Consider the following 72089-nt stretch of genomic DNA (forward strand, 5'->3'; position numbering starts at 1 on the left):
AAGGAGGTGCCAGCCACTGTCGGATTTGCGTATCGTAGGCTGTCGAGGCTGTAGGCCCCGATGCCGCTATCGCCGTCGGGTTCATCGGTTGACCGATGCTTCCCAACGGGTTCTTCCAATAATCACAAAACCGTTTGCGAAGTTCGGCAACGCTACCCTCAGTTTCTAGATGATATTTACTCATCTCGGCTATCAGTAGCTGTTTGCTCAGAGTATGAATCCAGCCGACGCGTGAGTCGTCCAACGGTGATTTCGGGATGCTCTCCATCGTCGAAGGTATTTGGGAGATCGTCGTCGTGGTCGTGGTCGTCGTTGACGTCGTAATTCCCACCGTAGATATCGTCACGGGGCCAATCGGTAGCGTATCGGGTCGGGCAATGGTCGTCGGGGTACTCGAAGTCGTTGATTTAGTTTCTCCAGTCATTTCGTGTAAATTTCAAAGTCAAAACCGTGTTATCGAGTCCCTGTTCGGGCGCCAGAGATGTGACGCAAAATTCTAGGGGGGGAATAAACTAGTATTCACCAAGTCAGGCTAGGCCTACCCCTAGAACCGGCCACACTCAAATTTCTTCCCCGGAGTGCTCAGAAGGAGCCGAGAAAAATCCAGGGGTCGATACGAAGGTGTCACGGCTTTGACTGATCAATTTATTTAAATTTAATCGAAGGCTCAGAGCTTAGGAAACGTTCAGGAAATCCTGCAGACGCTCAGTTGGAGCTATATCATCCCAGCCTTCGTTAACGTGTTTTGGTAAATTTTGCCTAACTTTTAGAATGACTCTGTAGGGCCGACGAGTATTCAATCTGAAGCCAATGTGATTCAATTACTCGTAATGAACTTTAAAATAATTAACTAAAGGCCTAGGTAAATAAAATAAAATCGAATATAATGTAAAACCCAATCCCTACAGAGTCGTCGGAGCCTAACTAATATAATCAAATGGAGAATTTATCGTGGGATGATTTAAAAAAAATTTAATATTAATATTCGTGACTGTTTGATTGTTCAAATCAGCCTACTCCCAAGACTAGGTTCTCTCGCCCGCCAAAGACGGGGTTTAGAACGCAGACGACAAGTCTCGGGGCATTAAAACGGCAAACTAATTAGAATAAATGTACGTTAATCATTCGTAGAAATCGTAATTTTGAAACTAATTGGTTTAAATCAAACCAAAGGATAATCACCGCTAGTCACTGGCAAGCAGGAACTGGCGGGTCGAGACTCGAGTTAGCGGAAACTAAGTTATTAAAATTTAGTTATTTAATATCGAATTTTGGAACGAAAATAGTCGTAAAACGAGAATGCGTGCGTTAAACGTAGAAATGGTCTCACTATTAGAATAGCTAACCTTCGTAATATCGGCGATCGGCGGGAATGCGTAAGTAGTCTTGTAACGACGAAGTTACTTCGAAGACGGCGTACGAACGAATAATCCTGTCTTGGAGTAAAATCCTTCGTTCCTCCCCGCTCGAGGCTTACGCGCTCAAGCGGCGAACTCAAGTACCTACTACTAGACAACAGCTGATCGCAAATTCACTTGTTGAGCTGGTCTAGTTTCGTCTGTCGTCTGTCAACAAATAAACACCAGTTTGGGGTTATGTCGTCGTCGGCGTTAAATATATGTAAAATCGGTCGGTTTAACTTTATTATGTGAAACGAAGTGCTATTATGAATAAATATGTAGTTGTGGATGTGTTTGTGTACTTCACTGTGAATAAAAATAGGCCTACGTTCTTTGGTCCATAACCCAAGCTATGGCCAACACATAGGCCTCGGAGTAGGCTATTGTGGTTAAAAATCGGGTAAGTTCTGGTGTTCATTTATTCGTAGTACGTTTTTACCCCCCTTAAAATTTGGCACCTTACAAAGCCCTTGTTCGTCCAATACTTGAGTATGGTTCCACAATTTGGTCCCCTCATCAACTGAACCACATTAACCAGTTGGAAAGCATCCAGCGCCGCTTCGTCAGACTTCTTGGATGTAGGCTTGGGTTTGACTACCTACGTACTCCTGTGAGTGAGGTCGAATCTCTTTTTGGCCTCACCCCTCTTCACGTGAGGCGGCAACACTCGGACCTACTGACACTTTTCAAGTTGGTTAATGGGCTCCTGGACTGTCCGGATCTACTCTGCGGCATCCACTTGCATATACCAACAGGAACCCGTTCCAAAACGATATTCCGTAGACGCTACCAACCCACCTACTATGCAGCTAACAGCGGCCTTTCGAGACTTCTACGTACTGGGAGTGATGTCGCAATCCACCTGGACTTCTTCCACGACTCATTGTCCTCGTTCCGGAGAAAGGTCGCCTCCCTGCTTATGTGATAATAATTCTAGTCACTAACTGTAGAATCTCACCTTCCTTAGCTCTAGTCGAATTAATCGTTCCTGTTGTTGCTGCCAAGTATCACCTCTCATGTCATGTTTTTTTTTGTAAAATCAAATTTTTTGCCACATTGTACTATTATCCAAAACTATCTTCACTGCTTCTAATTTATATTGTTAACTTATCGTCTTTCCTTGTCTATTTTGTTATTTTTGTTATTGCTATTGTTATTGTTATTCAAGATTGTTATTATATAGTATCTATTACTTGTTACTTGTTACTTGTTAATTTTTGTTCATTAATTATGTTCTTGCTGTTACCACTCACTGTTGCATGTATTTTGCCATCTTTTAATATTGTATACATTCTTGTAAACTGGTGTAAACCGTTGGGAAATAAATAAATAAATAAATAATACCAGTACCAATACTAATAGCAGTACACCTTTGGTAAACTTTTGCTGTCCTCTGGAATTACAACCAACAAATTAAGTTCACATTATAAAATTTAAGCTGAAATAAGCCTGAAACGTTAAGTCAATATGTCAATCTTATTGACACATTCAATATTGGTATATTGGTCAATATTGGGTATTGGTACATTCAATCTTAACCGGACACATAACCAATAATAAAACCAGCTGTAGGGTAGAAACACACATACAGCGACTGGGAGCAAAGCGGAGCGGCGTGATTTAGAGCGAAAAAATCTATGTATACAGGGTGGCAATAAAGTCCGAAGAGGATTAAATATTTTGAAAATAATTTGTAAAAGATGCATTATTTACTCCTCTAACTTGCCTAATATTCTCAGTCTCATGAATCTACTGTTTACCGATATTTTTCATGGAGCCGTATTTCTTACAGCTATGGTTGGTACAGGCTAAACATTTCCTCAACATCTTAATTGGTGATTTCAACATTTTTTCTTTATTTAATTTAGATATATGCCCACTTCTAGCCAAAATCATGTTCTTACAAACTGACAGTTTTCTAAAGTTTTATAAACATTGCCTCTGGTAACGCTTTCCTGTTCAAAATTCAAAATACATCTCGAAATACAGAAATGTTGCTATCTGATAGAACAAACAGTTTGTTATCAACATTGTTCTGTTCCCGTTTCACTCGGGTGTACCAGCAGTGACTTCACTAAGCATGTACAGTCCACACTGCTATTGCTGTTGCCATCCTATCAACTGCTTCTTTCGTTCATGTCTGTTTTGTAGTTTCTTAGGCTGTTCAATTAGAAAAATCCACACGTTTCTGTACAAATATGTTCGCAGTGTAGTCAGATTTGCAACCACACTGTTTTACGGGTCTGACTTTAAACAAGTGATTCTGCAAGTCGAAAAACTTATCAGGACTATGTTCAGATCAAGTGTTTAAGATAGTTAAGGTGCTCCTAATAAATATTTCAATAATAAAATTTGCTGAAAGAACTTAATTGAATTCACTTTCTCCAAAAAGGTAAGGAATCAGTTTTTTTTTTTGCTACACTACTTTCGGTAACTGTGAAATCGCCTGTTTTCGTTTTATGTTCATTACCTGCAAAAATGTGTCATTAAATTGTTTACTACTCAAAAAGAATGTTGGTTATTGTTCAGTTTCCACAACTCACCTAAAACGCACTTAAAATTTTAATATTAATAATAATCATTTGTTGTTTAAGACAATGAAATGAAGAGGATACACTACATGTAGGTAGGCAATCAATCAACTAATCAATCTTGATTATTTTTTTTCATCCACAGTAACAGCTTATATGCATTTAATCAGCTGTTATAACAAATCCATTGTTGACCTGCCACACATTATTGCTGTTTTGTTAGCATCCAATTGCTGCTTGGAGTTGGACGTTTACGAAACTAGCTCACAATGCCAGTAGAGTTTACACACTCGGAACTAGCTGATATCCACTTAATGTATGGACTGTCAGATTGTAATCGAGCGCTAGCTTGACGTTTGTACTCTGAACGTTTTCCAAATCACCGACAGCCTAGTGAAAATACGTTCTTAAAAGTGCACCTCCGCCTCACACAGTATGGTTCATTTACCACTCCGCCTTTAGGTCGAGGTAGACCTTGAACAACAAGAACTTTGGATTTGGAAGAAAGAGTGTTGTAAGCTGTTGAAGACGATCCTTCCTCGAGCACAAGAAGAATTACATCTGCCAAGGGAGCTGACAACTCAACGGTATGGAGGATTTTGAAAAGCAATCAACTTTATCCTTACCTTGTTCATCGGGTTCAAGCTCTTTTAGAAGAGGACCACCCAAACAGACTGCAATTTAGTCAACAGATAAATAAATGTACTAGGAGTCCGCAGTTCCTGTCTTCAGTACGTTTTACAGATGAAGCTGGGTTTAACCGAAATGGATCTTGAACTTCCATAACACCCACCAATGGGCGGACGAGAATCCTCATACAATAGTGCAGTCGAGGTTCCAGCTTAACTTTTCATTGAATACTTGGGTGGGCATTATTGGGAATAATTTAATGGTCCAGTGCTTTATCGACTTACCTATTTGAACTACCTTCAGAATAATTTAGATGAAGCCATGGAAGAAGTGCCCCTAAACACACGTCGAAACATGTGCTTTATGCACGACAGTGCACCTCTTCATTTCAGAAGTAAGGACTTACCTAGACCAGCGATTCAGAAATAAGTGGATCGGTCGTGGTGGGCCGATAGCATGACCAGCAAGATCGCCCGACTTGAATCCCATAGATTTCTTTGTATGGGGACATTTGAAAAGTATGGTGTATGCAACGTCTGTAAACAATGTTGAACAGCTGAGGGAGAGAATTGAAGATGGATGTTGGAGGATAAATGCCTCGAGTGTTGGAGTGAGTACGAGAGTCAATGGGACGACGATTACGGCAGTGCGTGATGGCCAATGGAGGCGATGGAGGTGATGATGTGAATAGAGTGATATAAATACTATACACTATATATACTACGAAGGGCAAGTGCCTACCTACATGTGGTGTTTCCTCTTCATTCCATTGTTTAAAACAACAAATGATTATTATTAATATTAAAATTTATTAAATATAATATAATAATTTATGTAATGTAATTACGAAAGTATTTTTGAGATAAGAATATGTCTATATGTTATTCGGGAATGTGAGCTATCATCATACCAGGGTAATTATTATGGTAGGTAATCCAAAGATATTGGATTGATTATGAGAAATGTTTGTGGAGGTTTGATTCTAATCTAGAATCCTAGGCTGTTAATGATGCAGACAAAATAACAAACCAGCTCTTAGAATCAACAAAACACTCATTAATTCTGCAATGGCTTTTATTAGTTTTTTGCTAAAAACACTTTTGCAGTTCTATTATGAAAATGAAGGAACCCGTAATTTAAATTATTGCATAAAAAATTTTAAATGTTAAATATAATTAGTCTCATACACTAAATGAGCAATCTTTTTATTAACTTCTGTAGTTATTACATGATTTGATTATTTTAAATGGGCTACAATATAATCCTTAGACATAAGCACTAAAAAAGTGATGTTTTAACAGGAGTGGATGCAGCACAGCTCCGATTTGAATACAAATGGGGTGTTTTATTTGCTGCATAAAGTAGAACTAGGGTGCAAAAAGTCATGGTAATGACTGCTTAGGTATATTTATTTTTCCAAATATTCTCCAGCAAGTCTCTTCAGTGCTAATAAAATGTTTGTTTGTAAAGTCTCCATCAATATTGTCATTGATGATCTGCAAAGTTGTGGAGAGAGAGATCATGGAGGGAGCAAAGAAATGTAATTAATTGCGCAATCCCTGGGTGATCCATTGAGTGTACCTTACCCTTCACTGGTGTCTTTGTCATTGGCTAGCTTTTCTAAATTTAAAAACTTTAAAGTGTGTATCTATGAATGTATTGTTGGAACATCAGTGTGTTTATTTATTATCAGAATCTACACTAGATGTAATCAAAGATTTCTTATATAATCTTTTTAGCAAATAAAGAAGACACTTATTTTCCCACCATGTATTCATTAACTAACTACTTACGACTTATTGTGAGCTATAGCAACTGTTATGACCCATCAACTATGTCAGCAACAAAAAATACGGTAGAAATAGTATATTTCATTACTAGGACCGAAAGTGGCATTTTCCGTCGCGCGCCCAAGTTTTTGTGTGAGGCAAAGCCAAACATAGGGAACTCCAATTTCACGTGCGAGGCGAAGCCGAGTATGTGAGAGCTATTTTCACGTACGAGGCGAAGCCGAGGACGGGAATAATGGAGCAAGTGCCGGATAATAACTTTCGGTACGAGTTATGAACGATACTTTTCATCACGACGCAAAAATACACAAACACAGAATAGCAGACCTCAGTATATTAAAACAATTTGATTTCTCAATTAATTTGATTGAACATCAAAATAAAATAAAATCTTCTAAAAAGAAACCTACGTATATTTCTCAATAAATTTGGTTTAAACATCAAAATAAAAGAATAACACAACTTTTAAAAATACATACAGCTGATTAAAATAATTAAATTAAACCGTAACAAAACACTGGCGCGCGTAGTGAATAAATGGAGAACTAATTGAGAGCGAGGGAAAGTAAATTTAGAGCGAGGGAAAATCAGCTGATCGATTTTCCTTCGCCCTAAATTAGAGCTTGGGAAACGACTACTTTCATTGATATCAGCTGTTATCGAAAATAGTTACTTTCGTTAAGGAGTGATGAAAATAAAATTTTAGTCACTAGTGCTTTCTTTGTCTAGCTCACATAGCAACTATGTTATTTGTTTACAAACATTTTGCCACAGGTGGTCCATAAACATGGGATGGCTTAGTATCCAATAGTGAATGTCATTAGCAAAATGTTGTAAGGCTTTATATTGTCTATTCAGTAACATGCAGTGAAAGTTTTATCATAACTATAATATAACATTATTATTTTGTAACTTATTGTTAAGATCATTAAACTACTGCATGGTTTAGTGTATCAGGTATCAGGGGGTGATAATCTATGGGAGGTTTTAAAGGTGTATAATATTTAAACAATAATTCTCCTGAATTTCATCTTTCACTGATATTCTCCAGATCAAGTAGGATGTAGTACGATTTCTCAAGACTGCTCATAGTTTAAACAAATTCTGATTTTTTTCATATATATATATATATATATGCTAGAGTTAAATAATACATCAGATAAACAATATTACAAAAATATGAAAAAATAAAGGACACCGTTTTAATTTGTCCAAATCTAATAAATGAGCTTTTATTGGAGTAAAAATTGTTTGTCTCTAGAGTTTTCAAATTACAAATAACTTGCAAAATTGTTGGGCTGATGGGGCAAAGAAATGCAATCAATTTCACAGCCCTTAGGGTGACCCTACGAGACTTTACAAATGGTCAACTCCTCTGTGAGCCACACTGGAGTTTGTCACTGACTAAGTGTTTGAGTACAAAGTTGTGAATGTTATAGGTGTGACAAAGAAATGTAATCAATTGCCTAGCCCCTGGGGTGAACCTACGAGACTTTACAAATGGTTTGCCTCCTCTGTGGGCTACAATGGTTTGTCACTGGCTAACATTTCTAAATAATGAAGTACAAAGTTGAAGAATTTAGGGTTGAGAAAAAGAAATGTGATCAATTGCCCAGTCCCTAAGGCGACCCAATAGGACTTTACAAATGGTCGCCTCCTGTGTGGGCTACAGTGGTATTTGTCACTGGCTAACCTTTCCAATGTTTAAGTACAAAGTTAAAAGTAAATAATACTACATTTTGAATACTAAATTTTAGAGTAAAAGAATCCAATTTATAGTTAATACATTTTTAATTCCACAAGAGCTTTTAAAAACTATGTTTTCAACTTCAGACTGTGTTAAAACTAATACAAAAAGTAAAGTGTATTAAAAGTTAAGTGTACTTACTTTATAAATATTTATTAAATAGTTAGTGTACTAGAGAAACTTGCCACACTCGCCTGCGGATAAACATTGCAAACATTTATCTCATGAGCAGCAAAGTGCCACTTCGCACACTAGTTACGCAAATTTCCAGTTATATATTGTTGTATATTGTTTTTGTTATATTGGTTTTGTGTTGTTGTCATATATTGTTATTTACCTACAGTTGCTTGAAAAACGGTCTTTCTTGTACTGATTATAGCACAGAAAGTAGCTAATTGCTGCATTTACTTACTTTTGCACCACTCATTTGACTTTTTTTCCCGAATCAATTTCTTTTGCTGCACTCCAGTATTCCAATCAAACAACACAAAACCGTTAATATTAGGCAAGTAATACGTGTAGGCTTGAAAATAAGTAGGTAACACTAAAAAGACACTAAGACATCGATCAGCTGGTGTAGCGTTTGAGTGAAAATTTAAAAACGTACGTTTTCAGGAAAAGCACTTTGCAAATTTTTTTCCCCTTTTTTCAAAACTTTTATTATTTTTTTTATTTCATTAACATTTGAAGTTTTATAAAATGTCCATGGTAACGCAATATCTTTGATAGTTTCTTTTTAAAAGAGCATCTTTAGTGGAAAAACACAAAATCCTGTCACGACCATAACGGACGTTTAAGTGAATATTAAAAATAGTTAGTATTATTTTTATAGACATTTTTTGCTATAAACTAATTTACTTTTATGCCCATTATACAATAAAAAGGTCACTGAGCTTTTGGTATATTTAGTCTTTCTAGAAAAAAATAAAAAAACTCAAAAAATTGAAAAAAGCCAATAAAATCTTTTTAAGTTTGTATAACTCAGAAAAAACTTACCTGAGACCCGAAAAATCGTTATGTTTGTATAGAGGTGTGCTTCTTTTGTGTATAAAACATTGAAATATGACGATATCTTAATTTTTGAAATTTTTATGATAGAAATCATAAACGTGATGGTCAGGGACAAGCGGTACGGTCGTGAATTGTCTGGAATAATCTAAATCTTTCTAAACAATCCTTCAATTATCCTGTTAGTTATAATAAAAATATGTGTTTCAATTGCACAAAAATGTTCAATTTACAATTATATTAAAGTTCTTGTCACGACCAAACACACTATAATCCATAGGGCTGGATTGGTCGTGAAAAAACCCGCGATGGTCGTGAAACTTTGGTCGTGAAATTACGTGTTATTTGGCTCTGTTCTGGTGGTAGCCCTGCACCTCATGTTCGAGGATACAAAGTGGACTTCTAGGTTAATCTAGCAATTGAAATAACTTATAAACAAAAATTAACACCATGTCTACTTCATCGAATGACTACGTACGGTCATGGACACACCAAAATTACAAAAAACACAATCTTTCCTTTATTAATCTTGTAATTCCTCCTTTCAACTCGAAACGACCGGCACTACAATCCTAACGTACACCCCGAACTAGTCTCTAAAACCAACTGACTCCATCGACGCCAGGCTTGCCACTGTCGTGCTCCAAAGTTGAAAATTTTTCCTAAATGGTCGTGACGCCAAATCGAGGGACAGACTTATTTTGTCATGGTAGTCAGTTTGTAATGACAATAAAATTATAATATGCTCCTTTTTTGTAAGTTTAATAACCATTGATGACATAAAAATATGGCTTTATATATTTCGGCATGAATAATTATTCTAAAAACAGCGTGAAAGTTGGAAAATGTACCCTAGGGACACGTCATGGTCGTGAATTTCGAGACTTTAAAAATACGAAAAAAATACCTAGAACCTATTTAAAACCAAATAAATGTGTGTAACATGTTGCCCCCGTCCCAAAAAATATTAAAACACATAATAATAAACTACAAATCCAGTATCTACGAAGTAAAAGGCCAGGGACATGAAAACGTACGTTTTTAAATTTTCACTCGTTTCCCATTTTGTTCAACCCTTAGATTTAACCTAACCGAAAACGAGTGGAAACTGTAGGAAATAGTTATTGTAACTAGTGGGCAAAGTGGCACTTTGCTGCACACGAGAGCAATGTTTACGAGAGGAATGATCTCGAGTGCAGCAAAGCCCTTTTGCACTCGTGTTACACATTATATTTTTCCTACAGTCACTATAAAGCATATAAATAATTAGTCTTTCAAACACTATACAACACGTTTTTAGGTTCAGCTGGCAACACAATTGGTGCCCTAGAGAAAGTAGTACCCGCGGTCTGTATCACCCCGTTATTTTTCCTCGGCAAGAAATGTGCTCCGCGTTTTGAGAATATAGTTCCATATGTTTTTGTAATTTGAAGTGGTTTCCGAAAAAATTCTTTAAAGGTATTTTCTTGTTTATTAAGATCGTAGGAATGTTTTAAAAACGTTTAAAAGAAAAGTCCAGAAAGTTCAGAAATACCGAAACTATAAACACGAAATGACAGGTTAAATCGTAGTTATAATAATCAATCAGCTGCTCATAGTATTATTATTATGCCAACCTATTTCCAAGCGTACACGGATTACGTGCATAATGGAACCACGCTGTTTTGTGTTGTTTCGTTGGAATCCTGATGTGCGGCAAAGTATAAACCGTACGACAAAGTATAAACCGTACGGTAAAGTATAAATATGCAGCAACTAGCAGCTTTCTGTACTATAAACAGTACAAGGAAGCCAACTTTGTCGGGTGACTGTAGGAAAAATATAATGAGTAACACGAGAGCGAAAAACCTTTGCTGCACTCGAGACACTTTCCACACTCACCTGTGGCTCTTGGGTAAAAGTTTCTCTCATAAGCAGCAAAGCGCCACTTCACACACTAGTTACATAAATAACTACCGTTATTGAATCAAATAAAATTAAATCATCTTTTTCGCACAGAAAAAACTGTATAATAGCGTCACAAGAATAAATAATAAAACTAAATCCTAAATGCTGTTAGTTAGAACTCAAATGTAACTGAACAGTATCTTAATTCGATCGGCAACTGAAACAAATCTTTCATCACAGTGTAGGGAGCTTGTTCTAAGAGTATGCGTTTGACCGCTCTCCCAAATTTATCTTTGTCTTGCTCCACTTTCAGGGGTTCTGGAAACACATTGAAAAACCTAATGCTATTATAAAAGAGGTGTCTCTCAAAGAACCTTGTCCTGTGCTTAGGTAGCTTAATATTGTTTTTGTGCCTGAGAGTGTACTGCATTGAATGGAACTATGGTTGATACAGATGATAATTTATTTTTTAAAACGATAGACAACTCAGTATGTAAATGGATGGAAATGTAAGAATATTGTATTCCTTGAAGAGAGGCTTGCGAGAAGTAGACGGGATATTCTAAAGGCAAGAAGACGGGATATTCCGTCTTAGAGCTTTTTTTCTGAAGACAGGAGACAAACTTTGTTCGTACGCTCTCATGGCCCCAAACTGCCACCAAATACGACAACAATGGGTAATCAGTCCATAATAGGCAATCAAGGTCACACGAGAATCGGTAAACTTCGAAAGACCTCTAATCACAAAAATTCCTGTGCTAATTCCTCTGGATATGAGCTCTATATGGTCATGAAAGTTGAGCTGCCTGTCTAAGACCAAACCAAGAAACTTAGCATTGCTGCATGAAAAGATTTCTTCGTCACCTACCAAAACAGTCAGTGGAACTTGCTTTTTTCAGCTGTTAATATGGAATCGGAGCATTTTTGTTTTATTGCAGTTTATAAGAAGCTTGTTGTTTTGGAACCATTGCAAAGCTCTATTAGAACTCTCAAATGCTATTGTCTCTAGATGAGCCACGTCCCTAGCTGAAACACAAAGTGAGGTGTCGTCGGCATATAAACAAACATCTAAATTTGAACTTGGATTATTTGATACAAAAGAAGGCAGGTCATTAATGAAGAGCAACAACAGGATTGGACCGATAATAGAACTCTGGGGAACTCCCCGAATTACAACAGACGAAGCAGAGGTAGCATGATTACGAATTCCTTGGGAGTCAACGAAGGGTATCCGGACTGATACCCTCCGGGTTGAGTTCTTCCTTGAAGAAAGCATGACACCCATTCGTGAGCTAAGCTCCATACTCCAAGATGGTAAAGCTTTCCCAGAAGAGAAGGGAGATTAACCATATCAAAATGCTTAATGAAATGGGAAAATTTATTCCCAGTGCAGCGTCTCCAGATTCTAGGGTTCCTGACAAGAATGATACAACATGATTGACTGCGTCGAGGGTCGAATTTCCCTTTATAAACCCAAACTGGTGGGAAGACGTTCAAAAACTTTGTAGAAATTTGAAGTTAAGGAAATTGGTCGATAGTTGCTACAATCATATTTGCTTCCATTCTTATGAATGGGCCTAACAATCAAGAATCAAATATCAAGAATCAAGAATCTTTATTGCCTTTGATCCATACATACAGACATTGGCATTGTCAATAAATTAAATAAATAAATGCACATGGTAACAATAATTACAAATACTTACAAATGCTAAATTAACAGTAACGGCACATAGAGGTGGTGAACAATAATAACAATAACAGTCAATAACATGACAATAGACAATGGACAATAGACAAAATCTTTATTGAAATATTCCTAGAGAACATTCATGCGTCAGGTACATAAAATGTACAGTATGTACGTAAACTATTACAGTAATTTGCAATTACAATTAGAATTTTTTTTTCTCTTTTTTTTCTTCTTTTTTTCATGGTAGCTTATTGTTTAAGAATTCATCCTCAGAGTAGAACGGCCGGTCCATAAGCCATGTTGTCAGGTGCTTCTTGAGCAGATTGGGTTGTTCTCTCTTGAGGTGCTCTGGTAGGTTGTTAAAGTACAGAGCACCTTTGTAGGATGGTTTCTTCTCGTACAGACTCAGATGGTGTTGTGGGAGGGAAAAATTGGTGGCATGTCGTGTGTTGTGCTGGTGTATGTCTCTGTGTCTTGGCTGGGCTGTTTTAGTGGTGTGGATAATGACTTCTCTTATGTAGAGTGAAATTGATGTGAGAATATTAAGGTTCTTGAAGGCTTCTCGGCAACTGTCTCTGTAGTTCAGGTCGGCAAGACATCTAATTGCTCTTTTTTGCTTTAGGAGTACTCTTTCCAGGTTGCCTTTTGATGTTCCACCCCAAGTCGCAATGCCATATCTGAGGTGGGACTCGAATAGAGCAAAATATGCAACTTTGGCTACTTCTGGGCTGCAAGCTTGCTTGATCCTACGTATAACGTAGAGACTTGAACTTAGCTTTTTGCAGAGCTGGTCATGAATTAAATCTTAAAGCCAATAGTAACAGGACATGATAAAAAATCTTCTATTTTATAAAAAGGATTGGCAATAAGCCACTCAGATATTTTAAATTTAAATTGTTTCATAGTCATAAATCGGGCAGTGTCAGGCAGTTTATTGATAAAATCTGTTGTGGTTAATTTTAAAGCAGTTTCCTGTTTTTGCTATGCGGTGCTGGGGAAGGTCAAATTTGTCTTTTCCTCTTGTATTGTGGCTATAGAATGTTTTCCTATTATTGAAATCTAGTAATATGTAGTTTGGTATAAATGAGAATGTGGTAAATGTAAAGATTAATAAATGTCATTACTTTAGTTTTATAAAAAGTGGTTTTGCAATGTTTGGTGTCACTTGTCCTAAAAATTGTTCTAATGATGTTTTCTGTATTTTAAGTATACAAAACCCGAATAGCAGCAAAGAGTAATTCCATACGAAAGATAGGACTGACAAAAAGCATTGTAAGCCACGAGTATTTCGGAGTGAGTAACTGTCAGTGTGACAGGAAGCAACATCAAACATGTCAAGATTCTTTTTAAATAACGACAGTGTCTCCAATATGTACAAAGAAGGAAATGTTAGAATGTTTTACTGCCACTGCCTAAAGATTTCTCTACACGATTGTTTTTTTGAAAGGGAGAATATTGCTCTTAGGGCTTTTTTTGGAGACGAAACAATAGCAAAGTTCTTTGGTTTTCACTTCCCCAGACAGATACAGCATATGATAGATATGGGAAAACGCATAGTATGCGGACAGAAGCACCTCATTACCAGCCTTTTGTTTCAGAGTTCGTAGAACAAAAATCCCAAACAACATAACAAACAAAACAGATGAACAAAAATTTGTAGAAAAAAAGTGGAAACTTTACTGGTTACACTTTCAATATGATGGTGAAATTTCAGATTTTCGTCCATTATCACACCAAGAAACTTTACACTTTGGGACGAGGTCACTACTTTGTCTTCTAGAAGAACATTAAGGCCACAGCTGTTTGCTGACGAAGACCTATTAGACATGTGAAAGTTTAACATTTGAGTTTTTTCCGCGTTCAAAATCAGCTGGTTTTCATAGGACCATTGCAGAAGACTGTTCGATTCTAGAAATGCCATTAGCTCCAATGATTCCATAGATGGACTGGAAAGAAGCTTAATTTTTTAATACTCTCTCTCCAGAGGACGGAGTCAGATTCTAGAACCCATGAAAACATTGTAATTTTTTTACTAATGTTGGTGGAAAATGTCTCAAATAATCAGTTAGATTATGTAAACTAGCCATTAAAAAACTGCAATTGAAGAAGGAAAGATAATATTACTGTTGAAAATATTGTAAACAACATTTCTGTAAATAAATTCAAATACTTAAATGGATGATGAACTGAGAAATGTTAAATAAATATAAAATATCCACTAACGAAAAGAGGCTGCAAAGGCTTTCAATTACTTTCCACGGAATTCCCCACAGCTTTAGGAGCTTTGAATGAGTTTAATTCATCTTTATTGATTTCCACCTTAGTGAAACTCACCCTCTTTAGAAAATACAGTATTTGAAAAATGAATGTTAAAAACCTTTACTGGTGTTCAGTTTATTTGTGAATTTTAAATGTATGGAACAAAAATTGGGTTAATAGTTCAGCATGAATATAATAGGTCAAATCATTAATTAACACAAAGATTGTTAACCAATTTCTAGTTGATTTATCATATTAACAAATAAATATGGTTAACAAAATTTTAATAAAAAGAATACAGCGACGAATCTAATGACCATAACCAATACCAACAAAATTGAATGAATATTTACTGATTGAAAAATAGTTCTGTTCATAAAATAAAATTACAAATGCCTCAAATTCTGACAATAAATGTAATCGTACTCTAATCTAAATCTTAGACAAAAAGTTAATGCCTCTGGTAAGATTCGATCCGGCATCCTTCAGTTCATTAGCCCGTTTCGCTATCCATTACACCACTGAGGTCAATGGCTTATCACCGTTGGTAATGGTGCTTGAGAGTTTTCTATTTGCCTGATTATAATTTCAAAAAAATAAGCTAGAAATTTTTATAACTTATTTTTTTGAAATATTTGTATTTACACTATTGACAGGTTAGGAACTATTGTGATTGCTTTCCGTTTATAGTACAAAGCATTCAACATCTGATTTGATTATACCTTAAAATATATCATTGATTTTTGTATCTTAGGTAGCCCAATTAAGTGTTTTCAGTCTGAGTTGACAAAAACATACTATTATCAAGTTAAGTAATACAGTTCAATTTCGTTTCTAAATTACATGGTGTATTGAAACAATTTTTAAGCCATTTTCAAAGAACAGACAATGTCCCTTTTGCATACTGACCCCGTTGCAAGGGACTAGCTGCTAATAAACAAAAAACAATTTGGTGCTAGAATAATTTGCAAATAATCTGCTAGCATCATAAATGTTATCAATATACTTGAATAAGAAAACACTTTAGAGCTTATTTGATCAATTTCTTTAACAAGTTTAATCCCTAATTGAGATTCTCAAATGACGGTTCTAACTCAATATGAAATGTCTAGGTGAAGTTACATGTTATTGAAGATGTTTCAGTTTAGAAGTAAATTTGTTCAATGTTTAGACATTATTTGGAGACATATACCTCATAAGTTAAGTTCATGTGCTGTTACCTTAGCCACGTTTGCCTTTGGAATTACTTGTAAAGGTAGATATTTATTACAATATAAGTTTAAAATACAAGAAGAATGTTTTTTTTTAATGTGTTAGAAGCTTAGGAGGATCAAAAACTAAGAGGTGGTGGTGTTTTAATCTACACAAAAAGTTTAAGTCACATTTATGTCAGCATAATTTTATTACTTTTGAAAAGCTCTATACAAAAGTATACATACAGTTAGGGCAATTAATTAATTAACTTTAATGGCTCAGTAACTATTTTCTACTGCTTTCACCCCAAAATGTAATAATGTCTAGTAGATCCTGATAAACCTAATATCTAATATACTAGGGCTATACTTCCTAAATTTGACTTAAATTAAAATTGCATACCAGTACCAACATTATATTTCCTTTTACTTGTGTAGCACCAGATTTAAAAGTATTTGAGGCTGATGTTTTTTTTTTTAATTTACTATAAGTTAGTTTCACAGAATATCAATAATTATTTTATTTTTGTTACAGGAGAATGGGTGGTGGTTGCCATTCATTTGTTTCGACAATTTGGGTTTCTCCCAGAAAACATACCTTCTAACTCTTCCTTTACTTCTGAAGAATTTACATTTGAAAACATTTCTTTGGAATCTCTTCATCTGCATGGATTATTTACAATGTGGATAGTGTGTAATCTTATTGGATTTCTCGTATATTTCTCTATTGGTGGATTTCTCCATGTAAGTTTAGTTGTCATGTAAATATTTATCTGTAAGAGTTTTGACTTTATTGATGGAAGCGGTTCTAAATTTTAAATTATTGCATTTTACCTTGTACTAGATACATAATGAGAATATCCTAGTCAGTATTTAAAAGTTTTCAATTATTTTAAGTGCTTCAATTTAGAAACTGTGACTGAGTACGCTTATGTACGATACATAATATGCTTTCTTTTACACCGACTGTTTACTGTATGCCTGGTCTTAGTCAGAACAGAAACTAAAAGTATCAATAATTATTTTATCTTTGGCTAAGGATTTGAGAGAACAAGAAAATATATTCCTTTGACAAAGTTGTAGCCAGTTTTAAGTTAAAATTAAGGTAGATGAATTAAGAATACTGTCCAAACATCAAACCAAGTTAAACTGAACTTATTGTTAATTTAAGAACGTTAACCATATACGGTAGCGTCAAAAAATGACTGAAATAAATATAATTTTTACATTACCACAAATCTGTAAAAAAGGTTCATTCCACTATACAATTGAATCCAAACACTACATGGTTACAGTTGGTTTATAAAGGGATTTTTACTTCAGTATCAAAAATTCAATTATTTTACACTTTTTTTCTCTTTTTCAGGTTTGTGTCTTTTTGTCTCCCTGTAATGATAATGGCATTGTGTGTGTATTGGAGTATGCTGACTTATTATCCTTTTCATTGTTATTTTTTTTTCAGTGGCATTATTATTTGAAGCAAAAAGATAAACCAAACCTATGGAAGTGTCAGCCGACGAAATGGCTTTCCGCAGAGCTTGAGAGACATGAAATACTGTTTGGTAGTTTGAGCCTTCTCTGTGTTGACACAGTGACTTCTGTTTTTGCTACATACATCAAGAATGGAGGATGGTCTATGGTGTACTACCAGTTTGACGAGTACACCTGGATGTGGTACTTCCTTCAGTGGCCTGTCATATTTATCTACCAGGTGAGTGATAGAGTATTACACTACAAGGCTGAGAGGTAGGTATTTCCTGTGTGTGAGGCTTCCCGGGAACAGGATTTCATATGAGTGCTGTAAACACCTTCCCAGGTGGCACAAGACACTTCTGCCATTCTACCAGTGACAAGATTCTATTCTGATTTAGACATGGTAGACTAACACACCTTACTAATATTACTATCATTTTGCCACTCGTAAACATGGAATACTTTAACACAAACTTGTTTTTAGATAGATCAGACGGCAGATTAGAGTTTATTTATTTCAAAATAATTAATATTTAATGTAGAATGTCACAATATTCTCTATCACAATGCATCTTCTAATATTTGTTGATTATCAAATGATCACAGCATTCTACAAGATGGCACTAAGCAATCTGTGATTTACACTAATGCAAAATATTTGTATCGTTGCGGTGGACAAGTATATACACGCTGAGGATGGGGAGATAGCTTTGTGGGCATTGCAAAGCATTGTTGTAGTCTATTGAAAAACTAACCACGGTACTCCAGTTGACTTTGTACACTGATCTCTTTCTTAAAACAACGGATTTCTGGTCTAAAAAGAGTATAGTAAGAATCTACTTAAAGTGTATTGTGTCAAAAAAAAATATAAAATAGCTGGATATACATAAGAGGTAATCAGAAGTGATCAGTGGCCAGGTTTGAGGCAAATCGGTCGCTTTTTGATGGTTCAAAAGTTGACCCAGTTGTCTTTTATCATTGGGCTTTTAATCAATGATCCTGGGTTAAGAAACAACTTTTCTTAGTCATAAAGCTACTTCTTGCATCTCTTTTCATTCTCCTCTCATCCTTTTCTCATGTTTGCTTTAAGCTGCATTTACAACAAAACTGAGTTTTTATAACAAAATGTCTAACAAAACAGCTTTTGTCAACAAAAGTCTTGTTGAAACATTTTCACACTTCTCATTCCTATATAGACATGGTTTAAAAAAAATGCTACATATTTAATATGTTTACAACTTATTGCGGAAAACAACCTGTTGTGAACACTGAAAAGCTTTTGAAAACATGTTCACAAAGCTAGTGTTCTTTGGACTATAGTAATCTTTTATTTAAAACTCCGGTGTAAACACCACTTTGAAATCAAAGTAGCGACCCAATCTTAATTGGAAATAGACATAATAACTAACTATAATGATATTTTTGTAAATGGCTTACATCCTCCATTCAATTAGTATTGGGACTGGTTCACTGTAGCCTCAAAAGAGCAGTGGAGAGGGGTCTGAACGGTTGGGCTGGATGAGGGGTCCTACACCATTCAGGAGCACTTTTAGTGTAGTCGCCTACGAGCATTTGTTGAGAAAGGAGGTCGATATTTGCGCTGAGTGTTTTATCATTGTGTCGTCACGCCAACATTGAGTGTACAGTCAAGCAACTCTGTGAAGTTTTACATTAAATTAGGAAAATCCGCTTTGGAGACCCTTACCCTCATTAAACAGGCTTATGGGGATGATGCTTTAAGCCACACAATAGTTTTTGTGGTGCACCAAATGTTTAAGGAAGGTCGGGAACACGTGGAAGACGAGCACCACGTCGGACGCCCGACAACCGTTTGAACCGAGAAGCTCACGTGGTCAAAGTGGAAGAAGTTTTGGAATCTGACAGGCGTCTAACCATCCCTCTTCAGTGGGAACCGACGACCGTCCACACTATCGTAACGGAGAATTCGGCAATGAGAAGAGTCCGTGTGAAGTTGGTGCCGAAAGTCCAGAGCGAGGAATAAAAACTGTCAAGGACTGCGTCCAGGAAGATCCAAATTTTCAGTGGCGGTTATTACCTGGGTGTTCCAAGTTCCAATGACCCAAAAACAAAAGGGCAAGGGTCTCCGATGCTGATTTTGCTATGCTGAGTGCATTGCAACGCTGGTGGCACTGCCTACGAACTGATAGGCAAAGCTCTCTCAAAGTACTTAACGCTTTTTACCATGCGATTGGCATTCTGGGTTATAGTAGTATGTTTTCTGTGACTGAACTGAACAATGAAAAAACACTGTGTGCAAATATCGACCTCCTGTCTCAACGAATGCCCATAGGCGACTAAACTAAAGTGCTTCTGAATGTTGAAGGGCCTCAAATTTTAGCATATCTTTGCACTTAAAACTCAACGAGGAAAAATTATTTAGTGTTCCTACAGATTTGCCATTGTTATTACAAAATTATCTTGGAATTGTGAGTTTTGTAAGTCAACCTAAAGAATACAAAAAGATTTAATTTTTTATTTGGAAGTGAAAAGTACTCCTCAAAACTAAAACTATAACCTAATGATTTTTAATGTGATAGCTGGGAGCATACCAAAATGCAATGGGATGAGTAAGTAAAATGCAAAGGTCTACTTTTAAATCTTTTTCGCCGCACCCAGGCATCAACCCATGATCATATTAAAACACCTGTTCAAAGTGATTACATTTAAGTGAGAACTATGTCCCATGTCACAGAGAATAGAATTCAATATCATTTCAGATTACCAGTATCTATTTCAAAGATAATCACAGTAATTAACTATAGTAAGATAGATGATTGTTGTAGTCTGGGATTAATTGTTTGATAGATAAGGTTTATTTACTCTAGTTGAGAATTTGATGAGTGTAATTATGGTTGAAAAGGATCTTACAGTGTTCTTTGAGGAATTGGGCAAGAGAAATCAATTTGATCCCTTAACTGTGGTATATACCATTCTGTTAATTTGGTGTTTTGATCATATTTGCTTTTAAAACTCATCGCATACCTCAATGGGTTATGTAACTACTTAAATATGATTTTGCAAGGTATATTTATACTTCAACATGAATTGAAGATATTTTTAGGATCAGTATGATGATTCTGAGAAAAGTATGTAGGTTTTCGGTGGTTCGAAACTCAATCCAGCTGTCCTTGATAAGGCTTTTAAATGGACCTGGCTAATTAGTACAGGGCAAATAATACAAAAACACCTCATATAAACAATAACATTTGTAACATGAAATTTCTTCTGTGAGTTATTAATAATATAAGAAATGATGATCCGATGAATCCCCAAAATTTTGGGCATCCTAAGCCCCTTTCTGGGACCTTTTTTGTTCAGATGGAGGTTATTCCTTAATTATTTTGTTTTTACGTGTAAGGTTGAGTGAGGTGTGGTTTTCGGTGGTTTTAGTTATTTCAAAACTATTGGGACTAGTTTTAAATGTATTAAACCACAGGGTGTTCAACAAATATTATTAATTATTCAAGATCTTTAAACATTTATTCATAAAATAATAAAGTTAGGTATCTCAATGCTCTACATAAAAGAGGATTATTGAAAATAACTGTCAATTTTTCACTACAGTGAAAAGAAGGACTGCATGGAGTAAGAGAAAATCTTAAATAACCCCGCCGCAGCAAACCTGCATGACTAAGCAAATTTCCATTTGCCTAAATTTATTTTCAAATAAATCTATTTAAATAACATTACGTTTAAAAAGGACTTTTATTACAGAAATTGGTGAAAGGGGGCGTCTACACAAGAAATACTTAATTTTTACACATCGTTTGTAAAAATCCGTTCATTATTAACGGAGGAGTAGTGTTTCGTAGAAATCGCCTTCACGTATTATAATATAAGGATATTTGAACAAAAAAGCCATTTTTCTATAATTCCCATAGTATCTCTCTTTACAATTTCATCATCACAATAATTATTCTCAGGCGACTCATTAGCAATTTCATTAATCTCTTGAAAACTTATCCAACTTCACCGATTTTGTCCAAGTTGGCTGTGTTCAATCAGGATTCTCTCTCACAAACCTTGCAGATAGCAGAACAGGCAACACCAATCTTGAAGCAGGAACAATGTGATGTGGTGCAAAAACACCTTTCATACCTACTGACATTTGCAACTTGCATCGTCAAAGCCATTGTCAATCAACAAACACATCAAGTACGGTTGTTGATGGTTATGACGACCAGGACAGCACTAAGACATCTGAGCAGCATGGTGCAAACATTTTTGTCCTGAACCATGGGTACGGGGTTTTATGGGGTGAAAATTGGGTTTTCTAATTTTTTCCCCTTAAAACACAAAGTTTACATATTTCTATCTAGACCATTTTTAAGAGCTTAAAAAAATGATTTAGTATATTTAAGTGTTTTTGTAAGGTTAGGTTATGGATGAAATTTAAAATTCCCATGTTATTCTTACAGAGGGAGAATATTGTAAAATGATTTAGTTTTTCTTGTTTATGGATATATCCTAACAAAACTTGCCAAATTGATTTTTTTTATACTAGGCTATTAATATTTTACCAAAAACACGCTTTATTAGCCCCCTTGTAGCAACAAACCTAGGTAGTACTCGTTAAACGTAATGTTATTTAAATAGATTTAGTTAAAAATCAATTTATGCAAATGGAAATTCGCTTAGTCTGCAGGTTTGCTGTGGCTGGGGTATTTAAGATTTTCTCTTACTCCTTTCGGCCCTTTCCCTTTATGTAGGTAGTAAAGAATTTACAGTAATTTTCAATAATCCTCTTTTATGTAGAGCATTGAAGTAACATAATTCATAAGAAATTCATAAAAGATCATAAAAAAAGTAATAATATTCGTTGAACACCATACATAATATTCGTATGTAGTGGTTGAATACACTTAAAACTAGTCCCAATCTTTTTAAAATAATTAAAACCATCGAAAACCATGCCTCACTCGACCATAAAGGTAAAAACAAAATTATTTAGGAATTACCCCCCTCCGAACAAAAAGGGGCTTAGGACGCCCAAAGTTTTGGGGACTCATCGGATCTTCAAATCTCATATTACAGTATATCACAGGTGAAATTTTATGAATGTTTGTTTATAAAACCTTATTTTACCTGTACTAAATTAAACAGCTGGTCTTAGTCAGTAACAAAGCTACACAGATCATCTCACTCCACTCTACACTCATCCTTCACCCATATTTGGGTTAAAGTACACACCTAGGTGGCGTCCCATCTTGATTAATAATAATGCCTTGTATTTGGTTCATGACTATACAGTAGTTGGGTGGTGTCTAATGGTAACACTGCTCTCCTATAGTTGGGTGGTGTCTAATGGTAACACTGATCTCCTATAGTTGGGTGGTGTCTAATGGTAACACTGCTCTCCTATAGTTGGGTGGTGTCTAATGGTAACACTGCTCTCCTATAGTTGGGGGGTGTCTAATGGTAACACTGATCTCCTATAGTTGGGTGGTGTCTAATGGTAACACTGCTCTCCTATAGTTGGGTGGTGTCTAATGGTAACACTGCTCTCCTATAGTTGGGGGGTGTCTAATGGTAACACTGCTCTCCTATAGTTGGGTGGTGTCTAATGGTAACACTGCTCTCCTATAGTTGGGTGGTGTCTAATGGTAACACTGCTCTCCTATAGTTGGGTGGTGTCTAATGGTAACACTGCTCTCCTATAGTTGGGTGGTGTCTAATGGTAACACTGCTCTCCTATAGTTGGGTGGTGTCTAATGGTAACTCTGCTCTCCTATAGTTGGGTGGTGTCTAATGGTAACACTGATCTCCTATAGTTGGGTGGTGTCTAATGGTAACACTGCTCTCCTATAGTTGGGTGGTGTCTAATGGTAACACTGCTCTCCTATAGTTGGGTGGTGTCTAATGGTAACACTGCTCTCCTATAGTTGGGGGGTGTCTAATGGTAACACTGCTCTCCTATAGTTGGGTGGTGTCTAGTGGTAACTCTGCTCTCCTGTCAATCAGGGAGTGCCTGTTTGATTATATGGAAAGTCAGTAGTTGCTGTTTAATGTCTCAAAACTGGACCCAGTTGTCCTTAATCCTTGTGTATGAATCTAATAAATGGTCTAATATTATCTGGTTTAGAGAAACAATATATTTTCTCCAATAACATAGCTTACTTACCAGATCATGTATTCAACAATATCCCTCCACTCATCTTGTCCTACACCTTGGTTTGTCAGCGTTGTACAAATTAATCTAGTCATGACTGAATCCAGTTACTTTTTGAAACATTAGAATTAGGCCTATGTTTTTTGCTAATCTCTTAAAGTGCTATTTGTAGTTAGTTTTTACAGTAGTTTTTAAACTGGGTATCACTTTGCAGCGTATTTCAGGATTACGTGACGTACTGGCTGCATCGTATGTACCACACTCCGTGGTTGTACCGCAAGTTTCACAAGGCTCACCATCGCTATGTCCAGCCTACAGCGTTCTCTGTTACTGCCATCCACCCTGTAGAGATAGTTCACATACAGCTAACATTGGCTCTACCGTTGTTTACCATCCCTACACACTGGAGTGAGTTGAACTCCCAATGAAGAATGTAGACTTCCACAGTGATGATACTTGTTGTCTTCTGGATTGAACCGTTTAGTCAAGCTGTACTTAAATGTCAACGTTTTGGAGACGTGGCAGTTCTCTATCATCAGGGAATCAAGGAGTTAGGAATAGTTCCTTTTCTTACTACTGTAGTTCCTTCACTAATGGATTTGTGCCCTGATGGTGGTGGAGAACTGCATCGTCTACCAAGTATAGCGGCATTCAAATACAGCTCAATGCACGGCCCAACACAAAATACAAGTGTCTTTCTTGTGAAATTTCAATATTCATCGCTGTGTTGTTTTTATCAGATTAAAACATTGACACAATCACAGTTTTAGATAAGTTTTTAAACACCAAACAAGAATGAAAATAAATATATTTTTTTTATTTTGTGGTAAACTACACCCTAAATTTTAATGAGGTCGGAAAATGGAACTGAAAAGAATGTGTTGCTGGTTATGTCTTTATTTCCAAACTTATCCACTTTATAAAGTATTTATTTTATGATGTAATATGTGTGTTCTGTTTATAAATGTTTTTACTTCATACTGTTGATCTGACCTTAACTTAGTGACTAAGCATAGGTCAGTAATGATTTTATCACATAAACCAATCATGAAAAAGGTAGAAAAAGGATAGAATTCAAAATTCTGGTTAAAAGAGGCTACAATCTCAAAAGCAGAGAGGTTATTTAGAGCAAAACACAAAGAATATACCAAATAACTCAAGCCTGAATACAGGGGCTTACCCTTATTAAAAACTAAATTATCATCGGGAAGCAGTCAAAAACTTTACCAGCTAAAATAATCTAGATAAATCTTTTGTATCAATGTTACTCGTTCTAGTATTCGTAAGACATGTTTTTAATTTATATAGTACCTTTTGTAGAATAATATTCCAGTCTCTGATTTCAAACTGTTTGCAGCTTCATTCACCTGCATCGGATTCTATACCTATTACCACGGCATCATCGACCACTCAGGAATTGATTTTAAGGCTCCGTGGTGGCAACCCTGGAGGCCTGACACCATATTCCATGACAACCACCACCAATACTTCCACGTTAACTTTGGTTTCAACTGCTATTATTGGGATATTGTACGTAATTTGATTGCTTTTAAAATTAAAATAAAGTACACAACATTCTATAAACCACAATTAGCATACTTTCGCATCAGTTGAACTACTATTGGAATGTTGTAGGTATTTAATTTTTTGTTTCACAATTAACTATAATATTCCAAGACAACCACCATCAATATACTCTGTGTTCAACTGTTACTGTTAAGGATATTGTGCGTATTTAAATTTTGTATTGTAATCAATTGAATTTATACATTTCTCAGATCAAACAGAGTTTGTTTCTGAGAGAAGGAAATCAATGGATGAATTAAACTCTTTTCAAGCTCCTAAAGCTGAGGGGAATTCTGTAAAAAGTAATTGAAAGGTTTTTGAAGCATATTTGTTGTTGGTTGATCTTTTCTATTTCTTTTTTTAAGTTTTTGATCTTATCCATCAAAGAATATGATTTTATTCATAGAAAGATTAATTCAATATACTTTTTTAATTACTATATTCATCTATTTGGAAGTTAAGTGTTGTTTGGAAATAATTTTAGAAAAGCAATCTAAAGGATTAATTATAAGGTAAATCACATTTCGTTAAAGACTTAAAACAGTTTGTTAGAATCTTCTATTTTTTATAATTTATAAAATAATACCCCCGCCGCAGCAAACCTGCAGACTAAGCGAATTTCCATTTGACTGATTGGATTTACACCGAAATGTCTACTTAAAAATATAACATTTATTCTTGATTTAAATAGAATTAGTTTAACAAGTACTTAGGTTTGCTGCATCAGGGAGGGTAAAACTGTTTTTTTTGTAAAATGTGAATAGTTAGTAAAAAATAAAAACATTTTCCAAATTTGATCAAAATATGTTCACAAACAAGCAAACTACAACAGTTTACTTATTCTCCATAAGAATAACATGGGAATTTTAAATTTACAATTTTTTGGAATTTTCTCCGTAACCATTAGGCGCATAATAACGCTTCAAAATACTAAATTATTTGTTTTTTTAAGCTCTACAAAATGGTTTGGAAAGAAATTGCTAAATTTTATGTTTTTTGGGTCAAACATGGGAAAAACCTATTTTTACCCCATAAAACCCCCCGTAAACCCCCGTTCCCATGGTCCGATCATGCTGGATCGCGAACTCGTTCGAATAAACGTACGTTTACACGTTTTTACCAAATTTCATCAAAATCGGATCATTTTTGCTCGAGTTATCGTGCTGACGGACACATATATATATATATATATATATATATATATATATATATATGAATTTGAACGGATGGTGTTTTTGGCCTCTAGGGACCTCAAAACGAAAAAAAAAATCGGTCCCGCGTCCAGGTCTTACCATGAGTACTACGGTAATAGCTTATTCCCTATATGGGAAATTCGCTAAAAACATGATAAATCCAATTTAAATCAACCATATTCAATTTTAAATTGAATTTGTTGCTATTTCCAATACCATAATCTAACGTTTGAAATCTATTTGATTGATCTAAATCTAATTTTCTTTGTCAATAACAAAATGATCTTTAGTTTTACTACTATAAATAATCTATACATTCTAAAACAATTTGTTCAGCTACATGACACGTATCGCCGCAGAGACCGCATTTATAAAGAGGATATCTTCTATGGCAGAGGTAAGCCGATAGCTGAAGCTACTTCCAAGGAGATTGAAGAAGAGGTTAAATCCCGCGAGTCAGAAAACATTAATGCTCATAGATACATCAATCCTATTCTCAACACATCAGAATTAATAGAAGAGGATAAAAGAGGTGGAGGTAAGTTTACCGAGGCTGTCACATCATAAAGAGAGGAGAGGTATCGTTATATAATATTATCATTGCAATCATACTATGGAATCTACATTTCACGGATGTAATCATAAAAAGGGAACATTTTTCGAATTCAAATTGTCGTTCAGTAAATAATTGATTTTGAATATTGTAAGTTCATTTTTAATTCCATCGATAGAAATCTCTAAAGTCATTGACATTTGTTTCATGTTCGTTTATGTTTAGACGTGATAATGTCAACTATATTTTCCTCACTTATTCCAGGATACATTGAGTATTTTACTATTCTGTTGTACCTAATACTAGAAGACAAAGCAATAGCTTCACAGTTATCATGTTTCTTTAAAATACATTATTGTTTTACTCTATTTGGTCACAGAAAACATACTACTATAACCCAGAATGCCAACCGCATGGTAAAAAGCATTAAGTGTTTTGAGAGAGCTTTGCCTATCAATCGTAGGCAGCGCCACCAGCGTTGCCATGCACTCAGCAATTTATGTTTTCTGTGATTTGGTCAAAGTAATTTCAAAGTCAGTAAAACAACAGAGGATATAAATAAATTAAGTCAACTACGGCCGAACGCAAATAAATCTTCTAGGTGTCTCCAGCTTTCTATAGGTAAATAAATTTATTGTGGAGGGTATTTAATCCACGATGTAATCTAAATCAAGCAGAATGGATTTTAGAAATCATCAACATTCATCACTGGGCCCTTCTGGCTCAGGAAAGTACTGTCAACCATGGAGCTTTATTTGGGTGAATGTTTAAACTTTTATTCATGCACCACTAGAAGATTTTATTTCTGTCTAGACTCAATTGAAACATCAAACTTAAATTCAGTTGGAGACCATTAAGCTATTAGTTAAGAAAAAAAAATGTTCTGTACAGTGCAGACATTAATAACACTAGTGTAGATTTGGCACACTAATAACAAATTATTATATTACAACAATGTTATTATACTAATGGTTTTTTAATACTTTCTTTTTTATTAGCCTTTACCCTAATCTTTAACAGTTTGTTTTAATAATTTATATACTGTATGTTTAAATATATTTTAACTTTTCCAGATTCTTAGCGGAAGTGTGTAAGCCACAATGGATTTAAAAAAAAAATTATTATTTTAAAACCATAAATATTTTATTTTGAATTTGTAAGTTTCAAGGAACTTTTTAAGGTGAAACCCCATTTATCCCAGAATGATATTTAAAAGTTTTTAAGTACCGTATTGTAGTTAATGTTGTGAACATGCAATCATGGTTTTGACCTTTCCTAATAGTTGAATTTTAATAATGCAGATTTGTCTACAGATTTAGAATTGTTTTGTTTATTATGTACTTAGTTACCTTATGAAATGTTCAATTAATGTTTGAGGTTTGTTTGCCAACACAAAATAACTGTATACAGTCTATTACTCTGTTTAGAATTAAAAAGTTAGTAATTTCAAATCATGGGTTGTTTTGCTTTATTACCACCCAAAACATTTCAAAACATTTATGTCCATTTTGGCAAATAAGGCAAGGCGCACACAGGCGATTTTGAGTCGCGCAACAGTTGCCCGACTAATCGGGAGACTGTTGCGCAACCCACTCAGAGACTCTGAAGTCTAGCGACAGTTGAGCCGGAGTGCGCACACATAGGCAACTTTTTAGTCGTGAATCTAGTCTTCAGACGTATTGGACATACATTCGTTACAGCGTTCCGAATAGATTTCAATGATTCAGCCGTAGTATGTGCTTTGTTGCTGAAGTTTCACGTGCGAAAGAAAAAGATAGATACTGGGTTCATCCCATATAATCCCATATAAAGGCGGCCTCTTCTCAACTTCATCAATTAATTGTTCGACATCCTCATCAAGCACACTCATACTTGTAATTTTCTAAAAACTTCACACAACAAGAGAGCAAATACTAGTGACAGTTCTGGCCACGAGTAGTTGAACTCCTGGGGTGAGACTGAGCGACACAGCGACAATTTAGTTGCATGTGTGCGCATCTACACTTGTTTCAATGGATACCAACCCTGGAGCGACAGTCCCGCAACAATTCAGTCGAAGAGCAGTCGCTGGCAAATTGGGTCCGGGAACATCGGTTGCAACAGTTGCGCGACTGTCCCTAGACTGTTTCCTTGGTGTGCGCACTCCAATTTAAAACCATGTTGAACATTTAAGTCGGGCAACTGTTGCGCGACTCAAAATCGCCTGTGTGCGCCTGGCCTAAAGTATGAGAATGGATGTCATATTATGGTGATGTAATAGTTTCTTCAACCATAATATTATGTTTATGAAAATGCATTGCAGGAAAGTGATAAAGATATTATTTTTTTAAACATTGATGAATCACCATAAAGTGGCTTATTTAGTTCCTCGTTAATCCACATGGTCTTTTTTACTGGTAATGGCAAATGGCTAAGATACAGGATTGCTAGTTTACAAATTCTAAATGTAAAAGATAGCTTAGTTGCTGACTTTTTTACATACCAGCATAAAGAAATGCTTCAGCCTGAGATGGCATTAACTATAAACTATTAAATATTTTCAAACACTAAAAGTACGGTAATTATAATTTAATTAGAAATTGTCTTTATAGTTTTGGATTGTTTTCCAAGGCAGTCCATGGAAGCCATCTTGGAATTGCCCCCCATAAGAGCAATGTGAATTTCAAATAGCCGCTGAAGAGTTATTTACCATGTCAAATTATTATTTCAAATACCAAAGTGATTGTAATTTAAATATCTAGTATACTGAGGGATTAGAAATTTTCATTGTAGTTTTTAATTGTTTTATGAGTTAAAATGTCTATGCCCCAAGGACTCTTAGACTTACCTAAAAACTAACAGAAATGTTGTTTTGTATAGTGTTTGAAAGACTAATTATTTATATAGTTTGTAGTAACTGTAGGAAAAATATAATACGTAATGAGTCCAAAGTGCCTTTCCTGCACTCGAGAGACTTCTAGTTACACAAGTAACTATTTTCCCAAGACTCATTTTGCAAACAGATACCTCGGATTCTTAAGAGGAAGACATAAATACAAGAACTGTAGATTCTACAATTATGTCATAACATTATTTTTTTGTGGGGATTAGTCACCCACTTAATGGACTGTATAAACCTTTTCCAAAGGTTGTAAGAATAAGTACCTTCGATAACCACATTTAAATAAGAGTCAAAAAAGAATATGTTGATGGAGGTGAAGAAAAATCAAAATAAGAGTGAATAAAATTACCATGCTAAAACCACTTTAGAACTTTGTAAATAAACATTTTAAACAAAACACACAAATCTTAAAAATTAAATTTTTTAAAGGGAAAACTAATAATTTATTCTGGAAAAAATATTTGATACCGTACCAGGTATTACTTGGTATTATTATTACCAAGTATTAAATTTGAGATGAGATAATTCATAGCAGAATTATCATTGAGATATTTCATGGTAAAATTCGGCAAAGTTTCACAATAATTCTATAAATCAAATACAAACAACTCAGTGATAACATTAAAGCTTTCATTTCTAATCAAGAACAGTCAACTTTTGCTAGACCATTGAAAAATGAACTTGCTCTAAAACACTTGTACTGCCGTAATTGTTCAGAACTCGATTAGAGAGTGTGATGCAATCTACATTCAGTTTTGTTTTTGCAAGGTGAGTTTAAAATGTACAGTAAAAGTCATAGTAATATGAAATGATGAGGTTATGTTTGGAATGGTATTACAACTTTCTTGAGAAGCACTGGAAAAAACTACCTTCTTCTGTCAAGCCATGCATAGTGTCTTTAGCTGTTTTCCTTCTTGGAATTACCATAAAAGGTAAAAACTTGTATGCTTATTATTTATGTGAAGTCTTCTTACTGAGACAACAAGATTAATATGCTAACACTTGGTTTTAGCTATGTATTTTGTGTACTATTTTGTGTTGTATTTTATTAGGTAGGTATACACCTTGTTAGCTAGCCCCACAATAATAGCACTGTCCATTCAACTTGTCATAAAAATGTTCCTAATAATACTTGAGTAAATATGAGTCCTTTTCATTTAAGCAGGAAACAACTTAAGTGATGTTACTAGATGAGGAATTGTAGATAAAAGATGGCATTGAATTTATTGTGCTTGATAAACTGTTTAATTTGAAGATTCCTGCAGACTACTGCCCTTAAGTAATGTCCTAAACCCCTCTTATACTCTGTCATTGTACTTCATCTCGTAGTTACACTGAGCACATCATGGAACATTATAGGAAAACAGCACATTAACATTGCATTCTGTCATTGACTTATGGATAGGTACTGAAGTAGACAAGTAGATATCCCATCTATATCCTACCAGATGTAGTCTATTTTTTATTGAAAAACGCCATAGTTGAATGAACTACTAGGATGTGCTACTGTCTCAAATTCTATCTTCTCCCTGAGTGTTTGGTTATTGAGTCAGTTAAGGCCCACCGCACACGAGAGACTTTTTGTCGGCCGGCTATTTAGTCGTAGTCGGGAGTAAAAGTCGGCCCCATAGTGATAAATCTAAACGCGCACACGGGCCGACCCCAGCAAGACAGTCGGCAGACTGTCCGCAGACAGTCGGGGCATTTTGGTGCTGACCGATTTTCCTGCCGACTGCTCCCCGACTCAACTGTCGTTTCGTATTCACAAAGGCATGGAGATAAGTATGAACGCGCACACTGACGACTAAAATGTCTCTCTGTCTGACAGTTGAGTGCGTTGTTATCATGTGTATTATTATTGTTATTATGATTTGTATTATTATTTGTGTGTTATTGTTATTATTATGGCTTCGACAACCACCCGTGCTAGTGTTTTGAGGGACAAGAAAGTCGATAAACTTATCGATGAAGTGAAGGCACAGTCTCCTCTTTATAAAAAGTCTTTGAAGGAGTATTTGGACATAATAAAAGAAATTCCCTCGCTGCAGCAAACCTGTAGACTAAATGAATTCCCATTTGCCTGATTTAATTTTTTTTCTATTTCAATAACATTAGGATTAACGAGTACCTAGGTTTGCTGCTACAAGGAGGGTATTCAGGGTGTGTTTTAGTAACATATTAATAGCTGAGTATAAAATAAATAGATTTGCCAAGTTTTATCAAAATACATCCATAAACAAGCAAACTACAGCAGTTTACTTGTTCTACATAAAAATAACATGGAAATTTTAACTTTAAATATTTTGGAATTTCCCTGTGATAACAATAAGCATGCTAAATTATATGTTTTTTAAGCTCTGCAAAATAAAGTGGTTTAGGTTACCTTTTGCGTCAAACGATCCTTGATGTATAAACCATTTTATATTGCAATTTTCGATCCAGAGGCTAACCCATCATGACTCTGCAAAATGTTTTCTAAAGAAATTGCGGAATATTTTGTTTTTATCGTAAACAAATGGGAAAACCCCATTTTTACCCGATAAAACCCCTATAAACCCCCATTCTCATAGTCCGATCATGCTGGTTCGCGAACTTGATCGAATAAAATTCATGTAGGTTTACACGTTTGTACCAAACTTCATAAATCGGAAGCCGGGGTATTAACAATTGGTCAAAACTATCAACACTCATTCATGAGTACATGAAAAATTTGTCCGGATAATTCCTCAAATCCGAGTATAGAGGTAAATCTGGCCTTTCATGGTACTCGGACTATAAATTGGATGCACCCAGTATTTTCTCTTACGTTTTCTTGAACGAAATCTTATCAGTAACGCACATATGACAGCGGTTTCTGTCATATACATCCTTTTGACACTCGAAAGACGACTAAACAGTCGTGGCGTGTGCACACCCATAGTCAACGACCAAACAGTCTTGACGACTTTTCGATTGTCCACCCGACTCCAGCCAGACAGATGGCCAACAGTCGGCCGACAAAAAGTCTCTCGTGGCCTAATGTGACAAAAAATATGCTATAGCTTACAATAAGTCATCCAATTGGTTGGCTTATCCATCAGAAATGAGTAATTTACATCATCCAACTATGTCTGTGGCTCAATTTAATTATACAATTTGTGTTCTAAAACTGGCAACAGCTTTAACATGGGGATGGAATGTATTGTTCTTGTTCAACTTTAAAGCTACAAAAACTCTACTACTGTAATAAATAAATACTTTTCTCGCCTTGAGTAAAAGATTATAAAGAGTTGAGTAGCAGTTTTTTTTTTTTTTTTTTTTTTTCAAAGAAGTAGCCTGAGTAGTTGTTATGGGATAAAATGTGAATTTATGCATCAACTGAGAAATTAAGTTACAAATTAGAAATAATTCAAGCAAAACTTAATCAAATCCTCTGTAAAATAAGCTTTTGAGAAAAAAAAAATTTTTGTAGGAAACCTGTTTGAACTTTGAAAATAAAATTGGTTTTCCCCTTAAAATTATTGAAAATACTTTTTCCTTCGATCTAAATATATCTTACAAACATTTTATTATGTTAATCGACTGCTCTATCAGAAACACATTTCAGGAGAATGGATCCTCCTATTTGTTCATCTGCTAAAGCAATATGGCTATCAAGCCCCAGCACTAGCTAAAGACAAGAGTGAACTACCTTGGGAAGGTTGGACACTAGAATACTTTCGGCTTCAAGGACTCCCCTTGGCTTGGGTCACGAGTAATCTTGCTGGCTTCGCCATTTGGTTCAGCGTAGGGGGTTTCCTTCAGGTTCGTACAACTGAAATGGTTGTCTCATTTTCTCTAATATTATATCTGGCCTTTACTTCTAAAGGTTTTTATTTTCTTTCAATAGGTTGGCAACATCTTTAAATCTTGCATTTGATTGTTCGCATAACCTTGGGCCTGTTTATGAAACCATTGACTTTTATACTGAAATAGTCACCCCAAAGTAGATGGACCCAAATACGGACCCATTTATATTTGTTCTTCAAAAAGATAATGAGCCATTCACAGAGTGGGCTACAGTCTAAAATGCAATTTTCTCCCTTAGTTTTTGTTACTGTACTATATGGTATTTGATGTGACATATGTTATAACTTACACTAAGTCAATCACTTGTTTAAAAAAATCAGGTATTCAACATAAATCAGAAATTTACATCAGAGAACTCTGTTGGGGTCTTAATTCAACTATGTCCATATTGATTGTAAAACTGGTACCATAATAATTTAACTAGGGATGTAATGTATTGTGTAATAATAGTCACAGATGAAAAGTTTCCGGTAAAGCAAGGGGTGAGTCAGTGCAGTACAAGAGAACTGCACTGACAACATTTAGTGGCATTCATCAAGATGCGAACCCACGACATTGCAGCCATAGTTTTGTAGTGTGACTGAGCTTCCACGTTACAGTGGTACTACTACAGAACACAACACGATCAGCCAGAGCAGTGGAAGTGTCAGCCAGATAGATGGCTGTCCCAGGAGCAGGAGAGGGAAGAGTTCCTGTGGGGTTGTGCAGGATTGTTAACCACAAGTACCGGATCAGCTGTTATTGCTACCCTTATCCGCAATGGAAGTTACTCTACTATCTACTACCGCTTGGATACTTATCCTCTCATTTGGTACTTCCTGCAGTGGCCAGTCTGTTTTGTATTGCAGGTATCAAAATTGGCATTTCTTTTAGCAAAAATAACATTTAAGTGTTTCTCATCAAAGAATAAGACTAATATCTTGTGTCATTTTAAAATAGAGGAGGGTTTTAGTTACTTTCTGAAATATTTTTCAGCATTGTCATAGAAGTTGTCATTATTTTTATAGAGGACCAATGTAACCATAATCCTCTGCACTAGAAACAGAGATTTTCACACAAAGTTGCTCTCGTCCAGCGATCTGGCATATTTTAAGTAAAATTTTCAATTTAACGTAAATGCCAGACAAACGAGATGAATTATGTACCTTTGTGAATAACCCATTATAGCTTGTTCTTAAATTAAATATCTTAATAATCAATTCAAATAATATATTTGATAAAGAACTGTAATATGACAATATGTCTGAAAGATGAAAGCCAACTGTGTTTTCACTTTTCCTTCGCACATTAAGGTATGTTAGGTACTGTCCAAACAAATCATACACCTTGTTGAAATTTGAAATGGGTTAATCTAGCTCAGGACTTTAGCTAGACCCGTTAGACTGTTGCTTTTAAAACAAAACTCAATAAACCGATCCAGATTATACCAACTATGATCAAGTCAAGTCACCCTGAAGATGGCGCTTTATATGAAAGGCTGAAGCAATGGTCAATAGTAGTTTTTCATCATTTTGGTTAAAAATGAGGCGACAGGTTCTCGCCTGAAGACAAAAAATCTATAGTAATTGGCCGTAGAAGCCTATCAATGAAGATTTCCTTAATTAAGGAATTACTTATTGAAATGGTAATATTCCTTGTTGTAGGTACAGAATAAAAACAAGTTGGATATTAGAACCGGCTTTTAACAAGATAAATTAATAAATCAATGTTTTCTTAAAATGATATCAGTCCAAATATTTGTCTGCAGGATTATTTCACCTACTGGGCCCACCGCATCTACCACACTCCGTTCTTATACAAGAGATTTCACAAGATCCACCACAGATACAAGGCCCCAACATGTTGGTCTGTGACGGCATTTCATCCATTTGAGATCTTCACTATGCAGATGGTGCTGGCATCACCACTGTACTTTCTACCTGTCCACTGGAGTATGTTAGCCTGTACAAGTGTAGGGGAGAGTGGGGATCCTTGAGACAAGCTTTTTATATAATTTTTTTTTTTCCAATATGACTTGAAGGACTAGATTATGTATTATTATTAAGCTTAAGTATATACCTTTCTCTTCCATTGAATTTCAAAGATCTATACTAAGTCATAACAAACAAAAATAATAATTTGTAATTTTTTTAAATGTCTCAATGTGCCCCACCTATGTATGGGGTACGTTGAGACAGGTGGTGGGGATGGTTGGTTTGGGTTTTCCTTTGTCATTTGAAGGAGACGGCAAGATCATAACTATATCTTTGATTGCTACACTGCCAATGTCGTCAACATTTGGGAAAAAGAATGAGTTTTTCATTTTAGAAGATTTTCTAAAAAATTTTACAACGAAGTCTCCATTTTCAGTTTTTGTAAGAAAACATCTTTTCTGTCCAGAACTTAACAAGCACAAAATCTTCTAGGTCAACCTGCTCTACATCGAAGTTTGTTTGTCTCAACCTTCCCCGCCTAATTTTGTCTCAACCTTCCCCACTCTGCATTTGTAAACAAAGCCGTCATTACTACTAAAACAAATAGAAATTGGCGAATAAAAACACAGCCACACTGTTACATGGCCTGTTCAACAATACAAATCTTAACAAATTTGAACTATAAGTAAACTAACAGTATTAACTTACCCAACGACTCAAGTATTTACTTTTGATGTTCACAAATACTTTTAACTCACTAACTCAGACACAACCATTCAGAGAGATACAATATGCAGACTGGGGTTATAGGAGAAAGAAAACAACAGTTTAAGCTCAGTGTTTCCAACCGGCAACATTAAATTACCCTAAATTTATCTTTGTCTCAACGTGCCCCTTGTCTCAAGGATCCCCACTCTCCCCTACGATTTTGAAAATTGGCTATTTATCAATGACTTAGAACTGCGAATAAGATGTATATTAAATATATGTACTGAGAACGATATGAGGATGGGACATGTACTGTATACCCTCAACATTTTTGATATCCTAATTTTCTTAATACAGTAGACTCCGCTCTTTTTCAGATCCAGACACCTATTAACCGGACATTGGTTTAACCGGACTACACTCGGAAGAAGCGACATCTCTTTAACCAGAAAACTTTTATCAGCACATCAGTTTAACTAAACTACATCACCAGGAATTGGGCGGTACTTCTTAAACGACTTTTCTTGTGGGAAAGATTTTAAACCAGTGATCACATGTATAAATAAATACATGTACTATGCTCTCCCAAATTAAAAATATATATATATTTATGCTACTGTTTGTGATACTTTGTACTTTCAGGGAACATCAGTTTCACAGGAAAACCCGCTATCCAGACTGGCCTCGGTCCCGAGGAGTCCAGATAAGAGGGAGTCTACTGTACTAACTTTGTTTCATATACCGTACCTAGATATTTTCTTTTACCTTCTAAATTATCTTCTTATTGCCTCCCTAGTGAGTAAAGACTATTGATTGATATTGCTGCAATTTTAATATTAAATGCGGATCAGAATGTTATTTTTTATTAAAAAAATGAATAAGTCCTAGGCAATAATGTCCAAACATAGAGGAAAAAATACTAAACAAGGCTTAACTTTATTAAATCTTACAAGTAGAATCAAAGCAGACTAAATTTGCAGGAGAATCCAGCCCTTGATAAGAGTTTAATGAATGGTTCTGACTAAAGAATGAGTTGATCTAAGTCAGTAATGAGGTTTTATCATTATTAATTCAACACCCTTCCTTCTGATGTAAAGATGAGTGAATTACACACTATGGCATGTCTGGATCCTATACATTTATAACCTACATTAACAAAAAACCAATTGACTTGTGTTGTCTAAGATATGCATCCCATTGAATGTATCCTAACTATAATATGAAACTATTTTACAGCATCATTTACTGCTGTTGGTATCTACACCTACTACAATGCCATTCTGGATCACTCTGGTGTTGATATTAAAGCACCCAAGTGGCAATTCTGGAAACCGGATTCCATATTTCATGACAACCACCACCAATACACTCATGTCAACTATGGCTTCAACTGCTATTACTGGGATCTGGTAAGATTATATCAAATCAAATCAATCTTTTTTTTTACATTTATTGCTATATGCATTTACTAGTCCCCATACATATTTACTAACCTATGAATGATTAAAAGCATTTTTAACCTTTATACTACTTGTTATTTTGTATCAATTGATTTGATATGTGAGTCATTGGCTCAGCTTGAATTTGATTGTTTAACACTATTTTTAATTGACGATAAAATTAAAAAATCTAATTTGTTTAATACAGGGCACAGCCAAGGCCACACCAAAAAAACAGGTCGTAATGCTCGTCAAGCAGAACATCAGGATAGAAGACGGCAATGACGTAATGTTTGCCGTTTGTGATCAACTAGGCCTACTTGTTTTAATCTTTCCTTGGAAAATAAATAAATAAATACCTACGTCATTGTCGTCTTCTATCGTGACATCATGCTTGACGAGCATTACAGCCTGTTTTTTTTTAGTGTGGCCTTGGCACAGCAAAACGGCTTTAAAAGAAGGAAGGCAGACATTTTTTGTCTTTTTATCATCAGCCACTCATACCGTTTCAGTTACCATCAATAATGTTTGGACAACATTGAGGTTATGCAAAGTATGTGTATTTAAAAAACAACAAGTCAGGGACTGTGACGCAAAGAACTCTTCGTTGGGAGATTTTTACTCCACACAACCACAGTTTCCTAGTTAGTTATTGTTGTTTAAAACGATATAAAAAGTGTTATCACACGGACGCAGGTTAGTGAAAACACTGGGAAATGTTTTATTTTCACTAGGAACCACAACGTTGTTGTGCAGAGTAGAAGACTGTCGATTAATAGCTTTTTTTGCAGCTCGACAAATTTACTCATCAAATAAAGGATTTGATTGACATTCTAAAGTAAAAATAAATCTTTTCTCACTGTTTTACGATGATTTAAATAGCATTTGAAAGAAACCACAAGAATGTTAATTATATCAATCAAAGGGTGGACCCCAAACCACCTATTTATTCTTCTCTTTCGCCGTCTCCATAGTAGATACATTGCCAGCACCTTCTTCTTCCACAAGGTTATCCTTTCAACAGCTGAGCCTCTACTGTGGCAGCGTTGCTCGATACGCGCTGGACGAGAGCAACTTTGTGTGAAAGGTTCTCGCTTGTCAGGCGCGAGTTTCCCGAAAGATGCCATGCCGTGTGAAAGAGACCTTCATGACTTCTCCACAGCCAGACTAAGCTAGTGCAACTGCTCAGTGCATTCTACCGCATCCTATATTTAGTAGTCATTTTTATATACTAGAACTAAAATTATTTTAATTACCGGTCATCATAGCAAACACTTTTGATACCTAGTAATACATGGGAGTGTTCGTAATTCGCATGATAGTATCAATAGTTTCAGGAAACGCAAGAATTGATTATACTTTATAGTAGTCGGATCATTAACTTTGGATAATGAAGTTGACAAAAATAAAGTATGTAAGACAGTGTTTTTGGCTGAAAGAGGACCAGAGTTGAATGAATCTTTTATATATTTGTTACTATTGAAGTTAGTTATATTTCCTTTTTTTTGTTTTACGCTATTACAGTTGATGGGACATAAAAGATGTCACAGTTTGAGTTTACAAGTTCTCTTTTCGTAAAAGGTAAAAAATTGTGTTTTATAGCAGCACAGTCTGGTGATGTCTAAAATCAACTACTTTCTTATTTATTCTAAAATTAGTTAGTAGTGTGCTACCTAATAGAATAGGATTGAATTTTTTACTTCCTCAAGGCACATTTAACCTTTCATTGGTGACACCACTGAGTTTTACTCATAGGGTGCATTTGTTTTTATAGAAAAATATATGTTATTGCTTGCCGGAAGTTTTAGGAGTGACAGTACCTTACGTGCATCTTTATTATTTTGCTCTCACACCTCCCCCGCAAAACCCCTATTGATCAGATGAAGCCGGAAGAGTCGAGTAGCAGCTCCGTAAGTCACCTATCGGACAGTGGATTTTAGTGTGTCAATGATAGTGTAGCTGTTTATGTTTGCTACATATTTTTATAAATATGTAAAGCAAAGTTTTTAATGATTTCATGAAACATTTTATTGATTATACATGATTTAAATGCATTTTTGTTGTATAAAAAACATTGTTTGTCTATGTTTCAACACCCAGAAAAAACTCTGTGTGTCACCGATCGTGTTTTAAAGTCAAAGAGATCCATGAAGGGTTAATTCCATTTCAGAAAGAAGGATTAGGACTTTTTTCTTCATTGTATGATTCTTTACAGATACATGGAACATATCGCAAGACTGATCGTATATACAATGAAAATATATTCTATGGTTACGGAAAATCACTGTCAGATGCAACAAAAGATGAACTTGAAACAGAAGCTAATGAAAGATTAGCGGAAAATATTAAGGCTCATCGAAGATTAACTAATGTTTTATTAAAGGAATAAATGCAAGAGACAATGAATCAAGCTTTTATGAAAATGATTCAAACATATTTTTTTTCAAATGGTCCCAATTAACAGCATAGTTTAAACATCATACTTTTCTTTTCATTTTACCCGTGTTTTCTATTTTTCTACTTTTCAAAGAAGAGAAAAACATAATATATTGTAATAAAGTACAGTATCCTAATCATCCTTAAATACACAAGGTAAGTGCATTTAAGTCAGATAATTTATAATATTCAGTTGAGGTATGTGGTTAACTACAAAGGTCAAGAAGTTAGAATTTAAATTTTACACTGACACTTTATTCAAATCTCAAATATTTCACAGGGTAAGACACGAGTTTTAAATTATTACTCTAACCACAGATAATTTTAAAAAACACTATTCTATTCCTAAATGTTATACAGACACATTATTAAAACAGTATTTAGATTATCAAAGGGAGGCGAATTAACATGAATAATGAAATAACTTTGCAAGTGAAAAAAACTGCTAATATTAAAAAGCATAAATTGATCTATAATAAACTACCTAACAGTACAACAAAGCTTACTTCTTAAACTAACATTATACAAAATAAATAAGTAATACATCTTTAAGTTGATAAATAATATAAGGAATAAATAACTTTCGTGAAAGACTTTCTCTACACCTATCGGAATAAAACCATTTCAACAATCATTAACTTGTTAATAAATAATTCAAATAAAATTACTCTATATTTATCATTTCTATAAAAATACAAATCATCACACATGGAAAGCTCAAATCAACTAAGTTACATTTATCAGTCTAAAATATCACAATAATGAAACCATCTTTTTGGTTTCAAAAATATGAATTACAAATGTGCAAATGTATGGGAGAAAAAAACATTTTTTTAGATGACAAAATATACACGTTGTGGAAATAATAGTACTTTTTATCACTAGGAGCGAAAGTTGTTTTTTCGTAGGCAATGGCATTTTAATTAATACGATTACGTACCAAAAAGACAATTTTGTTCCGTGTGATGAACACCTATTTTCATCATACTGTGGAAATAGCCTTCTAATCGTTACAAAATTAGACCACACAATTTGAGGTTATGCAAAGTCGTCATCAATGTTTACATTTTTGTTATTTACAAACATAACTCTAATATCGTATGATTAGTAGCGTTTTTATAATGCACTTATACAAAATTTGAGGTTAGCGAACCGAAAGATTTACCATGTGTTTTTTCGGTTCCCTATTTGAAGTTAACCGATAACGATGATTTTTCTGGCGATTTAAAGAACTAATGATGGCTACTTTCCGGACAGAATGATGAAAATAAAATTAATCAACCTGTAAAACCTTCTATTTGGAGAAGATTTTTTATTCGATCTTCAACCAAATGTAAATTTAATTAAAATTGTTCCATGTTATTTTAAACTACAATATTTTACTGATCTCAAATAATTATAAGACTATTTCTAAACTTAAAACTAAGTAACTATCAGACTTTACTCTCAGGGAACACTGACTATGGTACTGATGTAGACATCCTATCTGTTTGGACTACCTGCGGCTAGTTAACTAATTGAAAAACTATAGCTGAAGTGGATGAGACTATTACAGAATGAGCTGTAGTCAAATCGCTGTTTTCCGTCTTGGTGGCACAACAAATATTTTAGTTATCCTTTCAATTGGGTTTGAGTAAAAGATGGAAGGTTAGAAAAACTTATCTGACAACAGCATTGTTGGAGGTTGAATTCCATCATGTTTTCTTTTGCTTTAAAACTGGTTATAGCTTGAAAATGCCTTTGGGATGTCTACTTTGATGTATCAATAGTCAAATCTGACATGATTACTCACTGGGTGTTAGAGAGGGACCGGTAGAGCCTTGTCTTGTGTAGGAGGAAGTTGTTGCTGATGACCAGAGTGCGACCCTTGGTCAAAGTCTTCAGCAGCTGAGAAAGTCGCCACTTGTGTGTTGTGTCTTGCCTCAGCGTTAGACTCAGCAGGAAGGTGGAGCTCATCTGAGGGTCCCACTTGATGCTGCTGATCTTCACCTGACTGCCTTCCTCAGTCTCTAGCTGGATGTCCAGGGTGCAGCCCCTGTAAACAAGGAAAATTTTAAGTAAAAAAAGGAGTTTTAAAATAACTAATTACTGTAAGAATTTGATGGTCCTTTACAATGTGAGTTGCCAGAAAACAAATCAGTAACTGTTATGGTTATTTTTTCGTGGTTAAATTATGTATTTGAAATGTTATGAGCTATTTGGAATGTTTTAATGGAAGAAATTGTACAGGGATTGGGACAATCACATTCATAGCCTCTCATAAAAGACTGTAAATGCATATTATTAATCAATATTTTTACTGATTAGAAAGGTTGTTCATATTTTACGAAGGAAATATTCAAACAAACAACATGATAGAATTGAGCAATCAAATTTGTGAGTTTCAAAACGTTTTTGGAGGTCTCCCTCTTTTCCCACCCTGCTCTCTCACAGGAGTCGCTATGTGCTCAGTGGTGCCTTGGAAAGGGTGCAGCCCCTGTAACCAAGGGAAATGGTAAGAAAATCTATATGGATTGACTTCATCAGAGATAAATGTTAGGAGAACTACATGTTGAAAATAATTGTCAGCTACTCGTCCAATTGTTCCTTTCCTCTGTGCACCAAGAAATCCTGAATTGGGAGAAAATAATTTCCACATATCCAAAAAAGAGAATGACAGGTTCACAACTTAAATTTGGTTCAATCACTTTTACCATGGATAAAACATAGTCCCTTAGTAGATTTTCCATCCTTATAAAACAGCTGAAGCCAATTTTATTGTTAGATCTGTTCGGTTTTCTGTAGATGTTGTGTTTTGTTTACAATTTAAAATTGGCTTCAGCTGTTCCATTAGGATGGGAAATCTATTCAGGGACTATGTTTTGTCTTTGTTTTTTTTTTATTTGTCAACTGCAAATGGACTTCAAAAACAGTTAACACCTTAAACTAGGATACTAAAATCTACTTAGAACTACTAGATTTCTGTCATTCATACATGGCAGTAGTGTAGATTTTCCTTCACGTCGTTTTTATCTTCTGTTAGAGAGTAAGACCAATTGTCACATAGGTGTGGGATAGATGAGTACTGGATTAAGTAAAGAGCACAGCACTGCTCTAAGATTTGAACTATTATTTTTAGTATTGCCATTTGAGATGGGGACGCTACCTATGTGCGTATTGTAACTCAAATATAAGTGAAGGATGAATGTAGAATGGAGTGTGATGAGAATGGTGATAGAATGCTTGGCCGAGATTGGAGCTTGTCGGGGATCTTAATTTATAGATAGTCTTAGTATTTTCTTCTTCAAAAGAAAATAAAAATTATTGATGTTTACCTTAGACCACAGGGCTCGCAGACGGACTGGGCCAGTATCTCGCTAGCGACTGTAGGCAGCAACTCTCGTGGCAGCAACACCTCACCACAGGATAACTGTGCAGACTTGGCAGCCCTCAACTCCTCACCTAGCCTCTGGGCCAGAGCTGAACATGCTACTTCCCACTCTGCTTCCTCCGCTACAGACAGAATTACAATTTAGGACTTAGTTTGTAATATCTAGGATCTATATTTAAGCTTTTGGATTTGAGCGTTAAGGATTTAAAATATACAAACCCCAGGAACTCAAACTAGAAAAACCTCTAGAGGCAGCCTGGAACTAGACCTTAACCCTTATCAGATAACTTCATCTTTGTTTTGGGTATAAACGTATCACTGAACTTAATGAGAAAAGAAAACTATTAGGGTCTTGCTACTAACGTATGAAAAGCTCTTTGCAGTTACGGTTTCCACTTCAGATGCAAGTCTTTGTTTTGTTGACAAAGTGTCTGCGCTTGAGGAATGTGTGATGTATAGGGATGAGAGTATTGATAGTGGATGTTTTCAAAACATCCCTATTTTTCTATCATTGTTCAATGTTTTTTACATTGATGACGCTACCAATGTTTTTATACATCAATGTTTTTGTCGAACATCAACGTATTTGGCCAAATATTGAAATAACATTGTTTTCCATAACTGAATTGTATAAGTTTTGACAAAAATTTCATTGTTGGTCTTAACAAGAAACTAAATTTTTGTATGTAACTTATTTATTCAATTGAAAGGCTGATGAAATACTATATATGGAACAGATATCTATCTATCTATCTATCTATCTATCTATCTGTATATCTATATCTTCTATATACTGTTATTAACAACTAATGAAACTAATTTTAAGGCATTTTAAAAGGACCAACATATATATATCCCATTTATATGGACCAGCTCTCGCTAATTTGTTTACTAAATAAGAACGTAGTTGTGAGAACCAGTCACAGAATGTGCTAGTGTCTAAAATTCTATTTTATACTTTATTTTTTGTTGCTGACCAGGTTCTCGAGTCATAACAGTTGCTATTAGACTATAGCTCACCATAAGTCATTCCCTAAGTTTGAATTGGTAAAAAGGTTTGTGCACTAGACAGAATTTAGTAATTTAGATCAGCGCAATCTATAGATGGCTCACATCAACTACCACAATTTTGATAAAAAACCTGGTAACAAATTTAACATGGGGATGGAATGTCTAAGGTCATGATTTGAAATAGTGCCATACTGTTTCCACAGAATGCAGAACAGGAAACTATTTGAATTTTTGGATAAGTCCAAATATATTAAACCCCAATTGCAGCACACCTTTGCACTCAACAACATTTAAATTCTCCTCTATTAAATATGTAAAAATAAAAAGTAAAAACAAAAACCTTAATCAAAGTATTATAAACAATAAAAGGGATGACAATACCTTAAAATATTTTTATCTTTTGTTCTATATACACAATCTAACATAAATTATTAAGTGAATAATAATTGTTCGTCTTAGGTATTTAAAAGCCTCCCAATTTTTCACTAACCCACCACATAATTGTCATTAAAAGAAGGAACTCCAATAATACTACAGTAATGCGAAACTTAAATCTACCCAAGCTGTGCAACGGAACCAGACTGGCAATAAAAAAATGACACAAAACTTGATCGAAGCAACCATCATCTGGAATAAGTTTAAAGGAGAAATAATCTTAATCCCAAGAATACCGATGATTTCATCCAAATTACCCTTTGAATTCAAGCAACTACAATTTCCTTTGCGTCTTGCTTTCCCAATAACCATTATAAGGCAAAAGGCAATGGCTGACTATCGCCACGCCGGTTTTAATTTAGAAAATGCACCCTTTTCACTCGGAAAGCTGTATGTTGCGTGCTCACATGGTGGTAGGTATGCCTAAAAAATTATATATTTATACACCTAATGAAAAAACAAAAATAAACATTGTTTGTCCACTGGCAATTAGGTAAAATAAATATTATATTAATTTTATTAATACATTTTTATTATTTATTGTAAAGAACAAATTACCAATTAACTTGGTATTTATGTAACTTAGTGATATGTCTATATGTGATACATATGTCTAAGGAATGTCGGTCTTATAGTCACTAACAAGACTACAAGATCGCGCCACTCATCTCCATTCATACTTGGCTTAAAATACCAAGCTAGAACAAATTAGCGCAGCAACGCACGCCAGGTAACTGCTAGTAATATAAAAATATCTTTATATTTTACTTGTTTCATGATCTACCACAACATACACAACTTATTGCAGAATCCACTTAGAATCATTTTAGCAACAACTGTATTTATTTCGGTACTTAACTGATACTGTTTTAGAAATATATATCAAAATAAACACTTGTAAATATTTCAACTTGATTTGTAATCAAGTTTAAAGTATAAATAGCACTTCAGTTAAACAAAAAGCAGTGAAGTTGAAGAGAATGATTAAAACAAAAGCATGCAGGTGTGGTATGAGTGTGTCATGATGAATCATACTTGACACATGTGGTATTGGCGTGATCATTATCAAATACCTTACACGTGGGTATACAGTGACATCTGCTACCTTACCAAGTGGCATGTAGGCATGTAACCATAACCTGAATGTGTGACTGACTGGCGTTATATAAACAAGGAAATTAAGTCACATGAGCAAGAATTTAGCAAGGTTTACTTAATAATCGAGAAAGCGCCTTATTTTGCCATGAAACCATACAATTATAATTCCCTAAATAATTCACATTTTGGAGGGATGGCGAAAAACAAATAAATTAAACATACTTTGCATACTTAATTGAGTATGTCTATATGTGATACATAAATCACTATGCCAAGTCTTGTCTTGACAATCTATTTTGTGGGCAAAGAGCATGTATTTTGCTAAAATAGTCAATGTACAAGTTAAGACAAAAAAAATTTTACTTAAAAAATAACAACTCCAAGCTGCCTCTCTCCCCCTTTGATTAAATAAAAATACTCACCTGTGAATTCTGTATAACTCAAAAATATACAGGGTTAGGCAAAAGCCTGGAACCCCCCAGTTAACTTTTTAACGCGTTGCAGTAGGAAAACCAAACTCAGCACATATTTACAACATAAGAGGTCAATATCGCACCCCTAATCAAAATGCCTGTCATTTTGAAATATCCCCTATTAACTTTTTAACAGGTTATAGCAGGAAAACTAAACTCAGTAAAAATTTATAATACCCCCGCCGCAGCAAACCTGCAGACTAAGCGAATTTCCATTTGACTGATTGGATTTACACTGAAATGTCTACTTAAAAATATAACATTTATTCTTGATTTAAATAGAATTAGTTTAACAAGTACTTAGGTTTGCTGCATCAGGGAGGGTAAAACTGTTTTTTTTTTTTGTAAAATGTGAATAGTTAGTAAGAAATAAAAACATTTTCCAAATTTGATCAAAATATGTTCACAAACAAGCAAACTACAACAGTTTACTTATTCTCCGTAAGAATAACATGGGAATTTTAAATGTACAATTTTTGGTATTTTCTCCGTAACCATTAGGCGCATAATAACGCTTCAATATACTAAATTATTTGTTTTTTTAAGCTCTACAAAATGGTTTGGAAAGAAATTGCTAAATTTTATGTTTTTTGGGTCAAAAATGGGAAAAACCTATTTTTACCCCATAAAACCCCCCGTAAACCCCCGTTCCCATGGTCCGATCATGCTGGATCGCGAACTCGTTCGAATAAACGTACGTTTACACGTTTGTACCAAATTTCATCAAAATCGGATCATTTTTGCTCGAGTTATCGTGCTGACGGACACACATATATATATATATATAAATATATAAATATATAAATATATAAATATATATATATATATATGAATTTGAACGGATGGTGTTTTTGGCCTCTAGGGACCTCAAAACGAAAAAAAAAATTGGTCCCGCGTCCAGGTCTTACCATGAGTATTACGGTAATAGCTTATTCCCTATATGGGAAATTCGCTAAAAAAAAGAGAATTCACCTTTTGGTCAGTATAAAATATTAAATTTTTAAAGTTAACTGGGGGTGTCCAGACCTTATCTTGCCTGATCATCTTAAATAATTAAAATGGCTGCCATTTTGATTAGGGGTGCAATATTGACTTCTATTTTGCGCCATTCAATTTCTCTTGTTAAACCCTTTAAAATGAAGGGTCACATGATACATTTGAAAATTTGGGGCTGCCCCCAAAATACCCCATTTTGGGGGCTGGGGCAAAGTTGTAACTTTGATGAAAAAGTATGATTTCTTATGTTGTAAATATGTGCCGAGTTTGGTTTTCCTACTGCAACGTGTTAAAAAGTTAACTGGGGGGTTCCAGACTTTTGCCTAACCCTGTATAATAGGGCAAAGGCCTATTTTTAACCATATGATTCTTAAGTTTTGTCATTTACTATTGGATACTAAAGTAGACATCCCATATATATGCACCAGCTGTAGGCAATTTTTTATTGACAAGAACACAGTAGTAACATAATGGCTAAGATATAAGGTTCAATTTTCTGCCTTACTTTTTGTTGCTGACCAAGTTGATGAGTTCCTATATATATATATATATATATCATATAGCTCACAATTATTCATTCCATTAGTTTGACTCAGTAAAAAAGTGTGTGTGTTTTAGTCAAAGGTTTTAGTAAAGTATGTGATTCCATGTTGAACTAGAGTGATTAGATAAGCACACAATATGGGAACTCATGTTACCACCAGTTAGTCAATATATTTTAAAAGCAGAAGTAGTGTGCATGATTATCCTTCACTGAAGCTCAGAGTAATAAAACATAATTTTTGTTTTATATATATATATATATATATATATTATATATATACACATAATTTTGTTTTATTACTCTGAGACTGAAGTCATATTTTTATGTATTTTGGATCTATTCATGTTTTTATTCAATAAACTATTTCCTATCTCATCTATTATAACCTACTTTCAAAAGTGGTAAAGTACCTATATTTTTTGAGCGGAGCGAGCGAAGCGAGCGAAGCTCTTATACGTCGACTCTTATGCATTTCGTAATACGCAAACTCCTCCTAGACGGCTGAATCAATCGTTTTCAAATTTTGCACGGTGATAAAGGCCATATCGGTGAGTGCCAACATCTATATGGCGTTAAAAAAGTCTCTCAGGAATCCGCCCCACTGGGTCTCAAAGTTTCAATGTAATCCTTATGGAAGCAGTATTTGACACATAAACAAAGTCATATGATCAGCTGTTTTTGAATGCAGTAAATAAAGAAAAAGCTGATAGCATTATTCCACAGATATTAGAACAGAAACGGTATGGATCGTAAATATAATCAAATTACGACACTAGCTTGAGGTCCTTGACGTAGAAAGTGGTGAAGGAAGTAGTAAAGGCAAGCAGTTCGGACTGTGGAAACTGTTTGTGACGATTAGATTAAGGCATCTGCAATCCTAAAATGCTATGGAAAGGAAGGGAAACAGGTCCGTGACGTAGGAAGTGGTGAAGGTAGTAGTAAAGGCGAGCTGTTCGGGGCGTGGGATGTGTTTATGACCGTTATATTAAGGTACCTGCAATTCTATGATGCTATGAGAAGGGCAAGGGAGGGAAACAGGTCCGTGACGTAAGAAGTGGTGAAGGAAGTAGTAAAGGCAAGCAGTTTGGACTGTGGAAACTGTTTGTGACGATTAGATTAAGGTATCTGCAATCCTAAAATGCTATGGGAAGGGAGGGAAATAGGTCCGCGATGTAGGAAGTCGTGAAGGAAGTAGTCAAGGCGAGCTGTCCGGAGTGTGGAACCTGTTTATGAAGATTAGATTAAGGCATCTGCAATCCTAAAATGCTATGGAAAGGAAGGGAAACAGGTCCGTGACGTAGGAAGTGGTGAAGGAAGTAGTCAAGGCGAGCTGTTCGGGGCGTGGGATCTGTTTATTACAATTAGATTAAGGTATTTGCAATCCTAATATGCTTTGGGAAGGGAGGGAAACAGGTCCGTGACGTAGGAAGTGGTGAAGGAAGTAGTAAAGGCAAGCAGTTTAAACTGTGGGAACTATTTGTGACGATTAGATTATGGTATCTGCAATCCTTAAATGCTATCGGAAGCGAGGGAAACAGGTCCGTGACGTAGGAAGTGGTGAAGGAAGTAGTCAAAGCGAGCTGTCCGGAGTGTGGGAACTGTTTATGATGATTAGATTAAGGTATATGCAATCCTAAAATTCTATGGGAAGGGAGGGAAACAGGTCCGTGACGTAGGAAGTGGTGAAGGAAGTAGTAAAGGCGAGCAGTCCGGAGTTTGGGAACTGTTTATGACGGGTATATTAAGAGATCTGCAATCCTAAAATGCTATGGGAAGGGAGGAAAACAGGTCCGCTACGTAGGACGTGGTGAAGGAAGTAGTCGAGGCGAGCTGTCTGGAGTATGGGAACTGTTTATGACGATTAGGTATCTACTATCGTCTGTGGCAGTTAGATTAATGTATCTTCAATCCCAAAATGCTATGAGAAGGCAAGGAAATAGGCCTCACGACGGAGGACGTGGTGAAGGAAGTATTAAAGGCTGGCAGTGCAGAGTGGGGGAACCGTGTGGGCAGTTAGATAAAAGTATCTGTAATCTTAATTGTTATGAGAAGGGAAGGAAACAGGTCCATGACGTAGGAAATTGTGAAGCAATTAGTAAGGCTAGCAGGGCAGATTGTGGAAACTGTCTTTGGCCATTACATTAATGTATCTGCAATCCTAAAATGCAATGGGAAGAGAGGGAAACAGGTCCACGACGTAGGGGGTGATGAAGGAAGTAGTAAAGGTGAGCAATGTTGAGTGTGGGAATTTATTAATGTATCTGCAATACTAAAATGCTATGGGAAGAGACTGTAGACTGTGTAGGTTAAAATGATTACGAAGCACGAATCGATACATATTTTAGATCTTTTACAATCGAACTTTACAACTGAGTTGACAACAACTGATTTTTACTCCATAGAGGCTAAAAACGATTTTTACTCCCTAAAGAATAAAAATGCTACTTTAGACCCGCAACGCATGCATAAAAAACTACTGTTTTACTGCTGTATGATAAAAAACAATATAATATGAACCCTTGATGACTCCGCTCAAATTTGTGGATGCCTCTGCGAACGCCACCTAGTAAATAGGTAGTTCAATCAAAGTAAGTTGTCTTCATAATACAGTAAGCATAGCTTTGTTTACAAGCAGAGAGGTTTATTATTCCAGTTAATTAATTTAATTGCTAAAAGTACAGTAATATGATTTATTTTAATTTAATTTCAGCTGTTCTTAGAACATGGATGTAGTACAAGAGTTATAATAAAATGGTATCAGCAATCTGACACATACTTTTCCCCAAGAGATTACCAACAAACCCTTATCAGATGAAAGTATGGCATTTTATGAACCATAAAATACTAAACTTAACCGTAATTGGTGAAGCCTTTTTTACAAAAATTTAAACTGTTTGTTATTTTATGTTTTTATGGGGAAATTATAATAATTACCCGCTATTTTTACAGCAATTAGGGTAACCACTTTATTTAGAGTTAAAAGGGTTAACATGGGCTTTCAATCCCTAGGTTGCTAAGGTGATCATTTTTGTTGGTCTGAGCAAATTTACAGTATCATGACACATTGAATTGAAACTACAACTCTAGATGTACCTATGTAGTTTGTTTAGAAACATAAGTCTTAGTTCTACACCTACCTAACAAGAGCGTATGAAGTTGTATAGTTACTACATACCTTCTACTATAGATGTATACAAATCCAGAGTCATGTTAGACGGTAAATTCTGCACAGCAATCATAATAAATCAGAACCCGATAAATCTGACAACTTTCTTACAAAGAACAAAGAAGCTCGCATCCAAAGTTGCTATAGGACTTAGGTCTACTCCATCCCCAGGTGAAGCGTAGCCCAAACTCCAAACACTCTGCATTGGCAGTAAAAGTCAAATAAAACAGCTGATGCTGGTCGCTGGTGCACAAAGGAAAGCCGGTCCACTGGTCCTGGTCCTGCCCCTCTATTCCTTCTCCTTCATCCCCTCGTCTAGGTCTAACTTCCCCTCAATTCGTCATGCATTGTGAGTGTGGGGAGAGGGGAGGGGAAGTATTTCTCCCTAATGTTCTTTCTCCCCTCTGTCTGGCTCTCCGACTCTCCCAACAATGACCAAGCCGAGCAATCAAATTGTTACTCAACGTATCGTTATCGTTGCGAATGTATACTTGGTAAATTGGGCTTCGTTTAGATAAACTACAAGTTTTGTCTATACTGTATTCAGTTGCAACGTAGGATTTGTTCATAAAGTACTGTATTTGAATTTAACTATTGTTATTTCTATACTGTATTTTGGTTAAAATTCACCGGATCACATAAACTTATAAATGTTATTAGAAAATGTCTTCGATGTTTTGTAACTCTAAACACTGTCATTAGAGGGCAATGCTCAAATGGTTTGTAAAAAACTAGGTCATCGATGACACAAAAATTTCGCCCCCCCCCCCCCTAGTTCCTCGGCTAGAGACAAAAAATATACTGTACTAGCTAATATACAAATATTTTCTCCTGTCAAATCCTAAAAAGCACGGCAAACAAAAATCTGCCTATTCTTGAACAGTAATTTGAACGGAAAGTAAATAAAGATACGTCTTATAACACTTGTACATATATTTACGCTTATACTTTTTTATTACTGTCTTTTGTATATTTACCGTCTTGTGAGTAACAGTACGAGCGTAAATATATGTTTTAAGTGTTATAAGACGTATCTTTATTTACTTTCCGTAAATTTAATAACACGTACAATGCTGATATATTTAGTAATTTGAAACAAAAATATTATTTTTTAGTGTCTCAGTTTCATTTTTTTTTAGTGTCTCATTTTGAGTTTACATAAATTAGTAGTTTTGTTATTCGTTTACTTTTTCTGTTTGGTTCTGTAAGATCAACCACTTTTCTAGTTTATCTATACATAAATATGCAGATTTTTTAGAAGCATTGCTTTGTCATTTACTATTTACTTTTATGAATTATTTAAGCATTAAAATTATACACGTGTATCAATTTTACGTAATTTATTTTGAAAATTCTAAAACTACCAGTTCAATATAGTTAAATAGAACCTTTTGTACTTTTGTACCAAATTATTTTATTGATAATAAAATTTGATATGCTTTTAAGCACTTAAATACTTGTGTTTTATTTAAAAACCAAAATAAACTGTTATAAAATAGGCTATAAATACAACCGTATTCATTGCTATAGGTCTAAATGTTGTACAAGAGAAATTGGTCATGAATCTAATAACAAACATAATATTAAAATAATATTAATAATAATAATAACAATAATATTATAATATTATATAATATTAATATATTAACATGGAACTATTGATCACGTTTCTTAGATGGCTAACTTACCAACATATTATTATGTTTCTGTCTGTTGTCAATAATTTTGTCAGTTTCATTAATTTTCTGTCTAATATAAACTTAAATATATTTTACTCATTTTGTTTTTATTCGTAGTTCTTTTGACAATTAAAATAAGCTTAAACCACTCTTATTTGTTTCAAAACTGCAAAATACCCCCCAAGAATTTGGTGAAATGATGCCACTGAATTTAGGTTTGGCAATAAGGGCACTAAATGTTGTTTTTATTTGAAATGTATTATCATTTTCAGAATCCTCATTAAATTTCCAATAACAATAGTACAAAGTCATTGGGATTTAACATCTGTATAAGCCCTGTAATTTGTTAGCCATATTATCTAAGCAATTGCAATTATTTTGAAAAAATCTTATTTTGTCTGTTATAGCCAACCTGTGAGGGTATGGAAACCTAAATTGGTGCCATTTGTTCACTAATAGTTTAACACATAAAAAGTGTAACACTAACTTCATTCCACCCTGTATAACTAAACAGTAAAGCACAAATCATGAACTTAACCCTAAAATAAGTTTTTCATTTGATGATTATGAAATTTGTTCCGATATTAAATTTCAAAATGGCGGCCTTAAACTAAAATAACTCAAAAACGGCTAATTTTATAAAAAAATTCAAGAATACTTTTTTTAGCATTTTAATTCCCTATCAAACGATACCAAGATCAAAAAGATCGGGCAGATAACTGAAATACAAAGTTTTTTGTGTAAAAATAAGGCAAAATTAAGGGGTCCCCGACTAACTTTGCCATATTTTTACACAAAAAAACTGTATATTTCAGTTATCTCTTGTCCGATCTTTTCGATCTTGGTATCATTTGATAGGGAACTAAAAATTCCAAAAAAAGTATTCTTGAAATTTTTATAGAATTAGCCGTTTTTGAGTTATTTATGTTTAAGGCCGCCATTTTGAAATTTAATATCGGAACAACTTTATTATTTTTTCTATTATAGGTCTTGTGTATGTTAACATGGTTACCAAATTCCATAATCATCAAATGAAAAACTTCACAGATAAAAATTCTTTTGTATTAAAAACAAAATGGCGGATAACTGGGTAAATATGCATTTTCGAACATATCTTCAAATAAACGTTTTTCTTCCTTTTAGTTTGAGAATTCATTTCCCAAAGTCCTGAAACGTTTTTTATCAACACCCTGTATAGTTGAGAAATTCGAGTAATATAGGGAAGTACAAAGTTAACCCCCCCCCCCCCCCCACACCACTGTCTAGTTCCCCGACCCCGTATATTTAGCTATCGTATTTTTAACTGGCAGTTTCTTAAGTTCTACTACCCTACAAAAACACATGTGTTAGCCAACGTTATAACTACTGTAGTTGATGTTGATACAGTAGTTATTTTTGGAATAACATATCCAGGTCTGGATATTAGCATACATAATTTCGGAACACATTCAGGTTAGGGTGTTAACATACAAGCAGACGTGTAGAACCGGAAGGGTAAGTCAAGGATATTTATACCACAATATCTGGCCGTTGGACCTTGCTGTGTTAACTATTTGGTCGTCTTTGACCTCGCGAATCCGGCGTTTGGCAGCGAGAGCAAGGTTTTCAGCACAAGCGGAGGCAAAAGTCATACAATCACCGAAAGTAAAATACTCTGTTATGTATCCAGATACGTGAATTTATTAATAGATGTTTCGCTATTCAAAGTTCTTCATGAGCCGATTTATATCATGTCGATGTCTTTATTCAGGGATACATTGATATGATCGTCAATTGACTTTTTATCTTTTAATTTTTTGATACAACGATAAAATATAAAAATTTAAAAGGAAGATTTCTTTTCTATAACACTGTATTGGGTATTGGGTCTAAATATAAGCTAAATTGGCAATCAATCTACTATTGCCTTAAGTACTTTCCATGTTCGATTATTCCCTTCAGGCACTAGCACTATTAGGGTTCTATATTGACTCCATTGTTGGTACGTAGAATATCACTCATGTTAGACCTTTTCTCAGACTGTGGTTACTACGATTGGGTTCTTGTTGTACGATTATTAGACCTTTCCTCAGACTGTGGTTACTACGATTGGGTTGTTGTACGATTGTTAGACCTTTTCTCAGACTGTGGTTACTACGGTTGGGTTCTTGTTGTACGATTGTTAGACCTTTTCTCAGACTGTGGTTACTACGATTGGGTTGTTGTACGATTGTTAGACCTTTTCTCAGACTGTGGTTACTACGGTTGGGTTCTTGTTGTACGATTGTTAGACCTTTTCTCAGACTGTGGTTACTACGATTGGGTTCTTGTTGTACGATTGTTAGACCTTTTCTTAGACTGTGGTTACTACGATTGGGTTCTTGTTGTACGATTGTTAGACCTTTTCTTAGACTGTGGTTACTACGATTGGGTTCTTGTTGTACGATTGTTAGACCTTTTCTTAGACTGTGGTTACTACGATTGGGTTGTTGTACGATTGTTAGACCTTTTCTCAGACTGTGGTTACTACGATTGGGTTCTTGTTGTACGATTGTTAGACCTTTTCTCAGACTGTGGTTACTACGGTTGGGTTCTTGTTGTACGATTGTTAGACCTTTTCTTAGACTGTGGTTACTACGATTGGGTTCTTGTTGTACGATTGTTAGACCTTTTCTTAGACTGTGGTTACTACGATTGGGTTCTTGTTGTACGATTGTTAGACCTTTTCTCAGACTGTGGTTACTACGATTGGGTTGTTGTACGATTGTTAGACCTTTTCTCAGACTGTGGTTACTACGGTTGGGTTCTTGTTGTACGATTGTTAGACCTTTTCTCAGACTGTGGTTACTACGGTTGGGTTCTTGTTGTACGATTGTTAGAGCTTTTCTCAGACTGTGGTTACTACGATTGGGTTCTTGTTGTACGATTGTTAGACCTCTTCTCTGCTCTTTATTCTGTGGTTGAGCAAAATTTGCGGAGGTGGTTTACATCCATCTTGGACCCCTGTATTCGAATCCAAGAACGTTGCAAAGAGCATTTCTTATTTATAGCTCTGTAAAACGTCGAGGTTTTAAAATTTCGTTCAAACTCTTCATACACTTTATTTTGAATTATAAAGTCTCTTAAAACGCCAAACTGTAAGGTTCTGTTCGTTGTAAGTTCCATATTTTTATATGTTTTTAGACAATTATGTTATTGTTAATACTACGATATTTTTTCAAATCGTATGGATAAACAATGAGACCAAAACCCATTGTGCATTACATAGTTCAGGGCCAAATCATTGAACTCATCGCCAACAATAGCTCAAAATAGCAATGCTTGCTGGCATGCAAGACAATAATAATAGAATTGTCGTATTCGAATATTGTTGGAGAATCAAAATCAGTTTGAAATAAAACAAAAGAATTTTTTTTATATCCTTTCCCACACCCCTGTCTTTTACGTGTCTGTATCAATTGTAATATCAAATATTACTGGGTACAATAGTTGGTGGATTCTTTCAAAGATGTTTTATAAGTGGCAGACTGTTGGTTTTTCTGAACCTTGGAGAGTCAACATTCGGATTCGAGTGCTTACTTATCTTTGTTTGTGACAGATTTGTTTACATTAGACCGGTTTTGACCGGATTCTACGGTTCATGCAACAAATACTGTTAGACAACGTGTAGTTCAAGTTTTGACTAATAAAAAATTGTAATTTCGTATATTAATTGTATTTTGAACTCAAAATTAGTTATAGCATAAATACATATAACAATACTGTATCACCGACTGTATCACTTACTTCAGCGTCATATTTGACATACTCTTAAAAAGTGTATCCTTATGGATCAGTTAAAGGCAGTTTGATGTATGTTTCTGTTTTTATGTAAAGTTTGAGTATTTATTCATGTTTACTCTATGTTTATTGATAGTTCGCCAGCTTCAAATCATTTTAATCATTTAAATAATTTGTTTCTACCCTGTATTGTTTGGTACTATTAACAAAGAGGAGAGTGCACTCTGATTAACCTAAAACATTTAGTTAAAATATGGCACTCAACATTTAACGAACACACACACTTGACACTCGATATTACAAAAAATTGCCGCTTGAAATCAAATTAAAAATGACATGTTTGTATCATTGTAGTTAAAAAAATAATAAACTTACTTCACCATTTCTTAAAACCCAATATTAGTATAGGTATTGCACTTGTACGTATTTCATCCTCTTTTTTTCAAACAAAACTTAAACCCGAAAACCAACAGTCAAATACAAATATTACTGTATATTTCTTTTGTATATTTTCTGCATATTTTTTCTGTGTATATTTCTTATTTTTAAATATTGGGTTTATGATAAGTTGAACTTCAAATGTATTCTTATTTGAAAAATTGTATTATAGTACGCGTGATTGGGTGTGGTTTAAGATTCATCCAATATAACTTCGTAATCCCATTCAGAAATACACTAAAGAAATCACAGACAAATTTATATTCTAAAACACACGATAACCTACTAAAAACGTCACTTAAAATTCCTTATATCAAGTAGAACAATCAAAAAATATATTTAATATACACATAGATAAAATACGATAAGTGAGTAAGTGACAGAGAGGGGCACAGCTCTGTTATCGGCCTGAAGCTGACCTTTAGTCGACAATCCAATTCAGTCATCGATAGATCGATGATCTTTGCTATGACCAATACCTCTGTCTTAGTTGTTGACCCCTCACCCCTGGAATTTTGTTTTTCTGTCTGTTGGTACGGTCAGTAGGTTTAATATGACTTAAAATCCAATTAACAGATATTTTACTTTCCTACCGTTTTTTGCAGTTACATTGAGTTTTTCAACACTCTTAAATGACCGAGCTTAGAATAGTAATGTTGTGCGGTGTAGGTACTTTGACCATCGGTACCCCCTTTCTCATACTGTATTATCTTTTAAGTAAATTTTCTTCCCCTCTAAAATTTGCCAATTTTGTTGAAAAAGGGTTCCTGGCCACTGAGAAATTTGAATATTCGAAAAAAGCGTACAGCGAAAAAGCGTATTGGCTTTTTTTAAACATCTTTCTTTCTTATTCCTTTAGGCCTACAAAACAAATTAGTAATCGCATAAGAGCTTATTCTGGCGATAAAATTTTCATTAGTATCACCTTCTGTACTTTAATTAATGCTATAATTTAAGTCGCATATAGTGATGGGATATACAATTTTGTATTAGTTTCCTGTAGTAATTCAATCGATTATCGGATTGAGTCAATCTTGGCTACAAACTCAATTCGAAGACAGTTGGGCAGGAACTTGTTATATTTTCAGGCCGGCTAGGATAGGGACTACGCACGACATATTCAGTGCAGGGACTTCCGAAGGGGGGGATGGAAATGTCCATTCTGTACTACACCCTCAGCCTCCTAGAAAAGCAAACAGCAACGGCAACGGCCCTTGTCTCTTTCCTACCAGCCTGAGGGATTTCCCCCTATATAGGGAAATTTGGTTTCTTATGGTATCAAATTCGTTATTTGAATGCTCACCAGTTTATTAGTTTGCCCGGAGAGTATACTGTATATACGTTTATTACGTTATATTATAAATAAATAACAAAATTAAGAACACTAACACTAGTATTCTATATTATTATTACTATACATTAGGCTATATATATGTATGTTTTATATATATATATAACATAAATATGTATAAATATATATATATATATATATATATACTCATTCGTAATATAATTCATACAATATCAAATGATTTCCATTTTATTTCAATATTATTTTTTTACTAATTTTTAGTTACTAATTTACTAACGTTTACTGTAATATAATCCCACTAAATTAGAAATAATGGGAACTTTTAATGGGAAATTTTAATCCCCAAAAAACAAAAAGGTTCACTAATCTCAAGCATGGAAAGAACCCGGGTCTCCACAGGTACGTACCTGTGGAGGAGGACGCTGACTCATGTTCTGACTCATGTGACTTAGCGACTCTGGAATGTGGCCTGCAGCCATCCCACCCCTAGTTGTACCTTGTACCATTGTTATTTTCCACTAAATTTTTCATTCTCTGCAGTCTCTGTTTGAACAGTGAACACCATACAAGTCAGATCGGATGTCGGAGTTAGATATAATTGTGTGTATATATAGTAGTGTTTTAGTAAATAGTGTTGTGTTAGTGTGATAATTATGATTAGGTCAAAAAGGAAAATAAAACATCATTAAGGACAATTTTGTGTGCCGTTGTGTAAAAACATTGAAAAGTGGAGAGCAGCGTTGGCGTTGCAGTATCATGCTCAGCGTCACTTTGCACGTTGGAAGGAGGAAAGCTGTTTTCCAGGCTAGAGGGATTGCATAACCATGCTGCTAGGAGTAAGTGTTTATTTTTAGTGGTTTTTAGCGAATTTCCCTTTAGGGAAGTAGCTATTACCGTAGGTCTCATGGTAAGACCTAGGCCCGGGACCGATTTACTTTTTCATTTTGATGTCCCCAGAGGCCAAAAACACCATTCGTTCAAATTTGTATATATCTATATATAGATATATATACAGGGTGTTTTTTTTTTTTTAACTTGCATCTTTATGTATGTAAAAACCGCAATAGATAGAAATATGCAGTTGGCAGGAATCATCTATTGACGTAGGGGGCACATTTTTTTAAAATTCAACGTTACATTCACATTCCCCCCTTTTCCCCCTTCCCACAACTTATTTTTTTTAAATAGCAAGGTACTCCTTGTAACATATCAAATAAAAGAGCATGAAAAAAAGAAAATGTTTGATGAAAAAAATGAAAATCGGTTCATAAATTTGTGAGATATTCCCCCCCTTCCCCCCCCGGAACTTAATTTTTTTTAATAGCAAGGTACCCCATTGTGACATATCAAATGAAAAATAAATTTCACCAAACATTTTCTTTTTTCATGCTATTTCATTTGATATGTCACAAGGGGTGGTACCTTGCTATTAAAAAAATAAGATCCGGGGAGGGGGGTGGAAATATCTCGCAAATTTATGAACCGACTGAATCATGTGTTACAAGTTTTTCCTTTATTGTCTTTATGAGTTTAATTTCATTTTTCCGAGAATTATTTTTATGTTTCTTACTATCTAAAATAGATTTTACTTTCTTATCTATTACATATCTCACATAATTTCTGGAGTTTTCGTCATTAATGGAACAAATTGCAATTTCAGCATTCAGTATTTCAGATATCAAATTTTTATTCCAATTTCCACCTGATAAACTATGTTTTAGTCCTTTGTTAAGAATGCTCATTTCGTCGTCAGTAAAAACGACATCTGTGTAGTTTTTAACTCTTGGGTAAAATTGATGATTTATTAAAAACTGTTCAATGGGCTTAGCTTGTTGTTCAACTAATTTATCTAATTTCTTTTTCTGGGTTTTCTTTTTCTGGAAGATAATTCTATTGACTTTATTGTCAATATTATTGATTACTTGATCAATTTGTGATGGGTGCAATGCGTTCAATAGTTCTAAATGTTTTCTCATAAGTAAAGTATTTAGCAAATTTTTCTTTCTGTATAAATATTTAAGTTCGTTTTTGACCCATATTACTTCTGCCAACGACTTAACTTTCTTAGCTACAAAACTTTTATTCTTAATTTTTATTTGTACATAGTTTGGTATTACATTCATGTCTAGGCATGTTTTGTTGAATTTTATGTTCTGACCTGTGCAAAGTAGTAGTCTTGACGACATTTTAGAAGTGGCAGTGTTTAAATTTTCTTCTACAAGATCTGATGACGAGGAGTATATCCATAAGGACTATACAGGATCACTCTGGCAGTACGCATGTAAATTTATAGTTTTTAAAGTTTGTTCTGTGGAAAATAACGTATTTCATACCAAGCTACTAAGCTTTTTTATGTGTGTATGTCCGTTAGCACGACAACTTCAGTTAAATATCCAATTTTGATGGAATTTGGTGGTAACTTATAAACCTACGTTTATTCAAATGAGTTCGTGAACAAGCTTAATCGTATTTTAGGTATGGGGTTGTTTTGCGGGTTAATATTTTTATCTCGACCGCCATAACAAAAGTTTTGCAATTCCCTTCCAAACTATTTTGTGGGGCTAAAAAACAACAAAAAACAAACAATCTAGTATTAAAGAGATGTCGTTTAACTATTGAATACGGTGAAAAATTCCAAAAATAAGAGTAAATTAAAAATTTTCTGTGATTGTTACGAAGAATAAATCTAGATTATTGATGAATTTTAATCAAGCTAGGATAATATTTTTTACTAGTTTACCTGTTGCTCGAATTCGAGCAATTGCTAATTATTACAGGCGTTATTTTAAAATGAATATCAGTCATAATTTCTGATGACTTTTAAAGATTCGACTCAAAGATTATGGAAATACTCAAGATGTACATAACAGATCGATATAATCAACATTTCTTGTAAATATATTATACTTTTTCAAAAGCTGATCTTGTTTTTTTGTGTTTTCTACAAATATCCTTACTCATAGTCATATTAGGTTGTCCATAATAACGATTATAAATTCTAAAAAAATATTATTTCTATTTCTTCTCCTTGGTGGTGTTTCATGTATTTCCTATGTTTCGAGAGTTTGCAAATCGGATCTTTCAATGATTACTTAAGAAATCAGAAGATTCACTTAAGATTCAGTGTTAATAATTCAGTTTTCTTTTTAGTATATCAATTTATCCAGGCTCTCTCGCTGTTTTCCATTGTAATATTTATGCCAACTCGAATTCAAATAGTAAATATTTCATTTCAACCAAGTCAGTAAATGTTTGTAGCAAACTGTTAAATTAGCAAACTTATTGACTGTTGTACAATTAACATATGTTCTTCTTTTCACTTTTAATTTCTAACAACAGCTAGAGTTTCATAATAATATTTGTTTCCCATGTTAATCACATGGATAAATACGAAACTTTAAAGGGCCCCAAGGCCTCACTCTAATTATTTCCCTAAAAAAAAAGGTTTCCTGCACAACTTCACGTTACGCTATTTCCAATGACACCAAAAGCATGTTAATCGGTTCAGTAGTTTCGGAGGAGTAATTGTCACAAAAAACCTGCTTGCGTATGAAATAAGTACGAGAGATCGCCCCATGGTCAAAAACAAGACCGAAAGTATGTATTTTGAAACCCACGCTCTAAATAAAACATGTGATTGGAATTTCTTTAATTTGTTTAGATTTTTGTTTATATTTTGTTGTTATTTCATCACCATCATAGCAACCATAAGGTCCATGTTAATTATCTTAAAATTTAAATTCATTTTTTGTGCTTATTTTTGAGCCTTTTTTAATTTATAAAGGGATTCTGCACATCTACAGGAAAATATCTTTCATTTGGTACCAACCGCATGTAATTCGGTCCAGTAGTATGGTCAGGCTAGCTGTCATACGTTTTGCAAAAGTTTTTTAGTATATAAGATAGATTTCATTTCAAGCTATCAATTGTTTTAATAAAACCCCTTTTTAACTTTCCCTGTATAAGCAAACCTAAGCACACATTATTAGCAGTTTTTCCTAGTCGGGTAGGATATTGTTTTATAACCGCCCACCTATTGTTGACATCCAAAAGCGGCAGCGGCGAAGCGAGCTAGCGCCCTTTGACCCGGCTTATCAGTTCGGATAAGCCTGTCTGATCCTGGAACTACAGGATAGCCTAGGAAGGACATTCGAGTCGTGGTTTTGGAGCAGTTCGCTTGTGTCTGGTGGAGACGTCGCGTCGTCGAGTGCGAGTTGACGCGGACATCGGTGTAGTTGGTATACCTTGGTGATACCGGTGAACACTGAACAGTATCGGAGAGCAAGACCCGCTATATAGTAGTGAGTGGCAACTTTCCTTTAATTTTGCTATAGGATTTGATAGTTAATATTAGTATATTCATCTCTGATTTTATTGGTTAAGTTGTAACCGTTCTGGTCAAAGCCTGTCGGTAGTTAGGACTTACAGGTGTCAGGAATAATATTAAAGTATATTCCTGACGGTTCTGGGCAATTACCAAAGCGCAAATTATATATATATATATATATGTATGGAATTTGGTAAATATTATTTTGCTTTGTGACAAGAGTAAATTATCTTACTGGTAACTCTGATGCCCGAAAAACCTAGTCTACAGGATTGGGCGTGTATAGTTGACCACAAGTGGCCGGTATGCTTGTAGATATTTTACTAGCCTAATAAATAGAGGCTGAAATGTCGCTTCTTGTATTGCCAGACTTTGTTTGGGTTTGAAAAACAAAAGTTTTTACTAATAGTAATGTAAAGTAAAAGTAATGTTAATAGTAATGCAATACCATGTAAATACCGTACTTGAGGCAAACTTCGCCCTTAAATTATCAAAGTGTTTAGGATATGATAATTGTTCAAGGGACAATTGTTTCCACTGAAACAGTAGGAAAACTTCAGTTAATATACGTTTTGAATTATTTTGATGTTTGCCTCAGAAGCTTTATTTTCCTATATCATGTCAAAAGTGTAAGAAAATAAATAGCTAATTAAACGTATATCTATAAAAACGCCTACTAATAAAAACAATGTTTACCAAATTCTATATATGGACAGAGGGGGGTAGCGGATTTCTACCCCCGGATATTTACCCCCATGAAAAAACGCCTACGTCATTTTGACGTCACGAGGGGCGGAGCTTATACATGTTCGAGAAACTGCCCGCGACTGGAAATCTACCCCCGGACATCTACCCCCGGACATCTACCCCCGGACATCTACCCCCGGAAATCTACCCCCCGTGGTCAGCTCTGCCGCGTATCGGCCAACATTCATTGTTGTAATTGATTTTATAAATTGCTGTACCTTCTTATACCCAGTAGTAAACCATATTTATAATTCAATAAGTTGTAGACCTAACAGTCCTTTTCAACCCGACCTACTTCACTGACTTTTACAATTGAGGTGTCATTTAAAAGCTTAAGATCTAGCACAGCACAAAATGGTACGGTAATTAAAAGGATATTTCGATTAGGGCTTCAAGAGGTTGACCTAAGCCTTTGATTTAGTCATAGAAGGTGCTTCCAATGGTTGACCAACTTTTACACTATACAATAACAGTTTAAAAGTGAAATGTGAGTAGTACTCATCGGATCAATTTTTAAGTCAGGTTGTGAAAACATTAATAGATCGTCTGCAACTGTAAACAGGAGATGAGAAGTTATGAAAATAATATAATATTGCGCACTTTTCACATGGTCAAGTGTTACATCGTACTGCACCATTGTTTTTACACACATTTCTTAAAGGATGAAGTGAATAAACTGTGGTGAGCTTCCGGTTTATTCAATGTAGGCCTAGTAGTGATAATTGTTTAGTAAACAAAAACTCAGTTGTAAACTGTTAAATTGAGAAAGAGGATCATTAAAAGTCAGTTGTATAATGGTAAATTGTTCATATCACCTAGTAGTAAAAAAAAATAGTTTCTAAGATTTTAGATGCGTAATAAGAAAGGATTTAAAAGTATTTTCTCTTAAAGACCTAAAATAAGACAATAATTATTAAAATTCAAATAATGGCCACATTCAATTTTTTTAGCAAAGCCTAATATATTTTAATATATATCAACGGTACGCCTAAATACCCCCATTGCAGCACATTCACATATTCAGAGAATGTATAAAGTCTTATAGGAAAATCTTGCCTTAAAACAAAACTTGTCAACTTATGACCATAAATAAGTGTTCAAAAGATTCATTCATAAGAATACCATATAGGAAGTGAATAAGCAGGTTTCCTGCCAGTAAAATGTTAAAATGAGGCATTTTAAGGTAGTATACAGAACAGAATTAGGTGAAACCCGTCGACATTGACGGTTACTTTCAAGGCTTATGCTAATTCATATAACTGCGATAGATAGATTGGAGTAATAAAAATTTTGAGCATTTAGCTCTTTAGCTTTTTTGATGAGTAATAAGTGTAAAAGCAAAGATTACATAATGCTACGTAATCTTTGGTAAAAGCAATACAGTAATGACTATTGCGTTAGTTACAAAATATGGTCGATCATTCAATGAATAAAATATTTCCCATACCGTACGTCATAAGAGTTATTATTACAATGGTATCTGGTTTCTCTTCTTTTGGAAGAACCTTTAAATAGTATTAAAATCGTATTGGTCAATCTTTTGTGATAAACACTTCCGATCCGCGCTCATGCATGCGCCGCAGCTGTTACTGTATGTGAAAGTTAGTCAACAATTTAAATCACTGTCTGGAAATAAATAAAATGCTTAAGGATCACACTTTTTAAGCCCTTTATCAACATATAGTTTTAAATACCATTTTCGTTGCGCTGGATCTTAAGATTTAAAATTACACCTCAATCGTAAATATCAGTGAAGTAGTTCGGGTGAAAAAGGGCTGTTACAGCTTATTTTATTAGGAAGATAGATAATGTTAAACAAGACAATGACATATCACATACTTAATGCTAGATATTAGAGGGTAATGATTAACCGAAGAGCAGTTGATTTACATAAAGCAATTAATAAATTCAATTACAACAATGAATGTTGGCCGATACATGGCAGGGCTGACCACGGGGGGTCCGGGGGTAGATTTCCGGGGGTAGATGTCCGGGGGTAGATGTCTGGGGGTAGATGTACGGGGGTAGATTTCCAGTCGCGGGCTGTTTCTCGACCGTGTATAGGCCCCGCCCCTCGTGACGTCAAAATGACGTTGGCGTTTTTTCATGGGGGTAAATATCCGGGGGTAGAATTACGGCGACCCGACAGAGGGTAAAAATCCGGGCTGTACATTTTGAGCTAAATTAATGGAGGGAGTCTAATAACGGTGGTAGCATTAGGGCATGTACACTATAAATTTTATAATTAAATTTGTTCTAAATAAAGTAAAATTTCGGTGGCATAAAATTCCGCTTCCCCAAGATAGATACTAGCACTAACGTGAGTGTACTAGTTAATGTTTCTTCTATTCCTTACTTCTACGTGCCAAAACCTGTGTGCCTCAGACTCTTCCTTACTAAAATATTACAGGTCAGTAATGTTAACATTGTCCAGGCGGAGTCTTTGAATGGAATCATTCCCAATGATGTCATGAGGAATGGAGACACCATTTTTACTCAAGATTCCCCAGAAATTCAGCCCTCTGGGTCGTCAGAGCCACTGTGGTATTTAGAGGTGAAAGTGTGTGAAGTAATGTCACCACTACACTTTTATTTCATCCTGAGCAACCGATTAGAAAGTCTTCAAAACATGATGGACGACTTGAAGTAAGTACCACAATGCCCGTAATATTTTATTCATGCGACTACTATAAACAATATGGCAATGGTATAGTTCACCACAAGTCCCAAAAGTAAACCATTTCTAGTCCAGTCAATGAATGATCCAAAAGCGGGTGTAGAATGCGTGGGCAGGTAACTAAGCGATTCCTTCAGAAACTTGTTCAGGGGGCTTAGGGTGTTAACATACCAAAAGTCCTGACTCCTATGTTGTGAGCCAGGGTGGTGGAGGGGGTAAAGGGACGGATTTAGAGCTTTTTGGTTATATCTCGAAAACTATCAACTTTTTGTATACTATACTAAAAAAATGTGCGGCGTATTTATAATATTAGAGATAAAAATCGAGGTTTTGTTTTGGTATAAAAAGTATAATTTATTACGAGAAAAGTGAATGCGTGATGTTATGAGCGGTGATTCGAGACGAATGAATGCAACAATGAAAATTGACATATGGTAATGTGATGGGAATTACAGACGGACTGTTAAAAACAAAGACATATAAAATTAATACAAAAAACAAAGGCAACTTGACTGAACATACCGGCCTTCATAAAACGATAGTTTTATAACAATGAGCACAAAATTGTACAAAAAACGGTTATTATAAAATTGAAGAAGATTATTTTTTCTACAAGAAAAGTATACAATGTGTTTATTTTGGTTAAACATATTACAAGTTATTACTTATTCAATTAATATATTATTAAAAAAAACTCCTTTCATAAGAAATACATGTAAATTAGTATGCGAAATGGGGCGAATCCTATCCGCCCAAAGGAAATATAACCGGTATTCTGGAAATCTTAACAAAATTTCCAGTAATTTGACACTTTAATGATAAAATTTTGTCAAAAATTAAAGCGAGGGTGAGGTAACAAAAATGTCGTGTTTTGGTGTTTTTTATTAAGAATTATGAAAAAAACCTCAAATCATCCCGTTTTTAAACGCTCACCCTCGCTTTAATTTTTATGTTTGTATTACAGTTCAAACCTATTTGAACAACTGTGAAGTCTTTCCTGTTTTAACCGTAATAATGGTGAATTTAAAGTGAGTTTCAAACAAGATTGGTCTGAATATGTGTTTTTTTAATTAATTAAGAATTAAAAGAATATCAATAAAAAAACGATGAATAAACAATATTGTATTGGAAATATAAGAAAGATCCACGAAGATATAAGAAAGGTTCGGCAAAAAATTGTTATTTATTTGTTTGTATATAAGTTGTTGTCTGTTCACTTAGTCCACTCGTTAGTCTGCTGTTACTTTAAAAAATAATGACTACGTATAATACATTTCAAAACAAGAGGATAAAATATGTAATTAATATTCGAGACTATATGATTGAATTTCGAAGATTATCGAGCACTTTGAAATTGTCAAAAATGGGATGACCTACTTTTACTCATGCTTTGAACGTTTTTTCGCTACGCTTAGAAGACTTATTATTTTATCAATTATAACAGATATTGGATATTTATTACTGTTACGAAACATTACAAAACTCATTTTAAAATTTAGCTTTCAATTTTAAGTTGAAATTAATTGTAGAGTTGTATTTAATTCAAACTGAAACAGTTGATAAACAATAACAACGCTTTGTTTGTTTGCAGGTATATTCACAATGACCCCAAGCCCACAATGACCACAATGACAACTTCCTCTTCTTTGCCGAAGGCAAAAAATGGAAGATATGCGATTTCGGCTTGGCCTACCTCGTAAGTGTTCATCTTTAAAGTCGATTAAATACTGTGCGTACTACATACTACATTAACATTAACATACTACATTAACATAACAACAACGTACTAAAATGTTAATAACATTTCGACTTCATCAATTAACAATCGTGGTAAATTCAACGCAGCGAGCATTGTGCAAAACGAACATAGCTAAAAATTAGAATATAATATTTCCCATAAATTAAGTTCCTACTCAACAAACTTTGAATTCAACCCTGTTTGGATTAGAGTTTCCGGTCGGGGTTTTCCCATGGAAATACCGTAATTCAGTTCAATTGTATTTTAATAAATATCCTACAACCGTGTGAGTAAACCGCGTTGGAACTTGAGTTCATATGTGTTTGAAGTCAAAGCACACATTAACACAGCCAACAACATGCGTAGAAATTAGTTACCTCGTATAAAAATATGTTTTATGTCAAGTATACGGAACCACCACGCAATCTTTTAAATTTACTAACGTTAAATTTGACTGTAACTTAATTGGTTTTGTGATATAATATTTTATTAATAAAGACTATTTCAATTATTATTATCCTTGTTATAGCCCGTCAGCTGAGTTGGTGTGAGAATGATAACTTACGTGTGCCGTCGATCGGCTAGAATGATGTCAGCAGTTGATGTAATGTATTCTTGTAACGCTATTCCAATTATGTTTGATTGCAATTAACCGCATTGCCCTCTGTACAGGGTTCGATAAAACACTAGGTTTGACTAAGTTTTTAACTATCGTCTACAATATTGTTACGGTGACACTTTTTCCCCTCTGTTTCAGATCACCTGCCTCGGCAGCAGGTGCGCTTACACCCCGGGCTATGTCGCACCAGAGGCTGCCAACAATGCCTTGACCTACGGGTAAGTGTGGTCCTTGTGATTGTCTTAGGCCAATCTGTTTGGAATTTATATGCCAAGTCTCCGGAAATTTCTAATAGTAAGATGTTTCCATACTATTTTAATTTGAGAACTGAACGGATAAATATCATATACGTGCATACCTTTTTCCCATTTCTTTCGTCATACGTTTCGTTAACTTAATCTTCATGTTATATAAAAAAAAAACTCTGTTACAATAAATGTTTTTTTCAATTTTTTTACATAGCGCTTGTTTTACTATGCGCTTATGATGGGCTCTACTTCTATACTGTTTTTGCATTATTAGAAATTTTTGTATATGTCACTTGAACTGAAATAAATCATTGTTTCAGCCCTGCGGCAGACTGGTTCGCCTTCGGGAAAACGATTTTGACGTACCTGAAGGGGGACCCGGACGACGCCGGAGAGGGCCACCCGCCTCTGCTGGGGCAGTTCATTAAAGAGCTGACTGCTGACGAGCCCAGTCAGAGGTTGGGTGGCCTCGAAGGGACGTTTAAATTGATCATGGCACATCCGTACATAACTGAGGTAATTTTTAAACACTATTCCAAACATTTTCAATAGCATTTTTTTAATTTTCAAAACTGATTTATGAACATTTTCAATAGCCAATGAATATAGGTTTCTTCTATCCTCAAATTCTTGCTGGTTAACCCGAAGAAATACGTAAATTTGTATATTAATTAATTATAAAATGTTTTATATGGAAATCTACTAAAGACTAAAATCTTGTTTTGCTATAATATTATAAACACTAGCTCTAGTCAGAATTCCAATCTACAGTAGTGGAGTGTCGCTGTAACTCATGCCAAGTATAGTGGGTTAATCATAATCATCCCTTGTCTGTCTTAGGATTCTATGGCATGTGTTATTTTTCAGAAAAAAATTGTCTGCTTAGAGTGTTCTGCCACGTTCAAGAGGGTCTCAGAGTACAACCGCCACAAAAAGGGGTGTGGAAAGCCGGCGGGAGTGCTCTGTGACGAATGTGGCAAAAACTTCACACAGACAATCCGTAAAAAGGGTAGAATGCCCCTTCTGCGACACGGTAATGTTTTGTATATATATATATATATATTAAGTATATCTGTTGTTTTAAACGTGGGGTCAATAGTATAACGGTTATACAACGATTACTTATTGAAAACGAAATTAGTTCTGAAATCTATCGACACTACATAATATTTTTTGGCAATTAATAGTATTTACAGAATCGGCTGTGCCGTGTTTGTATAACACGAAGAAACAGCCCATTTCGCTCGCAATGATGATTGTGAAATCAGTTATGAAATCGATTGACATTACATAATTTTAGCACATCGACTGTTACAGTTAATGTGTTTTTATAAATCAATAATTTACATTAAACAACTACCGCCATTAATAACAACCGATCATACTATTGTATTTACCATGCATGTAGTTCTTATACGAAAAACTTTGTATTCAAACCTGATTGAATTGGAGTTCCAGCTCGGGGCTTTCCCATAGTAATGCCGGCATTTAGTTCAATTACATTTGAATATGTCTATTGTAAACACGACGGAGTTATATTAATCAGTTATTTTAAAATTTGCATTGTGCTTTGTTTTAATTTCTAAGGAATATCCAATGGTATTAAATCAAACCAACACAAATAAACTATTAAATATTTGGATTGGCATAAAGGTTAACTGTAAATGATCATTATCATTAATAAATCGGGTGTTAAAGAATAATTAGTAGGTAGGTCTACAGTATTTATTTATGTTCACCGGATATTAACTTAAGGGGCAATTTTTATATTAACTTCGGCATTTCCTTTATTTGCAGACGGAGATAATATATGTACAAAAATAGGAAGGAGTAATTTTAACGATATACATAAAAGAATGCAGTTCATCTGATCAGCCGTGAAACCATTATCCCCGTGAGTGACTCATGGAATAACTATTCCTGCGTGATTCGCTTGAACTAAACAGACTCCATCCACGGTAATCACTGAAGGCATTTGCGTTAAATACAAAAAAAGGAAGGAGTAATTTTAACGTTATACATAAAAGAATGCAGTTAATCTGATCAGCCTTACCGTGAAACCATTATCCCCGTGAGTGACTCATGGAATAACTATTCCTGCGAGATTCGCTTGAACTAAACAGACTCCATCCACGGTAATCACTGAAGGCATTTGCGTTAAATACAAAAAAAGGAAGGAGTAATTTTAACGATATACATAAAAGAATGCAGTTCATCTGATCAGCCTTACCGTGAAACCATTATTCCCGTGAGTGACTCATGGAATAACTATTCCTGCGTGATTCGCTTGAACTAAACAGACTCCATCCACGGTAATCACTGAAGGCATTTGCGTTAAATACAAAAAAAGGAAGGAGTAATTTTAACGATATACATAAAAGAATGCAGTTCATCTGATCAGCCTTACCGTGAAACCATTATTCCCGTGAGTGACTCATGGAATAACTATTCCTGCGTGATTCGCTTGAACTAAACAGACTCCATCCACGGTAATCACTGAAGGCATTTGCCTTAGTTTGTAGGTGTAAACATACTTTACCTCTTTCGGAGCTCAGTGGAATATGAACATATTTACTTAGGCCTAGTTTTAATGTTATCGATAAAGTACTAAAAAACATTATTTTACAAGCTAATTACTAACTAGTAATTAAGACATTTTTTACAGAAAATATTTATTCTTATTATTTTCAATATTTAATACACATATTTTAGCTCTCATCAATATTTGTTTCAATAGTTTGTCAATTTCTCACTCAGTTTTGACTCAAGATTCACATTACACAGGATGAAATGAAATGAAATGAAATGAAATGAAAAACGTTTATTTATCCCAAGAATGTAAACTAAAACAGAGAGTAGCTATACAACTAACAGTACAATATTTCTAAAATAAAATAAAATTTGCCTTACTTATGGCATGGCAGGTGCCTGTGCGTAGGCCTGGCTGTTATCAGTCTAAGCAAATTGAGGGCACACACTAAAATTGGGAAGGTTTTTAAGCCTTGTTAATTTAACTTGATCGTTTAGCGGATAAGAGAATGTCGGCGACGACAGCCAAAGCCAGTGCAATCTAAGACAGGAGACATTGTGAGGGCGGGGGGTCGAAGGGTCAAGGATTGTTTAGTCAGGGTCAAGTAAGGTTAGGTCTGATCAAAGTTTCGGCCTCTTCATTGGTAATCGTGTGCAGTAAAACA

General features: G+C 34.8%; 4 protein-coding genes across 5 annotated transcripts; 2 read left to right on the plus strand and 2 right to left on the minus strand.

Annotated features, from left to right (window-relative positions):
- Window positions 1-16057: 16057 nt before the first annotated feature.
- LOC128990502 (uncharacterized) lies at window positions 16058-28458 on the plus strand. Of its 2 annotated transcripts, XM_054412875.1 has the most exons (7): window positions 16058-16200; window positions 16674-16882; window positions 17601-17849; window positions 23966-24149; window positions 25099-25271; window positions 26837-27038; window positions 28127-28458. In XM_054412875.1, the coding sequence occupies exons 1-7, from the start codon at window positions 16068-16070 to the stop codon at window positions 28132-28134; spliced, it is 1158 nt and encodes a 385-aa protein (XP_054268850.1). In that variant the 5' UTR covers window positions 16058-16067; the 3' UTR covers window positions 28135-28458. The 2 variants fall into 2 exon arrangements, with proteins under 2 accessions (XP_054268850.1, XP_054268851.1); XM_054412876.1 differs by lacking the exons at window positions 16058-16200; window positions 16674-16882 and having other exon boundaries at window positions 17657-17849; window positions 23956-24149.
- Window positions 28459-30692: 2234 nt separating this feature from the next.
- LOC128990785 (lathosterol oxidase-like) lies at window positions 30693-40302 on the plus strand. The gene is made up of 6 exons (XM_054413366.1): window positions 30693-30866; window positions 33521-33717; window positions 34362-34610; window positions 35510-35693; window positions 37620-37792; window positions 40038-40302. Exons 1-6 carry the CDS (start codon window positions 30743-30745, stop codon window positions 40209-40211), a joined length of 1101 nt encoding a protein of 366 aa, XP_054269341.1. The 5' UTR covers window positions 30693-30742; the 3' UTR covers window positions 40212-40302.
- Window positions 40303-41968: 1666 nt separating this feature from the next.
- On the minus strand, window positions 41969-51439 carry LOC128991110 (protein charybde-like). The gene is made up of 3 exons (XM_054413841.1): window positions 51361-51439; window positions 43573-43750; window positions 41969-42293 (listed from the first exon to the last, which is right to left on the minus strand). Exons 1-3 carry the CDS (start codon window positions 51422-51424, stop codon window positions 42047-42049), a joined length of 489 nt encoding a protein of 162 aa, XP_054269816.1. The 5' UTR covers window positions 51425-51439; the 3' UTR covers window positions 41969-42046.
- Window positions 51440-55027: 3588 nt separating this feature from the next.
- Window positions 55028-59018, minus strand: LOC128988467 (uncharacterized). The gene is made up of 2 exons (XM_054409773.1): window positions 58947-59018; window positions 55028-55963 (listed from the first exon to the last, which is right to left on the minus strand). The coding sequence occupies exons 1-2, from the start codon at window positions 59016-59018 to the stop codon at window positions 55028-55030; spliced, it is 1008 nt and encodes a 335-aa protein (XP_054265748.1).
- Window positions 59019-72089: the final 13071 nt, after the last annotated feature.

Source organism: Macrosteles quadrilineatus, unplaced genomic scaffold, assembly GCF_028750875.1.
Source record: "Macrosteles quadrilineatus isolate MER2022 unplaced genomic scaffold, UCM_ALF_1.0 Scaffold_3__2_contigs__length_128488019, whole genome shotgun sequence".
In the NCBI taxonomy this organism is placed as follows: Eukaryota; Metazoa; Arthropoda; class Insecta; order Hemiptera; family Cicadellidae; genus Macrosteles; species Macrosteles quadrilineatus.

Coding starts and splice junctions, on each gene's coding strand:
- LOC128990785 (XM_054413366.1), top strand. CDS start 30,743: ATGATGAGGTTATGTTTGGAATGGTATTACAACTTTCTTGAGAAGCAC. Junction 35,694..37,619: donor CTTTCTACCTGTCCACTGGA/GTATGTTAGCCT, acceptor ACTATTTTACAG/CATCATTTACTGCTGTTGGT. Junction 37,793..40,037: donor ACTGCTATTACTGGGATCTG/GTAAGATTATAT, acceptor GATTCTTTACAG/ATACATGGAACATATCGCAA.
- LOC128988467 (XM_054409773.1), bottom strand. CDS start 59,018: ATGGCTGCAGGCCACATTCCAGAGTCGCTAAGTCACATGAGTCAGAAC. Junction 55,964..58,946: donor GTCAGCGTCCTCCTCCACAG/GTACGTACCTGT, acceptor GCTCAACCACAG/AATAAAGAGCAGAGAAGAGG.
- LOC128991110 (XM_054413841.1), bottom strand. CDS start 51,424: ATGATTGCTGTGCAGAATTTACCGTCTAACATGACTCTGGATTTGTAT. Junction 43,751..51,360: donor GTATACATCTATAGTAGAAG/GTATGTAGTAAC, acceptor TTCTGTCTGTAG/CGGAGGAAGCAGAGTGGGAA. Junction 42,294..43,572: donor TGCGAGCCCTGTGGTCTAAG/GTAAACATCAAT, acceptor CCTTGTTTACAG/GGGCTGCACCCTGGACATCC.
- LOC128990502 (XM_054412875.1), top strand. CDS start 16,068: ATGTTATTGAAGATGTTTCAGTTTAGAAGTAAATTTGTTCAATGTTTA. Junction 16,883..17,600: donor CTATTGGTGGATTTCTCCAT/GTAAGTTTAGTT, acceptor TTTTTTTTTCAG/TGGCATTATTATTTGAAGCA. Junction 17,850..23,965: donor CTGTCATATTTATCTACCAG/GTGAGTGATAGA, acceptor AGCGTATTTCAG/GATTACGTGACGTACTGGCT.